The following is a 72089-nucleotide window of genomic DNA, read 5'->3' on the forward strand; positions in this document are numbered from 1 at the left end:
AATAGCTGCGATCTAATATAGCCTAATTTAGGCCTTATAATTATAGTCGGATATACTAACGAGCCTATTATTAATTAGTATCGCTTCGTATTGTATAGTTTAGCTATCCTATCGAATGCCTTAAGTCTTATAGTGTATAGCAGGTGCTTTAGAAGGCGGTCCTTAGCATTATTAAATGCGGTGAGGTTATATTTTATTGCTAGCTTATTGAAGTAAGCCCTCTATATAAGCCATAACTTTCTGGCCGTACGGTTGCGAATAACCTTAATTGCTAGGAACCACTATAGCTCGCCGAGATCTTTAATCTTAAATACTGCTATTAATACCGTATAGAACGATTCGAATGCCTCTATCTATAACTTATAATAAAGTACGACTAGGTTATTAATGTAGAAGAATACAATAAGGAAGCTATTGATAAAGATATAGGGGTCCTTGCAGACTTATTTGAAGCCTTATTACAATAAGAATCGTAATAACTCTTTAAACTATAATAGTAGAGACCTTTGAAGCCCGTATAGGGCACGCAATAACCTGATGAATATGAAACTATTATGGAATCTATTGGGTTATTTATAATAGATGGTCTCGTTAAGTAGTATATTAAGAAAGGCCGTAATAAAGTTATATTAGTGTATTTCTAGGTTAAAAAAGCATATTAATGCTATAAGAAGCCGAAATATATATGCCGCAAGTGCCGCTGCCTAGGTATCACGAAGATTATAGGGTTATTAATTACTATAAACGTATAATTGTGCCTTATAATCGGTAAGATACCCATTTTAGTTCTATTTGTAGGTAAACACCTACTTTAAGTCTAATAGCTTAATCCAAGGGTTAATAGATAAATTATTTTATTAAATAATATACTTAATCTCCCCGTTTGTAACCTTTGAATATTCTTCTTTTGCGGCAGTAATAAATTCCTCGCGCTTAAGGTGCTTCCTAAGCTTTTTCTATATCGCCGGCTCTTTAGGTATATTCGTAATATATAGTGCCTCTATTATAGCTAAAGGCTTTACGATAGAAGCTGCGAATATATTATAAGTATTTCCTTCGAGCTTTATAAAGAATATATTATTGAAGGGAGTAATCGGCTTAAGTTTATCGTTAGGCTTAGGCGAAAATAATAGGGACGGTAGTATCGCTTAAGCGATAGCTTTTTTAGGGTAGTCTATAACCTTAAGATTAATTTCTATTAGTTAAGGGGCATCATTAGTAGCTTTATTTTATGCCTCTAGTGCCTATTTAATAATAGGATCGTTAGTAAAGATATTTTTAATTGAATTCCTAGATAATACGAGTTTAAAGTCGTTAATAATAGGTATTTCTTTAATATTACCGATAAGGCTATTTAGGGCCTCTTTCTGTTATTTAGAAATTGGTAAGTGGTGTTTATTTTAATAAAAAACGGTCTTATCGAATGTAATATAGCTAGAATTGAATTAGCAGCTTTTTTTTAACGAAGGCACCTAAATTAGGTATTAAGTAGTCGAGATATAGCCTACTAAATACCCAATATAAGCTCTTTAATTAAGCTTCGGACCTTTCTGTAATATCCTATCGCGGGTTATTATAAAAGCCTTATATTTATAGGCGCGGAGGTGGTGAATTTGTAGATAAATGTCTACTAGTAAATACTTTTAGGCGGGCTTATTTTTATAGAGCTAAAGTTAAAGTATTTAAAGAGGTAATTTCTAGTTATTATAAGGTCTTTCCGACTTCTTAGGGCTTTAATTTAGCAAATATACTATTGCTTTGGCTGTAATAGGCTATAACTCCTTAGGAAAACCTGCTTATATATTGAGAAGGGCTATCTTTATCTTTAATACCCCCTTAGAATATTCAGTATAACTATTCTAATATTAATAATTAGGGCTCGAATTTTGAATTATAATGCCTTTCCGCTTAGCTTCTTCCCGATTATTATTAGTCTAAAGTGCCGTTTCGTTATTAGAGATGACTATTGCGATCGCTATATCGTATAGGCGTAAAACTCGATTCTTAAAGATTAGCTAATATTTAGGTAGGTTAGTCTTTCTAGGTATCGTAAAAATATATTTTATTCCTATAAATCAGCAGGTAAATAATGCTATATATTTATTACTATTGAAAGTAGTAGCTTATAGAAATAGATCGAAAGAGACTACTTTGAAGGGTTCCTAAGGCATCAAGAGCTTATAAGATAACTATAATATCTAATTTATGATTTTTATACTGTTATAAACCTTATAATTTAAAGCTTTTTTTTCCTTAGGTATCTATAATATATTCTTAAAGATATAATCTATTAAATTCCGACCTAGGTGCCTAAAATGCGTATGCTAGATAATATAAGGCGTTTTTATTGAAGTTTTAGGCTGGCGGCTATCTCTTCGAGCTAAATAGGCTTTATTAATAATTAAGGCTTTATTTTAAGCCTTTATAATGAATTCATCTATAGGCATATCGTTTCTACTATTTTGGTAGAGGATGTAGGGCCTTTTTTCTACCTAAAAACCTTAAAAGATTACTTCTTGTTAACTATTTTTCTATAGGTAAATTTTATCGATTTTATTATTCTAGAATAATCCTTTATTTTTTATTTTTTTTATAGCAAAAAGATTCGCTATAATCGTCGGATTATATAGAATATCGGTAAAAGTAATAGCCCTTCCATCTTATAATATAATTCGAATAGAGCTAATACTAAGGACTTTCGAAATACTATTATAAGTATTACGAATAATATACTCGTCGATATTATAGTCGATATTAGTGAACTACTTTATATCGTTAAAAATATATATTGAAGCGCTACTATTAAGTATAATATAAGACTTTAAAAGGCCTAAATTATCTAGGTAAGTTCCTATAAAAAGAATAGATATTGTAAATACTTTATCTTCCTTTTTTTTTTCTATTAATCTATTTTCTTCCTTATTATTATTATTATTGCTTTTGCCTTTGCCTTTGCCCTTATGTTTATTTTAAAAGGCTTTAAATGTATTTTATACCTCTTTAGATTCCTTTTTTATCTTTTTATATATAGCTTCCTAGCTTTTCTTGCTAATCCTATCTTTTAAGTGGTTTAGAGCTATTAATAGAGTTAATATTTAATAATTCTTATAATAAGGCCCCTTTACTATATAGGGCTTGCTATAGTATTTGCAGGTCTTTTTCTCTACTGAAGATAAAGCTGAAGTATCGCTAGAAGCGGCTTATAATAAAGGTTTAATATTATTAGTTATAAATACTATATGACTACTACTAACCTTCCCCTTTTCTTCTAGCTCCTATTTCTATTGAATATATTTAATAATCGTTAGAAAATCGAGATATTTATTCTATTCTTATGCTTTTACTATTCGATTGAGGATTTTTTCTTTAAAGGTAGGATACTTTTAATAAAGAGCTTCTGCTAGCCATTTAGTAGGTATATTCCTATTAATAAGGATTGAGTCTATTCGCACTAATCGCTTATATAATATAGAGATTTCGTTAAATTATTCCTCTATATTATATCTTGCGAGATTACGCTATATAGCCTACTTAAATTTTTCTTTAAGGTATTCCTAGATAATAAGCTGAACTAGTCGTATACGTTCTATTAGGCATTAAATTTTTCCTTAAATATTCCGATCGCCTACTATTAATATCTTATAGCTAGGGCTTAGCGTTAATTTAAACTATACTGTATATACTCGAAGATTCCGACTAAATATTATATAACGGTCGTTCTAAATATTATACTAAATATTAGCTTATTTTATCTATTCTGCAGTAGTAATACTACTAGGGCGTTATATCGGCTTAAAGTGGTGGTTTTCTTTAATATTCTTGACTTACTACGGCTGGATTATTCTTATTTTTACCGAAGGTAATAGTCCTGCCGATAATGCCCTAGCTGCTATTATAGCTCTGGTATTTACAGAAGGGGCACGATCTGCAGCTTCTATTAATGAATCTATTATTGCTATAGATATTAGTATTGATGCTAATACCTATATGGAATAGATAGGTTTATCTAATTCCTATACCGGTAGAAGGGGTATATTTAGTATTTCCGAGCCCTTAGGATTAACGAATATCTAAATATTATTATCTAAAATATGCTTTTAAATATAATCATACTAAATATCCTAGTTATATCGGGATATCAGCTTGACTGCTAGTTTGGAGCTATTATTAGTAATAGTACCTATTTTCGCTAATAACGATATTTAGGGCACGAATTGATCTAACGAAAATAGCGGTTAAGATGTCTATTGGTTAATTTTAAAGGAAATATCGCGATTTTCCATCTGAATAGCCTCCTTTTTTAATTAATGAGGCTATACGAGTATATTAGCAATAATGCTTTTGATAGATTTAAAGGGGAATCCCGAGCTTGCTTAAATAAGATCCGGAAAATAGTGGCTTTTATAGCAAAATAAAGATAATAGTTGATCTTAAGGCTAGGCCATAAGGTAAGGGATAATAATAAGGTTTTATTGTGATATTTACGCAATTGCTACTATATCAGAATGCATAGGGAAAATGCGATAATATTTGATTGAAGGAACTAAGTCCTCTCTAAGAGACTTGTGTTCCTAGCTATTTATAGTGGGATAGGGGGTACCCCTAAGGGCTTACTGATCTAGGGGGAACTCGGCACATCCGACCTCGGATATGACCGATATCCATATTACAGACAAGCCAATTTCCCTCCAACACTGTGGCCGCGGCATTTACACCAGGGCGCTGATAGCCCGAGTTCTAACGGCGGAGAGTGTCGGCACTTAAGGAGCTTGGCACTGAGCAGCCCGGAACATTCCGTCGGCTTCCTTGCGACATGTTAGGCGGCTGGTAACGACCATCGATAACGTGTGGCCCTGAAGGCATGCATTTTTGAGGCGTCTGAGACCTTCCTGACTCCTCACCCTGACAAACACAAAAACTGGCCATCTCTCGGTGGATATAGACGATGGAGAATTATTTATTATACTCCGTACTCCGTACAGTGGCATGTTATCCTCCTGTGTGGACTCTGGACTGACTTGATACATACGGAGTACGGAGTACAGCAGAGCGAATTAGGCAGGGGTGGGGAAAGTGGCTCGTGACTGGAGTCTTGAGTCTTGAGTCTTGAGTCTTGAGTCTTGAGTCTTGGACTCGGTTGTATACGGAGTACCCTGACGCGACTCGCCTTCCGTCACCCAATGAGGTGGCATGCTGTCAAAGGGTCATATATAATATTCCGCTCCGTCTTGTATCGTGCATGTATGCACAGGACAGCAGCGAGTGTATTGGACAGGGGGAGAAGAGTCGAACGAGGCAACGTGTGATTGAGTTCTCTGGTTTGCCCTTCAAGCAGGCAAAAAAAAAAAAAAAAAAAAAAAAAAAAAAACTCTCCTTGCTCCTGCTCCTGCTGCTCCTGCTCTATTACTCCGTACTCTCCATACTGACTGCTACGCAGTACGCATCCTGCATATGCCGCAAAGTCTCTGCCTGTCCTTGCACTAGACATCAATTGATGTTGGCGCGTAATCCTTTGGCGCGTTGGTTACTACACGATGTCGTGCCCGTGCCCGTTTCCGCTATCCGCCTGCTGTTGCCGTAGCGTCGTAGTGGTCCTGACCAACGATAAGCCGGTGCCTGGCCTTTTCCAAGCACGTCGCGCTGGTACCTGCAATCACCAGACTTCGTCCTTACCTTAGGTAGGTACCTACCAGCTCATAGGTACCATTTGATACCACCCAGACCTTGCTGCTGCTAGCGGAGCTCCGCAGTCCACCTCCACTTGTTGAAGCGTTGCGCATGCCATGCGACGCTGCTAGGGTTGCAAAACTTTGTCATGCTGATTTCTGTCCCATTCTGTCATCAGCTTCGCTTCGCATTTTGCACCACAGCCTACTTCTTCTCTCCCTCTATTCGCCACCATCCCCTGGCCTCTATCTGGCTTTGCTCTTTTTGCCGCGCATCGACGTCCCTTCTTCTCCATACCAAAGCCGCAAAGCTCAACAGTTGCACCCTTCACATCACGAACCGGAGTTTTCGCCGTACTTTTAGTCCCCCGACATCCACTGTCGAGAATCCATCACCCAGTGCGTTGGCACTACTGAGTCGCTCGTCGCTCTTGTCATCCTCGTGTGCGCCATCCATACCTTGGACGTTGCGGCGCATTCTTTCCACCGACGACTTCGAAAGCTTGCACTCGCCACTGACTTTGTCGTCAGAAGAAGAATTTATATACATACGTATACGGCCCAATTTTTTGACAGGCACTGATACGGGTTGAATCAACAATGGAGGAAGCCCAAGTTGTACCTGTCCCAGCTGCGGATTCCATTTCACGGCCAAGCCAGACTTCGGCTCTAGTATCTGCAAGTTTACAACAGCTCCCTGGCCTTTCTATGCTAGCTGCGAGCAACGCGGCTCAAGAGTCACCGCAGTTGAGGTTAGCTTTCCTTTCCATCATGTCGCCAGCAAACTGGTTCTATCCCGATTACCCACCGAGAAGTTATATCGTGACAGTTTTGAAAGACGGCTCCCCTGTCAGCCGCAAATATCGCCCAAAGACCTCGTCGGGCTCTTCTCATCCGACTGGCCATGCTGGCAAGATTCCGTACCCAAGCTAATTCCACCTTCAGAGCTACCGCCGCACCTCAAAACCCAACATACACAGGGGCGACGCCTGCCGCGACGAATGGTAACGGTAACCTGGTAAGTTCATTTAGCCCTTGTTTTCATTTTCATAGCTCGGTTGCGCCGGTTCGAAGCAAGTTGTGTGTGCCTGCTCTCCCGGCTTGTGGTTTGGTGGGCCTAATAGGTTGGTCATTGCATCAGGCATGTGCATTGTGTGTGTCACCGCCTGCAGCCATGACGGGCAATCGTTGTCTCTCGATGATGACTGATGACTGCACGGGAGAGAAGCCGTGTCACGTGCCACATGCTGCGCAATCTCGGGCTCGGAAAAAAATCCTTATCTTCGTTTTTATCTCTTATCAGCTCCAACCAGACCAGACGCCCTCAAGGAAGCCAGCAGATTTTTCTTCTTCATACCCGTTCCAGTTGTTGTTCACTCGTCGTCCTTATCGATCACGATAGTAGCTTTTTCTTTATCGCGCCCGGCGTCCCCCCCAATCGGCCAAGCCTTTTTATCGCACCATGATGGCCACTAACACTTCTCCAACGCAGCCCACGTGCCAAAACTGCACCACTTCGACCACGCCTTTATGGCGTCGCGATGAGTTTGGCTCAGTTCTTTGCAACGCTTGCGGCCTCTTTCTCAAGCTACACGGCCGACCAAGACCAATTTCCCTCAAGACAGACGTCATCAAGAGCCGCAACCGTGTCAAGACGATCCGGCCGGATCTCGCAGCTAAAAAGAAGGTGAGTTTTCGCTCGCGCATGATCGACAACAAGATGCCCCGACGTGCTGACCAATTCCGCGCTCCCACCTGTATTTTTTTCTTTTCCTTCCAGCAGCAGCAGCAGCAGCAGCAGCAGCAGCAGGCGGCGCAAAGCTTTGGGTTAAGTGCCGCTGATATCAGTGGTGTCGATCTCGACGCGCAGAATGCCGCCGCCCAAGCGATTCGACGGACCTCACAAAAAGCCATCAACGGCAACGAGGGGTCGGATTCGCCCATCTCTCGCACGGGTACTCCGTCCATGTACAACCAGGGGCTCACCTCGTTTATGGTTGACGACCCCTACCAAACCGGCGGGTTCAACGGCACATCGGACAACGGCGATCGCGATATGCCTCAGACGCACGAGCAACTGATTGCACACAACTCCAGTCTAAAGACTCGTGTCAGCGAACTGGAGGTCATCAACGAACTGTTCCGCGGCCGACTCAGCCAACTCGAACAACAAGAAGCTGCTGCCCGTAGAGGTCAGGAGGTTGCCGGCGTGGAGCAAACCCAGCTTCGAGAGCAGCTTGAAGCCACGCAACAGAGCGAGACGCAACTGCGCGCACAGCTAGAGGACAGTCACCGCCGCGAGAACATCTTGAAACGTCGGTTGGATGAGCTGGAGCTCGAACTAAAGGCAGCGAAGGATGCATCAGGTGATGGAGCAGCTCGACCGACCAAGAAGCTCCGACTTGACCAACATGCCGAAGCTGTCGCAAGTCCGGCACCGTTGCAAGAGGACCAATTTCAGGCACTACAGGACCAACAGGACCAGCAGGACGAGCAGGACCATTTCGGTGCGCTGGAGTCCCCTGGTGTATCCATCAAAGCAGAAGCCACCAACATTGAAGAGCCAGTAGTGGAAGACCAAATTACGGAGCAGTCTGTTTCGGAAGAAGTTTTAGCGGAGTCGACTGAAACTTCGGTTTCTTAGTTTGGGAGGGCTTTTAAACAGGAACATGGCGAGGAAAACTTGATCCCCCGCCAATACGCACACGGCGCCGGCCAGCTTTGCCTCGCGAGACGCTGGGGATATTCTCTTCGTCTCAGAAACGTTGAGGAATGCGTCCTCGACCGAGCGGCTTCTAACTGATGCGCTTTGCGCCGCAACCGAATCAACATGATACGCCGCGTTTGCGAACACAGGATCTCACTTGATAATTGATAGTCAGTGGATGGAGATCCACAATCCCAGCTGCTACTGTATTATTACTGACCGCAACCTCTCTTAGACGAGTTATATCTTGGACTCTTCCCTAGGTGTTGATTGATTTGGATTCCCAAGTCTGACACAGAGCAGGAAAACGGGAGTCGGGATAAACCCAGCACGCTAAAGTATTCTTCCCCCCTTTGAAACAAGACCCTGTTTCTTCAGTCGCGGGCGCATTTTTGCTATTCTTTTTAATCTTTCTTTCTCTTTTTATACCAATGCAGATGACTAGTATGGCGAAAAGGTTCAGGAACATGTTGGAGTTCGTGGTGCATTTGGGATCTTGGGATTAGCGTGTTGACAGACCTCCAAGAGGTGTCTAGCCAGTGAATGAATCGGCTGGACTTGGCTTGGGTATTGTCTGGTAATATCTATAGTATGTAACGCCCTGTAACGCCCTATGACTGGTAGTCTCTGTCGCGGCTTTGACGAACGAAGAACCAACATACCACATGCAGACGTCAGACACCATTACTTGCCAGGGATGCAGGCGGTCAAGCACGGAGCGCAGACATCTTTGATGCTTTACCAGCAAGCTCCAGTAGGTCCATACAAAACATTTGAGGCCACCAGACCAGACGAATCCCGCGCGGGGGCAGTTAGCAGCACCAGCTCGGCGCGCTACACTGTTCCAAGCGACGGGTTCTACATTCGTTGCCAAATCGTTGGATTGATGGCTTACCAAGGTCTGCTTTGTCTGCCTGTTGCGGATATGGGATTACTCTGCATTGTTTCAGGCGCGGTGAATCTCACCGAGAACCGGCTTGGCGCGCGATTAAACAGTACCAAGGAAGTATGTACCTACCTACCTACGTCGCAGTCGTCCAGGTTGCAGAGGGGGAGGGATGGGGTTACATGTTTTGGTCGCATCCGTGCCTTGACTTGACGCGCAACATCGGGGAAACACACCCTGGTGAGACGAGGCACGACTTTTAATCGAAGCACAAGATGCCAACTCGTCGACTTGCTGGCAGCCTACGTGGTTCGCTTCGAGGTTTCGGCGCAAACAGCCGGGTCCAAGACTGGTTTGCCCGTCGCTTTTGGATGAAACGAAAATATTAGACTTTGATATTATTTTTATTAAAAGATTTTCCAGCATCAAAGCACTGTTTGTTGTCAACGTCATGCAAGCCGCAGATGTTGAGGGCTGCTCCAATGCTCTGTTTGATGCCTTGTTTCAACAGCGCAGCTTTTGTGCCCTTTGTTACGCGCTGTTTGACTTGGCCGAGCTGTTTTCTAGCCAGCTCTACGAGTCTCACGTATCAGGCAAATGCCTGATACATAGATAGATACATCTCCCCTCTTTCTAGGTAGCTTAGATAACCATCATCATTCCCCCTTTCTAGCATTATTGTGCCGCTGCATTCCGCCAGCATACTAGGCACAAGCACGAGCGGCGGCTAGCCGACCGCGCCGATTCTGCATGGGAGCGACTTGGTGCTGATGTTGGTGCGAATAAGAGCGGCGAGCTCGACCTGGCCGCGGAACCGGAGATTCTAGCGCGTCCCACGGTACGATACACGTCGTGGCGCAAATCTCGACGGGGCGTTGCAAACACCCAATAAGGTCAGCATCGAAAGGCAGCTCAAAGCCGATAGCGTTGCGGAAGCCCTCCGCGGTGACATCCAGGGTCTTGGGGATTCTTCCCCCCCCCCGCCCCCTAATGACCGGCTCGTAATGCCCACGCACGGGGACGAAGCTGGATTGGAAATCCGGAAATACAGCGTAACATATGGCCCTACCGATGCGCCGCTGTCTAGTTCATCGGCACTGCAGAGTAACCGATGGAAAATAAAAGTCAGGCACCCCCCCACCCTTCCCCAAGCACATCATTGGAAGCCCGTTCTAGACTTTCCCAGGTTCCAGATGCCGTCGCATATCCATTGACCCATCCTATGTACCAGGAACTCTTGGGGAATCGTTTCGAACATTGTTTTGTAGGGATTCGACAGACCCGTTGCGTATAGAAAGTCGTTGAAGCTGATGTGCAAAGGGGGGGTTTTCTCCGTCTGTTGCTGCTCCGGCATAGGCTTGATTCCCTCCTCGTCGAAACACTGGGCAACCTTGAGCCACAGCCGCGTCTGCTTAAGCAAGTGAACGGCAATCACGCCGTCCGAGTACAGGGCATGCGCCCTAGCATCAGGGTGCGTGCCGGCCCGCGCCCAGGCAGTTCCATCCCCTCTGGAGTCGCCATCGTCGTAGTCAAACTTTTCCTCGCCGCGCATGTTCACAAAGTTGGCCATCTCCTGCCCCTTGTGCATGAGGATCCCCACGGCTGCGTCCTCCCCTGTAACGATGTTGAACCTCTCCTGCAGCGAGACGAGGAGCTGCATCATGTCCCACGTAATGGTGTACATGGAGCCATGGGCAAACGTGTTGTATCCCGTGTCCGAGAAAAACAACTGCCCGATAACGGTCCGGTTCACGGACGCGGCGAGTTGGCCCGTCTCATTGGTCATCCTGGGAACGAGATAGCGATGCCAGAACGCAGGAGCGTTGATCCACAGATCGGTATCCAACTTGGTGATGAATTCGTACCTGTGGCCGCTTTGCAGGAGAAGCTTGTAGAACTCGAGCGTCTTGATTGTGTTGGCGGTTATGTCGTCTTCGGGAATGTGGTCCAGAACAATGACATCGCCAAAGGTCTGGTTTTCGAACTGTATGATCCCGCCCCAGCTGGGACCGGGGTTCGCCACGACAAATCGCGCATCCACGGGGACGTGTCGAAACAGCCGTATCCACGATGCTCGCATAAGCATGCGTCGCTCGACGTCCTGCGCCGCACAAATGATGGCCGCAAGCCACGGTTGCCTCGTCTTCCTGGCGGCTGCTGGGCGATGGGGTTGCAGCGGTGAGTCTGGAAACGGGACCAGCGCATAAGGCGACTGGTGTTCTGTAGTGGCGTCCTTGTGATGTACGGTTGACTCGACGGTCCAGGTGCGTGGAGGGCGGCCAGGTAGTATAGACGGTAGGATGGTGAAGCTCAGGCATATGCAGGCAAAGACAACAGCTAGACGCAGGTGCCTTCGAGGAATGCTGGCCATGCATGACGGACGCGACCAGGAGCGCACAGGCATAGGCCATGCCGACCGCTCAGCAACCATCACCGCTGACTCTGTCGAAAACTCTGCCCGGGTCGTAATTTTCATTTCTGTTGTCGCCAATGCTGCCAGCTGCCAGCTGCCAGCTGCCCCGAGATGTTGGGTGAAGAAAAGGAAGTGGGAAAAGGAGAGGGGGGGAGAGATTGGGTGAAGCAGTTTGGGCAGAATAAGTCTGGGACTTTCTGGCCAACCATGTGGTTGAGGATTCCTGCGGCCAACTGGGGAAAGGGGGGGGGGGGGGGGGGGCGGAGGGGGCGTATGGGATGATGATGAATCTATGATGGCCATGTCATGGCTGCGAAGGAGCTCCTGCCGGAGGGTGTCAGCTATTCGTGGAACAACAAACAAGTCTTTGGAGGAATGGGGTTTAAATTGGCGCGCGGTTTCGATTTGATTGCCGGTCTATGTTTTAAAATGCTGTCTGCAGGCACTAGGTAGGCTATGCGACAATTTTATATTTTCGGGCTGCCTGCCGACCCTGGTCTTGCCTCAAGCAGTGCATGAGTGATTCAGTCGATCTTGATCCGTTGGGAAATGCCGTCAATCATGCAGTGCCGGGGGAGTGAGGTTGTCGCCAACGGACGGCAGAGGTCGACGTTGCCACGGTGTCAGGAGTCAGGTCTAAGTAATAACTCCTTCAAGACTTGCTTCAAACTTACTTTGCTTTGGCCTGCAGCACACACACACACGCACGCACGCACGCACACGGTGGAAGTGCCGTCCGCGATTCGATAAAGAATTCAACTGGCCACAATGCACATGTGTACGGCCGTAAATCGCTTACCCCGTGACGGCGTCTGTCAAGCCCTGCATTTGCCATCATCATCCAGGAAATATATATTCTTCTTCCGAGCTCCATCTTCTTTTGTAATCACCGAGGTATCCCAGTTCATGTGCGCAGCAATCCGGTCCTTGCCGGCCGCCCTCAACTGGTCCAGCTTGTCTTGATATGTCTTGGCCCGAAACATGAGAAGCTGCCCGTTGACGACGGCAGTCTGGTCGAGCAAGCGCACGTTTAAAACGGCCTTGTCCGCCGCGGGAAGCTTGTCTTTGGTGATGCCTTCAGGAAGCGGCCCTACGACCTTGGCTCGCCCATCATTCAGCATCACGTCAATGCCCCGCTGATCATCCTGGAAAAATCTTGCGCGATATATTCCCTGTATCCACCACGGGGCCTCAAACACACCCAGCATTTCAGTCCACAGAGCCACAGTATTCTTGTTGCTCTTCATCCAGAACAAGCCGTTGCAAATGGGCGGCATTAGGGCGCCTCGGCGTCTCTCGTCGTGGAACGCGTCGTGTTCCGTGTAGAACTCGCGCGCATCTGTGCTGTAAACAATGTCGACCATCTTCTTGTCGGCTTCTGACGGCACAAGAAGCAGCGGTGACTGCCAAAAGACGGTGTCGGCGTCCACTATGAGCATATCATAGCCGCTGCTAAGCACGTCGAGAAAGAACTTGGGACGCTCACGCATCATGCGATGATATTGTTCAGTGTTGCCATGTCGGTTCGAGTTGCCGCTGGTGGAGTAGAGAGACGGGTCGCGATACGAGGCGAGGCCCTTTCGATCCAAGGCCAACTTGGCACCTTTGTCCAATGCCCAGAAGACGATGCTAGATGGGTCAAAGCGCGTAGTCGTTAAAGAGCAAATCATGTTTTCCACGAGATGCATCATGCCGGTATTCACCGGGACGATGACTACCGTGTTATTGATGGCATGCGATGCAAAGACGTCGATTTCGTTCTGGGGAAGCCCATATTTCCGGTCAGGTGCTTTCGAAGAACGCGCCACCCCGATCCTGTGGAAGAAGTACACGACAGCGAGCAGCATTGCGAGTGCCAGGAGCCTCACTCGTAGCTTCTGCGAGAGAAGAAACGGCCACAGCCGATCGCCAGCCCTTGCTTGCGCCATGCATGTGCTGGACTAGTCGAGCTGCAACAAAGTTTCTTGGCTAGCCACCCTGAAGAAGAAGAACGGTCATACCCGGGATGACTTTGCTCGTCAAGGAGGCCTGTAGACCTGGGGATAGGGGATATGTCTCCAGCATCTTGCTCTGATGGCTGGGTGGAAAGAAACAATTGAATGCAGTCTGCACGGCTCTGGTTGGCTGGAGTCAAGTCTGGTCCTACTGCGTTGGTGCATATGGCCAGTAAGGTCAACGGGTGCCAGCCACCATGCCGCAAAGCCCCAGTGCCGTCAGGTCAGCGAGCAGGACCAGATCACCGCACGAGCAGCGGGATTGGGCTGGGTGTGTAGTTGCGGGGCCCCTGACCAGTGCAGAGGAGCCTTCAACGTTGTTGTTGATGACGGCACGATGAAAGCACCAGACGCCAGCACATTGACATGTCCATACGTCTCGTTCCCGATCAGTGGCAGCCACCGAAAACAAATCGAGCTAGTGGCCAGAGGGTATGCATGCGCATGTGAGCAGACATGATTGAAGTTGAGCTCCCTCATAATACCAACCAAGATTCCAGACTTGCTTTCTGCCAGGCAACATCGCGCCCAAGGGGCCGTGACTTTCAGGGTGCAGTCTATCAAAACGGAACGAATCGCACCTGGCAAAAATGCCTAAAGTCTGAACACCCCCAAGCCACCGACAGCTTAGCTCCAGAAAACCATGCCACTCTAAAGGGGGAACCCGCAAAAGCATGATGATTAAGAGTACGTAAACAGAGCGGGAAGGGTTTTCAAACATGCCGGGAATAAAGTGGGTCTTGTACCTTCACACGTATTTTTCTCTAAGTAGTGACACTCTGCATTGGCTGCTCCAAGATCGCGCACAGGTGACCATAGCACACATAAAAATGCCCTACAATTACCCGCTACTTTAGTACCCCGCGCGCGCCCTATGTAAAATAAGGTATCCCTTGATCGATTGCTAATACTAATTAGTGCATTGTGATATCAATCGCTTCTGAGGCTATCGCGTGGGCAAAAGTCGTAATAATGTGTATGGTCACTACTCATAGGGAAGTATGTGTAAAGATACATATAAGACCCACTTTATTCCCGGCATGTTTGAAAACCCTTCCCGCTCTGTTTACGTACTCGATGATTAAAACACAAGACAAGAAGGGCGCAACCCATCCAAAGGGACAACCTCAGGTTCGGTTCGGTTTGGCTCGGTATCGTTCCCCTTCCTTTCTCGCTTGATTTGGGCATCGTTGCACTGCGGGCCAGTCTTTGGTATCAGGCAGCCAGGCAGCCGGTGCAGCCGGTGCAGCTATTCAGAGAATCCTCGCAGACCAGTCACAAGTCACAAGTCACCACCATGCGGCGGGTCCACCAACGCTATCTGCCGAGTTCGCCTTGTGGCGTCGAATAGAAACCTGTGCCACATGCAGTTTGTGTTTTCGCCCGGAAAGGGCACGTGGAGCCACGGATCGGTCCATCGGGACAACTGGGCTTCCCGGCTCTATGGTCAGCAACAGGGCAAAGGAAAAATCTGGTAGGCTTCGTTCGAGGATCAAAATGGAAGATTAAAACTAATGCTTCTGAAAACAGCGAGTAATCGTTGGACGGACTGTTCCTGCACCTACCATTACTTGGTGATATGGGCATCAATGCTTTTGAAAACACCCTCCAAGAGAATACTTTCAGGGCAAGGTTTCTTGGTTTAGCTCCAAACATGTGGGGTGAACCCCGGAGGGAGGTGATGAAAGAATCTCCGCAGCCCCTTTGGGGTAAGAGGGACGACAAGATAGTCCGTCCGACTGGACTGTATATACGAGCCGAGTCGTCCCATTTTGGCAACCCCTGTCCCATCCCAACCCAGCAAATATATCAACACCATCTCATCGTCGATAAGATTGAGCGACTCGCTCATGAAACCAACGCATATCACTCTGATTGGTCATACATGTAGACTCGACCCTCGCTTGACCATCATGTCGACGCCTAACGCGAAAGACTCCATGAAATCGACTTGGCGCTTCGCCGACAAGAACACATGGGGTCTAGGCCACTGGGTGCTTCACCTCATGAACGCTCATCCCATCGATCCTGACAAGCCGATTCCCATACACGCCAAGACGGACAAGATTCCCTATTTAACACAAAAGTCGCAGCACGCATGGGTACTTACACATGCTTGTGCGCCCCTCCTCATCCATCAGGCCATCTTGAACATCACAGGGTGGCAGAATCTCCACTATGGACTCGTTTTCCTCCTTTACTTCTACGCCTTCCAGTTCATTCTCGGTCACGAATCGCGCACCATCCGGAGAATGGGCCAGAAATGGGGTTTCCTAGATGGCGATGCCCATCAGCGGGACGGCATTCCTGACGTGGGCGCGACAAAAATCATGCTCTCTCTTGTGAAAGGCACAGCCGGCCGAGTCGCCATGACGGTGTACTTCTCGTACGACCACTTCGTCCAGCCCCTTGACGTGCTGAGCGACTGGAAATGGTGGGCGTGGCTCGCGCTCGAAATTGGGCTCTACACCGTCATCCTAGACTTTTGGTTCTACTGGTACCATCGACTGATGCACGATGTGGGCTTTTTGTGGAAGTACCACCGCACGCATCACTTGACCAAGCATCCAAACCAGCTCCTAACGGCATACGCAGACGAGGAGCAGGAGTTTTTCGATCTTGTTGGCATTCCCTTCATTACCTACATATCCCTGAGAGCTATGGGTCTCCCGCTGGGGTTCTACGAATGGTGGATTTGCCATCAATACATTGCGTATATTGAAGTGGCGGGGCACAGTGGGCTCCGACTGCATGCTGCAGGCTTGTCGACTTTGTACCCAATCTTGAGGTACTTTGATGCAGAGATTGTGATTGAGGATCATGACTTGCATCATCGAAAGGGGTGGCGCAAAAGTCACAACTACGGCAAGCAGACGAGGCTTTGGGATCGTGTGTTTGGCACGTGTCTTGAGCGGATTGAGTCGGCGCCGGAAAATGTTGATTACGAGAATCAAGTTCATGTGCCACTGTTGTAGGGTGATGGGACAAGTCGATGGCAGACGCTGTTCGGAGCCTGGGAATAGTTTTCGCATTGGGACTTGTAAATGAACAACCAGATTGAACAGAATTTTTTTTTAGTTCACTATACTGTTAGCAAATGTACAGTTTCAAGTCTCTTTATTTTAATGTGAACGGCAAACCTAATGTAATGCTGGGGAAGTAGAGCTCCAAACTTCCCACCGGTTCTCCGATACCAACACTCTGGCCGGACCTCGATATTAATATGTTAACGGAGGCCGAGCTAGGATTCGGCCGGATGAAAGGTAAAGCGGCAGAGACAGGTGTTTGCTTCAACGGTTAACTTAAAGAGCGATTGAGAGAGGATTCGGCCGGATTCACTGTGACAGCGGTGCTGCGATCGTCAATTTTGACAGAGACCGACATAGAATTCGGCGTGATTGATAGTGTTGAGACAGCAACAGGTGCCTGTGATAGTCAATATTGACAGCTGTTGAGATGGAATTCGGCCGGATTGACCGGTATAGCCGCAGCTAGTTAGAGCCTCCTACAATCGTTAACAGTAATAGCAGCTAAGGAAGAATTCGGCCGGATTAAGCAGTACTGCAGCAGCGGTAAGAGCCTGTCGTAATTTTTTAATAACAAACCGTGGCCGACGGAGGATTTGTCCGGTTTGAAAGAATATCGCCGATGAAATCGACTGGATAGCGGCGGAAGGTGCTGCACAGGCCTAGTCAAAGGCACAGTATTATCTTGCTGCTAGCTGGTTTGGTTCTTGATGAAGTCGGTTTGGTAAGTAGCACGAAGGAATGAGCAATTGCTACCACTTACTATAGTACGGCTGGGTGTATTGTCATCAGGTCATAGGTGGCCATAGATAGTTATATATAACAGCTGTAGATGCTGCTTGTAAAGAAAAGAGTCTGCTGTAAACAATGTGAAGGTTGATTTCTACTCTCTCTACAAAAATTCCGTCCTTGTGTCCTACTTGTAGGGCTATAACAGGGCCATAGGCCCTCCGTCACGACCTAGCCACAACTATATACATTGCTCATTTTCTATCGTACTAAATCTATATCATTGGCAACGTGGGCTAAGACCCCTTATTCCCCAAGCAGTCCTTAAAACAAATTCGCAACAATGATTACATCTAGACTGGCGGTTTCTGGACATCTTAGGACTGGTGCACCGTTCCCCGATTGAGCTTTCGTAGGTTTTGCTTTTGCTTAGGATTGCGCAGGGGCCGCAACGCCTTCTTTTCTTCACTGGCGAAATACGTTATGGCGTGAGCGCTGGGACGGAATCCATCGGTGAATACCACCTGCTCCTTGTTAACGAGACTGAAAACATCAACATAGACTATATTATTTTGAAAGCGCATGCGAGTAGTCTGGCCGGGAAATATCGAGCGCATAAGGTCTTTGTAGCGGATAAGATCGTCAGGGTGAATAACATCGCTGGGCTTAAAAGCAGCTGTGGCAAGGGAGACCAGGAGGGTGGCTAGGGCGATAATAGTGCGCAGGAGATGCATTATTAATATTAGGCCTTTGCGAGCAACTGAAGAGTTTTATACGAGCATCTGACGATGTTTGTCCTGCCCGGGGGGTGGATCTGAGCCGGAATTTATAGCAGTTCTAGCTGCGGTGTTGACAGGAATTGCCGATACCTCGTCACCTTCTTAGCCCAGATATTTCCGTCTATTCAAAGGTGACCAGATGTTCGATGAAAAAGTATATTGAACTTAACACTCCGAAAGGCAAGCGCCACATCAGCCACTTCAATAATTAGCTGAGGGCAGAACTTTCGAATTAAAAGCATATAATAAACTTGCAACGTGGCATGTGTATTGCAAGCAGGAAAATACGAAGCTACCTAGTTTTAAAGAAACTATACATTTAGTAAAGGCCTAGAATTTGCGCCTTAGAAAGACAGAATTAGCGATTAATGTCCACTCTAATTCTTAGCTATCTTTGGCGTTGGCAAGGAGCTGATTTTTAGCAACCGTATCTACTGCTTACTCACGCATAGTATAGGATCCCCGGCCATTGGCAGCTGAAGTCGGCCGCACCGCGTCTAGCTCGGCCTATCCGGCGGACTTTCCGGCACGCAGCAGGGGACTCCGTTGAACAGATAGCTCGATTCACTGATTTCAATGCTCACCGAACAGGCTGGGCTATTTCCGGATCTGATAGGAATGGGTCCCTAGTGCCCTACCCATTTAGGTCAGAGGCGTGGCTTCTTGCTGCTATCGCATTTGCATCGCGCTAAGCGGGGCTCACTAGCGAAGGATGCATAAAAGTCCTTGATTACTATCTAATAAAGGGCGAATTGTCCCCTCTAAATATACCGCTCCGTTTTATAAAGTAGATAGAGCAAATACTCGGAAATGAAGAAAATTTAGCTAGGTTATCTACGAATAGGTCTGACGTGGCCTGTTCTTTAACAAAAGAAATCATGAGCAGCGATAACAAGCGACGTTTGCCGGGGCGCGGCGTTGCCAATGACACATACTAATATGGTGCGACAATTTGGTCTGGTGATGTGCATCCTGTTGCACTAATATGTGACGCCACATAAAGTGCGGCGTCACTAGGCTTCATATACCAAATACAAAAGTGAAGTATCTACTAGTAAACTCCGTATTTAGTAAACGGCAGAACAACTTTCCATTCAGTGTTCGACTTGGCTCTGGCCCCGAGGCCCGAATGCCCCAAGGGTCCTCCGCCGTTTACGGCCACCGCCTGTCAAGAGATGGCTAACATAACAAGGAGCGAATCTGCAAATTCTAGCCCAAAGCTGTAAGTTGACCTTCGGGCGGAGTATTACGCAGTCATCTTCTAGACGTCATGTTACAGCCATGTAAATGCACATGGCTTGCTTGATTTGTGCTTTTGGGTCCGCCTGCTTGGCTGATCTGGCTTAAAGTGTTGCAGCTCTCTCTGTACGATATTTATCGGGGAAACGTGCGGAGTATCACGCCTATCTTGGGATATGTTACCGCTTTTTACTGTCCATAAGGCTTTCCTCACGCTATGATCAACGTAACTGTGCAGAAACCGCATGCGATGGCGCAATTCCGCGACCCATGTTACACTTAGGCTCCAAGCGCTATGCAGTTTTAATCACACCGGCGGTGCAATATTGGTCCAAATGGAGACTCCAGAAGAGCATAATTATTGATTGGCAAAGGGGATCAAGCCAGTCCAGGAGTTCCCTCCTCACCAGGTTCTCACGGCCCCTTATTAACAGCCAGCTGCCAGTCGGCGATTGTCGCGGATAGAGGGGGTTAATTGAAAGAGCGAGCCGGAGCACTACCATTATGGTTTAGTTTTTCCGCCTACTCGACGATGCATGCAGATCTGCCTGACCATGGTGAGGAGGGCCAGCCCGAGAAAAAGAGGCCAGGACGGAAGGAGACTGGTGAAGCAACGGCTCAGCACGCACGTTAATGCCAAGGCTATATGATGAGAGGGAAAATTGCCTAATCTTGCTCGAAATTCCCTGAAAAACATGCTATGCATTATATTACATCTAGGTACCTCATGGTATTGAATAACGGTACCCTATCTTTCTGTCATTGCTGGTGCTGAACAGTCGCTTTTGAGCCGCGCCACGGATGGATACGACTTCGTTTTGGCCACTGCCCAGGCAAGCCTCAACCCAGGCTAAAAGATATTCCTCGATAGGAATTTCCAGCCAACTACTCATGTTTTCCTGATTATGAATGATCAGGGGACGGGCATTGGTCAGGCTCTGATACTGGAGGAACTTATGCGCCGGACTGGCGATGTAAATCCTCTCACAGCCCATCATGGAACTTCTCCAACGAAAAGAATCCGGAAACCTATTTAGGCAGGGTTTGCGGGCGACTTTTTATTCCAGATTGGCCTAACTGGTCCACAAAAGACTATCCCCGATTTCTTCATTCTCGAAAACGACGCGGACAACGCCGAGTCCCGACTTTTTTGCTCAGAATTTGCCATTATCGCGAACACACCACCCGGAGGTTGGATTTCCGGAGCTTGGGACGTGTAAAAGCAAAGCGACGAGGTAGATGGAAAAGCCAAGCATGGGTCTTTGAAACAACGGTCAATCTCCAGAGGGCCGATTTGCTCAAGAACCTCGACACGCCCTACAGCAACAACCACCCAGAGGAAAAGCAGGAGATACTGCGCGCGCTCGCCATCTGTCAGCCACGGAATTTAGCCTGCAGCAGCTCTTGTTCGACCTGGACAGCAGCATCGTGCAGCGGGTACCAGAGATCAAGGGCGTCGAGCCCGGGAGACCGGACTACGAAGCCCTAAGTAAGTATTTCAAGGATTACTAAATTGGCGAGGCCAAGAAGAACAGCTGGCCGCCGCTGGGCATCACTACTGTCGCGCAGGAGAGTGGCCCTTTCACATTCGTCCTGACGGATTATGAGATATAAGTCGCGGCAAGTAAGGAGGATTCCATCGCCAGCACCCTCGACAATGTCTGCGTCGTCAACAACCACAGAAAATACGTTTTCGACTATTACTGGGTTGTCAAGAGCCAGGTTGGCCAGATTCACGGCGTGTTGAGCATGAAGAAGGCGACCCTATTCAAAGTCTTTGAAAACCAGCTGCTCGAATAAATCCCGAGTGGTGTTGTGAACTCCTCGGAGTGTTCTCCAAAATGCTACCACTATATTTTCTAAGGATGTCGAGCGCACGAAGCGGGCGCTGCACGATACCGTCAAGCTGTATATCAAGCACCAAGTCGGCCAGATCGACCATGCAAGGATCGCTTACGCAACCCCCTAGACGACGTTTGATGAAAGATTAGAGAATGGGGTGGAATCGCAGACTGGTCCTCGCTGAGCGATGCGGCCAACTCGCCGCCAGATGGTAGCAGCCAAGATGCTCTCACCGGACACAATTCCTCGTCGCTTTTGTTTACCAACTATTTTCGAGGTTAGAACAAAAATATGCATGTCAAGACAGCCTTGCCGAGTGTGGGTATGCTGCGGTGGATGAGCTGTTCCAGATGCTCTTGGACGCGATTTCTGAGCAAGGTAAGAGCTTATCGACGGTTTACAAATACCTTTAGGACTTGGCTGCCGCCTTCAAGAAGCTCAACGTGGGATAAATAATTAAAGAAATTGCAGCTATCCTTGGTTCGGCTCTTATGTCGTCGGTCGAAGAGGTTGTAGACGCCTTGTTCCGCGTTCTAGGTCATCTCGCCAGCTCGGCGCTTGATCTGCTCGATGTGAAGCTGCGCATTCCCATCATCTCCGACATTCGGGGCGCGATTGGAGTTCCCGAAATCTCCTCACTGGATCTTTTCTGCTGGATCGGTGCGGTCGGATACACGCTTGTTTTCAAGATGATGACAAAAACGGCACGCTATTTCCTGATAAAAGCGACGCCCGAGCCATCATTTCCGCCGACTCGTAGCCTAATTTGGAGGCCATTTTCACACGGCGGCCAGCCGCTGAAATAGATGCCAGCCAGGATGGGGACAAGGACCTTTTTTTCCTTGAAATCTCTGCAAAGGTCATACATGGCGCTGGCCACGGCGTGTCAGACTTCCTCTTGTTCGTGGCGACCTTTGCCAGCAGCGCCGAAGCGCTCTACCTGACGGTTGCCAATCCGTGGGGAACTCCTTTCACCGTCCTAGGCATCTTCGTCGCCGGCTCGTAAGGGGGAGCCGCGTATCTTACCCCTCGATACCCTGTTGAGATTGCTGCTGTCAACGCCGCGTCCTCCTCCACACAGCAGCCGGGATCGTGAGCGGACTGCGCAGTCGGCTCTAGCAGGCTGATATTAATAAGACTTGGAATTGGGTTATTCTGGTTGCGTATCGAGATTTTTGCTCCACTTTGCTGCAGCATTTATCGCGAAACACTCAAGCAAGCCTTAATTCTCTAAGACGGGGTAGCGGGTACAAGACCAATGCGTCCGCTATAAACACAAGTCGAATGAGCACCGGATGGTTACACATCCAGGTCAAGTTCTGCCAAATGCTAGTTTACGCAAACATTCCTTGTTGCGTACAGAACCCAGCTTATCCAACTCTTGACTCCCCTTCAAGAGAGAATTCAAGTTATCGCGGCCCATGCTAGAGGGGTATGCCACTGCCTATCCCAAGGAGCAAATCTAGCATTTATGCGCCTTTATGTCTTCAGAATTTCCGGTATGATTACCCTATTTCAGGGTACGTGACTATGCTCACTGGCGTCGTGGTATCCAGCTCATCCTGCTCTGCCGTGTTGGAAGGAGTTGCAGGCCGCCATGCTATTATAATGCGTTACCCCAAGTCGATTCCTCGGTAAAGTATGCTTGGGAACTTCTCACGTGTTCCAGTGTGTGATTTAACCATGTTTAATGATTCGTGTCATGAAAAGAGCGGACGGCGCCAATACCTTAGAGCAGCAGATGCACCGCGGTTGCAGGATGCTGCTGTTCGGGTTGAAATATAGTGGCGACGGGTGAAGACTTCAGCCGTAAACGTGCAGCAGTCAGGACCGAATTTAAGTTAAGCAGGGACTCTTTTAATCTATCGGTTTACCATGCTCTGAAATCTAAAACCACAGCATCTATTTCCCGAGGTACACTCCTCCATACATGGATCGGAACCGCGGAGAAGAGCTTGGCGGGATGCAGAGATATCTAGCAGCCATGGCCGTAGGTGGCAGAGAAGTGTAGCGGTAATGGACACTGCTCGGATCGCAAGTGCTTGCTACGGCTTCTGAAAGAGCAGCTAATTGATACGGGTTTCAAGTCACCGCCTACTGCTAACGACGCGCAATCTGCGGCAGATATTATACACCATCTGAATCCGTTTGGTATTGGCACTCTATAGCTGCCATTCCTCGTTATGAAGCCCGTAGACTAATGAGCCCGTAGATAATGCTTCCAAACAAGCGATCCATCTCGCATGACTACGTGGTTGAAAAAACTATCTGCTCATTAGCACATACCCCTTTCATTCAGGAAGAAACGAAAGAGCGTATTAGACTGGAGCAAAACTCACAAACCAGCAAGAGCCAAATACACAATGGAGTCGCTATTGCTGCTAGCGTACCGAATGACGTCTGCATTATTGATGCAGTTCAGCCAGCCATATGAGTCCATGCCCTTCACATCCAGCTTAAGCCAAGGGTTAGCGTGTAGGATCTATCGCTTATCAGTACTCCATGCTCGACGTGCTCTCTTACTTGTTGAAATCTTCATACCTCATGCAACAGTATCGTGGCCGCAAACTTGCCAATGTCACTAATATTTATCCCCACCTGCGGTTCGTACCACAGCGGGGTGACAAGCGAATTTCTGAGATTGTACCTCAAGCCGAACAGCTCGACGATATCGTACATCCGGCCCAGCCTAGGAGCAAACCCGGGAAGGCTGTAGCCCATCAATATATCTTGTCGTTCGCAGGGTAGCTCAGGGGCAAAGTAGCCTGTCACAGAATCAAACCATGGGAAACTGTCCCTGGCTCTCACCCACCGGTGGGTTGTGCAAAAAATGCCAATGGCCGTTAACTCCAAAGGCAGCTTGTCGACCAAGTCGCCGTATAGCTCTTAAACACAGTTAATCCAGGCAACAGGCGTAAAACAGATTTTTTCGAAAGGGAAGAAAGAAAGGAGGCTCTACCTATCATTTCATCTCTTTTCAAACCGAGATAGTTCAGGTATCTCAGCATAACGATGTGGCCCCCTTTTTACCCTTTTGCCCCTATGCCCGGTAGGGCATGCGGGCAGCCTGACCCGACTATGCTGATGCATATGACTACAGCACGCACACAAAAGAGGCTATATTATGTAATTCCTTTTTTGCTTCCTTTCTTCCTTCTTTTAGATAGTCATAAGTAAAGCAATAGAATCCGTTGCTTCGTGACCACCCGGTACATCATACCACGCGCGCGACCCTACATACAACTGGGTACCCCTTGATGTGACACCAACACTTTGATTGAGTCTGGTATTTTATTGTCACTAATTGACATTCCCTCTATATGTCCCTATCCCTACTCAGCTAACTTTAATAACTAAATGCTGCCGGTCAATCGTCTGCTCTCCTTAACTAGACTGAAGGACTAACCCTTAGGGTGTGTTCTCCGCATTTAGTTCCATCCGATTTCTTGCCCTGGTAGGTTGTAGCACCAGATATGTTGTTATACTGGCAGATGCTGCAACTCTAGCTATCGACGGGCTTTGCTGTAGTGGCAACGGTCATTTTAAGAGTAGTCTTGTCTACGAGGACGATGAAAAAAGGGTAGTTATAAGTTTAGAGAAGGATAAGAAATGGGTTTTATTTGATTATATCAGCAAGTTAACTTGTATGGTTTATCCTCTTGCAAAAAAGAGGTGCTTTTGTATTAATACCAGGTTTGTAATTCTAGTAGGCATCTATATACGGACCTAGACAGGCGAGGCGACTGCAGGTCTAGCGGGCAGCTGATCACATTGCCAATTGTGATGTATAGCTCGCTTGAACAGAACCGGTGAGCAACTCTTGTTCGCAAACACTGCACGGCCAATCAAGGGAAGTTGTATATACGCAAGTCACAGGCGACTTCGGCGGCATCTGCATTAAATATAACGATATCCCCTGCAATATCACCTAAGCTGAGTTAGGCCTGCTAAAATATATCCTGGTATTATGTAACAACGCTACAACCTAAGTACTAGACTGGGCGGTACTAGAAACCTGCTATCGAAGGTATGTGGTTTACCTCTCATGGAGCATGATGCAGGACACAGGTGGGTAGAAAGTAGGGAACGGGTCTGGTCAAACCCTATCTTCAAAAAAGATGGCACACAATCAGGAAGCCGGGCACTACATCCTTGGCCTTCAGCTGCACGCTCGACAGTAAAGGTCGCAAGGTGGAAAAGACTTTCATTGGCTTTGACCTTATCAAGGCTGGTTTCACCAAGTGCAGCAAACCGACGTGCATTGAACCAGGCAGCAGCGCCTCATTTCAACTCCGCCATTTTCATGAACAGGATTTTATTTGTCTATAACAGGTGAGGATTATCTTGTCAGTGTTAGCAGTGATTGCGCATGGGTACTTACACCGATTTACCACGCTGAGACGGCAACCAGCGTCAGTAAGAAAAAACTGCAAAAGGAACGACGCCCTCCCGAAGACTAGGTATTTCTTCTTCGTAATAGTCTGATTACCATTAAAATGGCTGCCGCTATTGCCAGCTACTCTCACGACCATTTCCACAGTCTCCCGTCAGTCAAGGAAGCGCACGAGCGTTTTGTCAACATTAAAGGCCAGGGCCATGTTGAATGGTTCAAGAAATTCTTCGTTGCATCGAATATGGACAGAAGGTTCGGGCTGGCCATGATCCACCGCCACTTTGATTTGGAACACCATGAGAAGCTGGTTGAGTATAAGGGTACTTCGATCCCCTGGTCTGGCGGATTTTCTGGAATGAAGGAACCACAGCCAGCCATGTGGTCCTTCGACGATAAAGGGGTTTTGAGACCTATTGAGTTCTACTACTCCGAGGCACATGACGGCAATTTCGCAGAAAAGGACTTGGAGCTCATCGCCAAGTTCAAGACTGAACTTGCCCTACGCGGCTTGGATAATGTGTTCGGCTTGGTCCGATATCCCGGAGACAAGTTCGATGGTTCCTGCGAGTTCTCACAGGGTAGAGCCAATATCAATCTGCAGCCCAAAGACGTAAGTTATATCCTCTCATCTCATGTATGCGGCCAGCTCGCTCACGGTTCATAGTATCCTGCTGTCCTGAAAGCCTTCTCTACTATATGGTTCTTCTCCGAGCCTCTTTGGAAGCGAGGTTGTACTTGCAAGTGCAACGAAGTTTCCAGCGACCATCCTCATACTGGGCACAGGACAACACAGCGTACATAGTTCACCACAACATTGCCCTTTACATGTAGAATGCGAATAACAGGATAGTCATGTCAAAATTATGCTTGTGCAAATTGAAAGATAGCTCATTAAATTTCAACAGACCGCTTGTTTGGCTCATGAACGCCCGTGTTTGGTCATTTAATATGCCATAGTTATTTTAATGACAGGAGGCTGAATATAGCTATTACTTTTGGCCAGGAATAATCTCACATTGTTTTCTTATGCGTTGAATGACAGACGACGCATGACTACGATAGCTTTCCTGCAATTTTGAATACTTGATATCTGCCGTGATTTTGACAGTGTAGTCAGTGTGCATACGTGGGATCTGTCCACTGGTTTCAGCGAGCACATCTGCCTGATTCCAATATGAGATAGCCAAAGCAAGGCTCCTGCAAAGCACATCGGCAGTAATTCAAGATCCTTGAGCATCAGCGACCCTTTGCTCTTCGTCGAGCCCAAGAAACACACAGTCAACCTTCCACCCGACGCGCGCCATAGAAATGTGCATTCCTTTGCTGGAGATAGACTCCAAATAGAGCGTGCGAAAGTCCACCTCCTTAGCGGTTTGCCAACGCAGCATGGATAAGGCCGCCGGTGAAGTATGCGAAGAAAGAGACCGTGTGTAAGCCTGTCTGTCTTCGAGGATCGTTGGGCTCGGAGCAAAATTAGCCGAATGGGTGGCCCATAGAAAGCGAGAAAGACCAGCAGCTATGGCAATTGGAACCAACGCTGCAAAACCCCAGTCGATGACACTGTCGCATTTAGTTAGAAGTGGAAAGGACAGGTATTAACGATATTTCATATATACCATCTGATATTGTAATTCTTGTCGACGATAATATTTCCTGGCTTGATATCGCCGTGATCCATGGCGAAGACGGTGCTATTTCGATCTGTACCGAGTACTTGGTCAAGCAGAGCTTGCTGGTCGAGGCAGTCCTTCTCGGTGAGCCCAGGAATAGTTCCCTCTCGAACACGCCTAAGCCTGTTGCGCATACGTTGTTCAAAGTAAGTCATCGCAGTGGTAGAACCTGGTGTTTATGGTGAGACCTATTACTCGTCATATGAGTAGACCTCATACCATTTCGGAGCGTGCACTGTATTAAGGACAGCTGTATTGAAGCCATTTGGCCAAGTAGAAAATCTCGAAGTGGCTGCGGTGGCGAATTTTCGTCCCAACTCAAGGGAAGTCCTTCCGCCCAGGCCAACAAGATGAAAGGGTGCTTGACGGGATTGTCAAAAGTCACGCTAGCCCCAAGGAATCTCGGAGCCCAGGGGAAGCCTTTTGCTTCGAGTTCTTTAAGAACACGCACTTCGATTTGGACTGTGGCTAGCGTGTTGTCATGACTGATGTCATCGTTGGGGTGCAGCACACGAACGGCCACGCTTGCCTCGTCTTTAAAGCTGAGTTTGAAAACGCGACACTCACCTCCGTGGAATTCTCCGTCTAAGAATGGGCAGTTTCCGAACATTCCGAGCTGGGATACGGCAGCGAAGATATTTTGTGGCTCGAAGTTGAACTTTCTCTGTGAGGCCATCCTAAGACGAGGCGGTAGGCCCTAGGTGTCAAAATGCACAGGAAAAACGCGATTTATTAAATGATGATAAAGCGAGCCCGGCTGACCGAGAGCCCAGCTGACAGACTCGTAATGCCAGCTATTTATAGTGGGAATAGGAGTAGCCCTCAGGGTCTATATGTCAGAATGCACAGGGAAAATGCGATAAATCATTAATTAAAGGAACTAAGTCTCCTCGAAGAGACTTATATTCCCAGCTATTTATAGTGGGATAAGGGGTACCCTTAAGGGCCTACTAATCCAAGGGGAACTCTATGCATCCGACCTCGGACATAACAGATATCCACATTATAGACAAGCTAATTTCCCTCCAATACACCCCCTTAGGATATGCTTTCTTAAGGATATCCTGCCATATAGCTAAACTTAATGTAAAGCAAGATAATAAATAGAAATATCAATCCACTCAAAAACGTTATGCGCAAAATAACGGTGCCGTTGTTGAATAGGCTACCTATATAGGAGTAAATTGGCCTAATAGCACACACATAGAGTAGGAAAATAGTAATAAACTATAGATTCTATTTTTCTATAGGAAATAAGTGCAGCTATTGAAGAAACCCTTTTAATCTGATTTTTTAGGGCGTCTTTTAGTCCTTCTAAAGCTCTACCTTACTACTAATATTAATATCGTGAGACTGCGGTCTAGCGTTATAGAATCTCTTTAAAACAATAAGCCTAAGCTGCCAGCGGAAGATTTTAAATTTCTAGCCTATTAGAGGCTTTATGAAACCGTTAGCAATTATATTACCTATTAGAACCTATATAATATTGATTATTCTTTTCTGAGCATCCTAGTATAGCTAATAATAATAAATATCTATATAATAAAGCCATATTACAAGCTTAAAGAATTCCTCCTTTAATAGGCGAATAGTCTAGATATTATCGCATTAAATTATAGAGATATCGGTACCTAATTAGAGCCTAACTTCTTTGTATAATCTCCTAAAGGCGATGACCTCTTTTATTATATAAGATATTGTAAGAAACTTTACCTCTATTAATAAAATCGTAATAGTATCTTATTAACCCGACTTATATATAATTGGGCCGCTAAAGAGCTTAATTATATAGCCCTGACTGCTTTATTGCGTTGTAATATCGTCGGTATAGGAAGCATTAGAAAATGCCTCTATTTCTATTATATTGGCCTGGAATTCTATTGCGGTATTCTTCTATATATAGCTATAATCGAGGGCCTTCCTAGCGGCTTATAAATAGTTAGGACCCGGATTTTAAAGGAATCTTAATAGTTGCGATCTAATATAGCCTAGTTTAGGCCTAGTAATTATAATTGGATATACTAATAAGCCTACTGTAAAGGACTAGCCCTAGGGCTACTGCAAATAGGCGTTGAATGAATATATTAAATAGACTAAGGAGGAAAGAGAGAAGACCCAAATAGGGGCCTTTAAGTAGTCTATTTATACCCATATATAGTATAGGCCAAGTTCTTAGCGAGGCCTTATGACCCTATGCCGATATTCCCTAGGCTAATCATAGGCGCAGCCCGAGTCCTAGCCATATTGTAGTACGGGCGTAGCCTAAGCCCGTAATATACCCCCCTCTTTTGTCTTAGGGTCGGAAAAATCGCCCTCTATCGTCAATCAATCCTCCGCTAGGAACTAATTATATTACTAAATATTATACTGCAATATCTTCAAATCCGTATATAAGCCAATTGCTAGGTATAGGAAGGATTCGTCTATAAGTATAGCGGACGTAGCTATATAATTAATAAGAGTCGTATAATTGTTAATTGGGAATAAAATAGTAAAAACATATAGAAGTTTATTATCGTATCGCTAGCTAGAGGTTAACCGATATAGCTAAAAACGTTATAAAAAATTTTTCGCTAGCTATCGATTAGGAATCCCTTTATAGTCTTTATTATTCCTTATTAAGGGCTCCTTTTCCTTTTCTTTTTTTCCTATTAAGGCTAATAATAAGCATTAAAGGTCCCTATTATCGTAAGTTTTATCTTATATTAAGCCTATATCGCTTGCTAATTAGTTAAAGTGTAAAGGACTGGCCCTAGGGCTACTGCGAATAGGCGTCGAATGAATATATTAAATAGACTAAGGAGGAAAGGAAGAGGACCCGAATAGGGGCCTCTAAGTAGTCTATTTATGCCTATACGTAGTATGGGCCGAGTCCTTAGCGAGCCCTTATGACCCCGTGCCGATACTCCTTAGGCTAATCGCGGGCGCAGCCCGAGTCCTAGCTATATTGTAGCGCGGGCGTAGCCCGAGCCCGTAATATACCCCCTTTTTCTGCCTTGGAGTTAGAAAAATCGCCTTCTATTATCAATTAGTACTCTACTAGGGACTAATCACATCGCCGATTATTATGCCGCGATATCCTCAAATCTATATATAGGCCAATTGCCAGGTATAGGAAGGATTCGTCTGTAAGTATAGTAGATGTGGCTATATAATTGATAGGAGTCGTATAGTCGTCAATTAGGAATAGTATGGTGGAAGCGCATGGAAGTTCGTTATCGCGCTGCTAGCTAGAGGTTAACCGATATAGCTAGGAACGTTATAAAAAATTTTTCGCTAGCTACCGGCTAGAAATCTCCCTGTAGTCTTTATTGTTTTTCGCCGGGGGCTCTTTTCCTTTTTCCCTTCTTCCTATTAAGGCTATTACTAAGCATCAAAAGTCCCTATTATCGTAAGTTTTTATCCTGCGTTGAGCCTATATTATATACTAATCGGTTAAAGCATTATTTCCGCCTCTTCCGTATTAGTATTCCTTACTGAGTTCTGTCTCTATTGCAACCGGCTGCTAATTCCTTTTATAGTAAAATCCGATCTAGCCTATATATAAAGCCTATTGGTAAGTCTTAAGTCCCTATCTATATCGCGAGTATCTCGTGCTAACCCTATATAGAACCCGAATATATCCTTATCTGCTACTAATAGTGCCCCTACTAGGGGGGAATCGGATCCTATTTATCCCTAGAAGCCACGCCATACTACTAGTAACTATCTTCTAGAGGGGGACTCCTTAGATAAGGAGTATTAATATACAAAAGATAAAGAGTTCCTATACGATAGATATACCAAACGTATATAAGCGACCGGAGAGCTACCTATTTATAAGCATTATAGAAGAGTAAAGGGGTGCAAAAGCTACGCCAATTCCTACGCATCCTGCGTATAGCTTAATTAATATCTCGCAGGGAACCTTATACTACGATGCATCCTACGCAATTAAATTAAGATAGTAAAGGAGGGGAGGGCTATCGTAGAGCCTGCCCATCTAAAAATAGATACGCAGAAAGTGCGTGCTATTATCCTAATCCCTGAGTTTCAGGCTTTAAATAATTAATAGCATTATGCTTTCACTGCCGAGTAGGTGGCCCCCCGCGCCCCATATTTGGCATTTAGGCCACGAGATGCCTCTAGTATAGTTTCTACTATATCTGCGGCATTAACGCCCTCCCGGCGCTAGGCTAGGTCTATTGTGGATCTCGCCCCTATGCTAAATATTATAAGGGAAATATAAGTAGAAGCCTAGGAATATTATACTAGGATAGAGTAGTATTGGGTTAGAGCTTAATATCCCCGGCTACCCCTGCCCTTATCTTGTCCCGCCCTCCCTATATATTATATAAAAGGGGAACTATCGTACGATTAAGGCGGCTAATACTATATAGAGGCTCCGCCGCCGCCAGTATAAGGTTATCTATCGCAACCCCTATAATAGTAGGTAGAACCTGCTCTATAGCCCCCTATGCCCTTGCCGTCTTCATCGCAGCTATCGCTGCAAATACTATATCGCCTAGCCCCGTCTTATTAAAGGGTCTTATTATCTCCTAATGCGCCCCCGCTATATTTGCCTTACGGTGGCCTATAGACTCTATCATGTCGTAGATATATAGGGAACTATCCCTATCTAATATATAGTCTATATATATGCCCTGCCCCGCGAGGACCCCTACTGCTACCAGCCTATATGCTATTATAGGGATAAGAAGAGGCTTAGGGAGATAGAGAGTGGCCTTAAGAGGGGGCGTATTAGGGGTAAGCTTATATCGGCCCCGGTTTAGTTTATTATATTTTTTTTTTTTTTTTTTTTTAAAGTATTTTTATTATTTTATATTTTACTTATAGTGGTAGGCGTTTAGCATCGTTTATTAGTCTAATAGACCCCGTTTTAAGACCTAGCTAGGCCTATTATGAGTCCTAATATCCCCCTATTTGGCCTTAAATATTTCTTATGCGGTAGTATCCTTAAAGTTTTCTAGGGGTTCTTATATCGGTAAATCGTACCCTTTCTACTTTATAAATATATTGCATTTCCATCTTTAGCCCTATATATTCTTTACTGCAAGTATCTTTTTAACCTTATACTCCTTATATGGGTTTATAGAGTCTTAGGGGAGGATAAATAGAGGCCCGAATTATATATCGGTTATTACCTAATTAGGTAATAAATTAAAAGCAGCTCATTCGACTAGGTTAATATAGAAAACTAGATAGATGCCTTATAGGATATTAAGTTAGATATTAAGCGGTAATAAGATGGCAATAATAGTATATTTAGTAGAGACCTAATCGAGCTTCTTATATAGGCAGTTCGTTTTAATATTCTAGAGGTTTAACTATACCTAGTTACTAATTTAGAAGCGCTCAGCCGGGCGTTATAAATAGTTAGTAGTATTTTACTATTATTATTATGCGAAGGCGATAGCGGCCTAGGCTAATTCCTATCCCTCTTTAAAGTTACTAAGAAAGAGGGCCATATGCCCCTTTAGGGTAGTTAAGCTTAAGGTTACCTCTAAAGGCAGGGCGATAATCGGAATATTAAACCTATTAAGCAGCTAGTTTAGGCTAAACCTAGTAATAGATAATATCCGGTTATTTAACGCGAGTTAATATACCGCGAGATAGTATAGCTAATCGTACTAATTAAAGGAAACTATAATACGGAGGACTGCCTATACCTCTTAGTTTATTCGCTTTATGCTACTATTAGTTTAGGGGTGGTATACTATTAATAGAAGTTGCTTGGTCTTAACTGATTTATATAGTATAGACTAAAATTAGCCTATTTAATCCGAACCTCGATCGCTAATAATCTCCTTAGGGAAGCTATAAAAGCGCTACTAGTATTATTAGAAGCGTTCTATATAGTCTTCTGCTTTTATTAAGTGTATAGCCTTAAGCTAGATATACTTCGATAAGCAATCTATAATGACTATAAGGAATCGCGGGTTAGAGGTATTATAAGTAGGAAGGTTAGTTATAAAGTCGACCGATATCTACGACTAAAAGCGGTCTACAATTAGTAGCAGTTATAATAACCCCTGGCGTAATTGGCGGCTCTTATGCACCCTATAGTATCGGCAATTCCGAATATATCTTACTACCTTAGACGATATATTATCGAAATGATAATCCTATCGCAATAGTTGGAAGGTAGTATTTTTCCCTAGGTGGCCTGCAATAGGCGAGTTATAGTAGTATTAGATTACTATAGTGGTTAAAGGCTTAAACGATGGAAGCTATACCTATGCCCGGTAAAAGAGTATATTGTGTGCATTTAGGGTATAATCGGCAATTTATTCTTATATCGCTACTTTTGCTGGAAATCGTTATTCCCTATTTGCGACTGCCGTCTATCGGGCCTAATATATACTATCTTCGGATATCGCTTAGTCCTAAATAGCTTAAAGGTAGGAGTCAGCGAAGATATATAAGCCGTAAGGTAGGGTAGTTTATAGGGCCAAGGTTGGTATTATCTCGCTTTCTATTTTATTTATATTAAGTGCTAAAATAGATAGCGGTTTTAGGATCTGGCTGATTTATAGCTCCGCCCTATCTACCTTTTATTCCCATCGAGAAAGCATATTAGGGTATTAGGCTTATAACCCTAGCTTATACTAAAGATAGAAGTTAAAGAGTACTAAAGTTTCGGCCTATTAGGCTTATCGCTCGGATATTTCTTATAATCGGGCGAAGTACTTTAGGTTCTTATAGTCGATAAGGATAGTAAAAGGGGAGGCTATTAAGCGGAGTTCTATTAACCACGCCTTAAAGCAAGAGATAATAGTAAGGAGTTCCTTATTGTATATAATATAGTTCCATTTTGCGTCCGATAAGCGAGCGGAATAGTATATAATAGGGTGGAGTATACTATCCTCCCCGATTTACGATAAATAGCTACTAAAGGCCGTGCTAGAACTATCTGCCTTAAGGACTATCTCTTTATCAGGGTCCTATTAGGCGAAAACTAGAAACGATATAAAATACTACTTAAGCGCTTAGAATGCCGCCTCTTTTTCGTCTAATTATTAGAATAGGACCCCTTTCTTTATTAATCTAACTAAAGGGTCGATAAAGCGGGAGAAATTTAGGATAAAATTATAGTAGAAATTGGCAAAACCGAGGAAACTATAAATACCTTTTAATTTTATAGGTGCTTCCTAATTCTAGATGGCCTTAATCTTTTCGGGGTTTAGACGGATTTCCTTTCCGGCCGTTATAATATATCCTAGGTATTAGACCTCTTTTATTGCGAAATCGCATTTATTAAGATCTAAATTTAAGCCGGCCTTTTATAGTTATCAAAGGACTTCCTTAATGCGCCCTATATGGTCCGCTTTTATTCCCCCGGTATAGATTAAGATATTATTAAGATAAGCGGTTGTAAAGTCTCTTAGTGTATTCCCTAAGGCCTTATTAATATATCTTTAGAAAATCGCAAAGGCCTTAGTCAGGCTAAATAGCGTAATAAGCTATTTAAATAGTCCGAATCGTATATAGAATGCAGTTAAGTGTTTATCGCCCTCTGCAATATATATCTTATGGAACACTATGCGTATATTAACTTTAGTAAACTATTTCGCTTAGGATAAGGATTATAAGGTCTCCTTAATTAAGGGGAGGGGGTATCGGTCTTAGACTATAACCTTATTGAGGGCCTAATAATCGATGCAAAAATGCTACCTGCTATTCCCTTTTCTAGCTAGTAGGACTAGTGCTACTGCCGATAAGGAGCTCGCGCGGATCTATCCTTTATCTATTAGGTTAATTACTTATCTTTAAACCTTAAGTAATTAGTCTCGTGGTATATTATATAATAGGCCCTAAGGTAAGTCTAGCTGGCTCCCGTCTGCAGTCTTTTTAAGCTAGATATAGTGGTCTAATATACCCTAGTATAAAGGGAGATTAGAAGCCTTCTTCTTATTAAAGAGGTCGGCGAATTCCTATAATTCTATCGGGAGCACCTACAACTTTTGCAATTATAGGGCAGAGTCTTAATAAGGTGGCAGTATAATACGGAGGATATATATTATCTCCTATAAGCTTATTATAATAAAGGAAGTCAATCGGTCTTTAGAGCGTTTCGCCCGCTTTAGTATACTATAGAAGACCGAGCTAAAGATATTTACTATAGTTGGACCCTATTGCCTTCTCGTCGATTCCTTAACGATAAAGCTACCTGCCGATCTAATCTTTAATTAGTATCGCTTCGCCTATAGTATAACATTATAGTGCTCTATCTAAGGCATCCTAAGGATAATATCGTAGGTAAGGCCTAAGATAATATAAAATATAACTATAGATAGCTATCTATCGATATCGATCGCTATACAGACGATATAGGTAATAGAGGAATATATTACCTTACGTTCTCCTAAATGGCTCTAAATATCTACTGCCATTCCGATTTCCCTATATTATAGCAGGCGGATAGGTTAGAGGCCTAACCATTATACTATCTTTTTGCTTATAGCGCTATAGTAGTTATATCCCGAGTCGATTAAGGTATTAATAAAGGTATAGGATTTATATAAGATCGGTACTAAAAAGGGGTATCTATCTATTCGTTCTGCGATCTCTTCTAATTCTTTTTATAATTAGGCCGGGGTCTATATATATATCTTAAGCCCTTTAATAAGACTAGGTTTAAAGGCTATTCTTTTTCTTAATCTTTATCGCTATTTTCGACCTTTACGACTTATAAGTTAAGCGAGGCCACCTTAGCTGCATTAGGTCGGATTACTGGCAATAAGTAGCATATAAATATCTAATAATTAGGAGAGCTATACTAAAGATAAAGACCTTTCTTCCTACGATCTTTATACCATTCTTTAGAGACCTATATCGCCTTAGGCATACGCTAATTACCCTTCAAGTCTAGCTTATTAACACCCGATATTTATATATCGCCCTTAGAATCCTAGGTATATATCGGTCGGGAATAGGTCGAACCTATATAGTAATTAATAGTTAAGTTAGTCTTAATATTAATAGCAATTTGTCGGTAATAGTCTACCGCCGAATAATAGTTATAACGGGAGACCCTAAGGCTAATAATCTTATTAGCTATATAAGCGTTAAGCGCCGATCGGAGGTATTTAAGCTTAACTTCCTTAGGCTAACCGAGACCACTAGTAAGCGTAAGTTTTTTCTTGAATCGTATAAAGAAGGCAGTAAAAGGTTCCTTAGGGCTTTAGCGTAAGGAGTGCTTAAGCTTAGTAATAGTATAATCCTATCGGTATAGGTCCTTAAAGAGATATTAAAGGTATTCAAAAAATTTTATTATATTATAATCGTAAGCCATACCGTTCTCGAAAAAGGCTGCGATTTATAATTAGACTATAGATAAAAGGTTCTAAAAGATAAATATCTATTAGGTCTTCTCGTCCCTAATAAATTCCTTATCGACTTCGAGCTTATATTGCATAAAGGTCCGCTAGGCTATAAATATAGCCTTTTTGCTATTAAAGGGGTCCCTTATCGGGATCGGCTTGCATTTTAGCTAGGTATCCTAAGCTGTAGGGAGGGGGGCGTTTTATTATACGACCGGGGCCGGTTAGGTAGCATTTTAGGAGCTATTTAACTGGTTCGTAAGGAGGGTCTATAGCGAGGCGGTAATGGCAGCGAGGTATTGCGCGTTAGTCTGCATCTGCGCCTCTATCTATTATAACCCTAATGCAAGCTGCTCTACTCGGGTATATATATTATATCGGGAGCGTCGTAGTCTCGGGTTATCTGTACCTATTTCTCCAGGTGTACTTATCTCGATATCTTATATAGCCTGCATCATCGGCTCTATAATATAAGGTTATAATAGCAAGGCTAAGAGAATCTATTTAAATATAAAGGACTGGCCCTAGGGCTACTGCGAATAGGCGTCGAATGAATATATTAAATAGACTAAGGAGGAAAGGAAGAAGACCCGAATAGGGGCCTCTGAGTAGTCTATTTATGCCTATATGTAGTACGGGCCGAGTCTTTAGCGAGCCCTTATGACCCCGTGCCGATACTCCTTAGGCTAGTCGCGGGCGCAGCCCGAGTCCTAGCCATATTATAGCGCGGGCGTAGCCCGAGCCCGTGACATAAAGTATTATTTCCGCCCTAATTGCATTAGTATTTTTGCCGAAATCTATTTCTATTATAGCTAGCTACTAACTCCTTTTATAGCGAGACCTAATCTAACCTATTGTAAAGCCTATTAGTAGGTCTTAAATCCCTATCTATATTGTAAGCGTTTCGTGCTAACACTATTTAAAACCTAAATATATCTTTATCCGCTACTAGTAATACCCTTATTAGGGGAGGAATAGGTCTTACTCATCCCTAGAAGCTATATTACGCTACAGGTAATTATCTTCTAGATGGGGACTCTTTAGATAAAGAGTATTAGTATACGAAAGATAAAGAGTTCCTATGCGATAGATGCACTAAACGTATATAAGCAACTAGAGAGCTATTTATTTATAAGTTATTGCAAAATGGTGATTCAGAATACTGTTGGAAATGTATTAGATACCGACAGTGGCGTACAAGGCGTTGCAAAATAAAACAAAGAGCTGGTTAAAGATTAAAAGCGCACGAGAGGTTGACCAAAGCAAAGATATTAGGGAAATCTGATTCTAATTGTTAGTAACTATTCTAGCTAGAAAGAGGGAATTTTGGACATATTTCTACTATTTTAAAAGAGCGGTTAAAAATAATAAAAAACCGCAAAAATAGCGAAAAACCCGACAAAAAGTTATCCTGCCCAACCGTGCCCAGTCTGTGCCCAATATCCTACCCAACCAAGCCCAGTGGCTTGTAGCGGTGTGCCGGATGCCCTATAACAGCCTGCCGTACGGGCCGGAAGCCCTATATCGGTCTGCCGTACGGGCCGGAAACCCTATATCGGTATGCCGTAAAGGCTCGATATAGCGGGAGACTGTATATAGAAGGCCGAAAGTGCTGATTTGCCTATTTGGTAATCCTGTAGAAATGCGCCGCCTGTTGTGGGCCCTATGGCCCACTATGACCGGCCGCTGTGGCCGGATGTGGGTCGCTATACCGGTGCCGTGACCGGCGCTGTGGCCCACTGTAATCGGCGTTGTGGGGCGCTATGCCCCACCATAGCGCCTGGTATAGCTACCGCGATATCTTAACGTAGAGACGTCATACGGTAGCGAGACCAGTACCAAAATACAGCTAAAAAGGCGCTGATTTTAACACCCCCTCTGATTAGCAATATAGCTAATCCTAGCGTTAGAATAAAAGAAAGAAGTCTTATAAAAATCAAGAAAAAGATTAAGCTATAGGGATTGCAACCCTAATAGCTGCCGAAATATAGGGAATTTCAGGCTTAGAAGTGGTTTAGTAAGTCTATTCGCAGGCATATCTATCGTAGGTAAATAAGATATTTTTACCAGGCCACCGTAGGCCTTCTTACGTATATACCGGAATTTAAGTAAGGTATGCTTAGTGCGGGCATACTGATTTAGGTTATTTGCATTAGAAATAGACCCTTAGTTATCGCAGTATAGTAGTATCGGGCGTTAAATATTGACCTGGATTTCTTTAAATAAATTAAATATCTACTCTACTTTACGAATCGCCTTAAGTATTATATCAGACTCGGCTTTAAGCGTTAATAAAACTATAGTCGAAGACCGTTTTTGTTGATATAAACTCGGGGTACCCAGTTATACGTAGGGTCGCGCGCGTGGTATCATGTACCGGGAGGTCACTAAGTAAAGGATTTGATTGCTTTATTAATGACTGACTATTTAAAAGGAAAGAAAGAAAGCAAAAGAGGGTAATTACACGATATGGCCTTTTTGTGCGTATGCCGTTGTCACGTGCATCGGCGCAGTTGGGCCGGGCTGCCCGCGTGCCCTACCGGGCTTAGGGGTAAAGGGGCAAAAGTGGCCACATCGTGCCCAACGGGTGTGCACGGCACATTCGTCGCAGTATGCCCAATTGGGCACCTTGCGACAGTAATTCCGACACTAGCAGCTTCTCTTTTTATAAAAGCAAATATTGGAATCGCTAGGATATAAGGCGCACACATAGAAAGAAAAGTGCGGCGCGGTCTCGGCAGGTTATGCCGGCGATAACACTATCACGCCGCGCGGCCGGCTCGTACAGGCTCATACCGTACGGCTGGTATAATGTTAAATATTGCAGCTAAAACAAAGGGGCAAAAAGGGGCAGTAGCAAACGCAGTAAAATAATACAATATTGAATATAGGAAAATCCACACACTTGCCACTCATGACATTACTAATACCTCCCAAACGCAGTCAGATATTGACCGGCCTCTTTACCCACCCTTCCATACGTATAACAGCCCTATTTTAGTCGACGAAGGTCTTAAGGGCTTTATTAGGCATTCCCTTAGTTATTACGTTGGCGAGATTATCATTCCTATTAATCCAATAGATCTTATATATCTCCCGGTGCTTATATGACTATCGTAAGGCCATAATATCTATCATAAGCCTTTTCTCCTTAGTGGTGCCTAGCTTAATAAGGCATTCGTATAATGAAAACGAATCTGTATATATAACCGTGGGGATCTTCGGCAATCCCAGCCTATTAGTAATTATATTGAGGGTCGTGCCTATCGCATATGCGATATCGACCCCTTATACCATACTATATAGCTCCGAAGCGAGTGCGCTACGCATTACACGCTTACTTTTTATAGAGCTATAAGTAACGATATTACCGGTCAGTAGGAAGGTATTAGCGTTATCTATAGGATTATCCTCTTTATTCCCTAGTATAATAATATAGCCAATCTAGGAGCTTAAATCTTTATTGTTGGCAAAGGATCCGTCAATAAATATAAAGAGTTTGGCTATAGCAAAGGTCAGATTGATGTACCGCAGGCCGCGATCTTGGTTATCGCGCTGCTATTAAAGGCGCTTATTCAACTTCGCAATATCCTTAGGGCCAGGTTGCTGGTATTATACTGTAATAGATAGGTTAAAAGACGCCTCGGGCTGGCAGACTATAGCCATATAAGCACCGCAAGCGCGTTACTCGATATAATTACGCTAGGCTATAGGCGCATTCTTATTGATGGTCGTAATCTTCTTACTTTAACCTTTCTGGTATAATATTATTATATCGTTAGTCTTATTAATTATAAGGATGCATCCGTTGAATATTAAGGGTATAGTTGGCGATAGCCTCGTCTTAGGCTTAGCGTTAAAGCCTGCCTTAGTAAGCTCTAATTCCTCCCATTAGAAGAAGGCATTATCACTTAGGCCGAGGGTATCATCAGTCTATATACCTATAATACCGAAGTATATGCTAGTATTATTAGTATCGCTAGTACGGTCAGTAATATTAGTACGGTTAATATCGCCAGTAGATATTAGCAAATAGGGGTTATAGGTCGATATAATCATGCCCAACTTCTCGCGATAGTGCTGGAAGTATATTGCCTATTAATAGGTGCCTACCTTAGCTATTCTATATAGTGGCTTTACCACTTCTATAATCGTATTATCGGGGTATTAATACGCTATCTACTTAAGTAGCTTAGCGATAATCGATCTATTAAGGGTAGTAGATGACTATATATAAGCCTATATAATATTACGTATCTAGAGGAATAAGCTATAAGTGTAAAGGACTGGCCCTAGGGCTACTGCGAATAGGCGTCGAATGAATATATTAAATAGACTAAGGAGGAAAGAGAGAGGGCCCGAATAGGGGCCTCTAAGTAGCCTATTTATGCCCGTATATAGTACGGGCCGAGTCCTTAGCGAGCCCTCGTGACCCTGTGCTAATACTCCTAAGGCTAGTCGCGGGCGCAGCCCGAGTCCTAGCCATATTGTGGCGCGGGCGTAGCCCGAGCCTATAATATACCCCCCTTTTCCGCCTTAGAGTCGGAAAAATCGCTTTCTATTATCAATTAATCCTCTACTAAAGACTAATTATATCGCCGATTACTATATCGCGATATCCTTAAATCCGTATATAGGCTAATTGCCGGGTATAGGAAGGATTCGTCTGTAACTATAGCGGATATAGCTATACAATTGATAGGAATCGTATAGTTATTAATTGGGAATAGTATAGTGGAAGTGTGTAGAAGTTCGTCGTCGCGCCGCCAGCTAGAGGTTGATTGATGCAGCTAGGAATATTATGAAAAAATTTTCACTAGCTGCCGGTTAGAAATCTCCCTATAGTCTTTATTTTTCCTTATTAGGGCTCTTTTCCTTCTTCTCTTCTTCTTATTAAGGCTATTAATAAATATTAAAGGTCCCTATTGTCGTAAGTTTTATCCTATATTAAGCCTATATTGCCTGCTAATCGGTTGAAGTATTATTTTTATCCTGCTTGCGTTAGTATTCCTTAGCGAATTCTATCTCTATTGCAATTAGCTGTTAACTCCTTTCGTAGCGAGACCTGGTCTAGCCTATCGTAAAGCCTATTAGTAAGTCTTAAGTCCTTACCTCTATTGCGAGCGTCTTATACTGACCCTATTTAGAGCCCGAATATATCTTTATCTACTGCTGGAAGTGCCCCTATTAGGGAGGGATCGAGCCCTATTTATCCCTAGAAGCTATACCGTATTACTAGCGATTATCTTCTAAAGGGGGACTCTTTAAATAAAGAGTATTAGTATATAAAAGACGAAGAGTTTCTATATGATAAATATACTAAGTATATATAATCGACCGGAGAGTTACCTATATATAAGCATGACAGGAGAGCTAAGGGGTGCAAAAGCTGCGCTAATTCTTACGCATCCTATATATAGCTTGATTAGTATCTCGCGGGGAACCCTATACTACAATATATCTTATATAGCTAGATTAAAGCAGTAAAGGAGGGGAGGGCTATTATAAAGCCTGTTTGTCCTAAGATAGATATGCAGAAAGTATATACTGCTATCCTTACCCCTAAATTTTGGGCTTTAAATAATTAATAGCATTGCGCTTTTACTGCTGAATAGGTGGCCCCTAATGCCCTATATTTAGCATTCGGGCCAAGAGATACTGCCGGTATGGTTTCTACTGTATCTATAGTGTTAACGCCTTTGCGGCGCTAGGCTAGGTCTAATATAGATCTCGCTCCCGTTCTAAATATTATAAGGGAGATATAAGTGGAAGCCTGAGAATATTATACTAGGATAGAGTAGTACTAGATTAAAGCTTAATGTTCTTAATTACCCCTGCCCCTATTTCGGCCCGCCCTCCCTGCGTATTATATAAGGGGGGAACTATTATACGACTAGGGCGGCTGGTATTATATAGAGGCTCTACCGCTACTAGCATAAGGTTATTTAGTATAACCCCTGTAGTAGTAGGCAGACCCCGCTCTATAGCCCCTTATACCCTCGCTATCTTTATTGCAGCTGCTGCTATAGATACTATATCGTCCGGCCCTATCTTATTAAAGGGTCTTATTATCTCCTAATGCGCCTCCGCTATATTCGCCTTATAGTATCCTGCAGACTCTATTATATCGTAGATATATAGGGAACTATCCCCGTCTAATATATAGCCCGTATATATGCCCTGCCCTATAAGGACCCTTACCGCTACCGGCCTATATGCCGCTATAGGAATAAGAGGAGGCTTAAGGAGAAAAAGAGTAGCCCTAAGAAGGGGTATATTAGGGTTAAGCTTATATCGGCCCCGGTTTGGTTTATTATATTATGTTTTTTTTTTTTTTTTATTATATTTTTGTTATTTTATTTTATTTTTTATAGTGGTAGGCGTTTAGTATTATTTACCGGTCTAATAGACTCTATTTCGAGACCTAGCTAGGCCTATCGTAAGTCTTAATATCCCCCTATTTGGCCTTAAATATTTCCTATACGGTAGTATCTTTAAAGTTTTCTAAAGGTTTTTATATTAGTAAATTATACCTTTTCTACTTTATAAGTATATTATATTTCTATCTTCGACTTTATATATTCTCTGCTATAAGTATCTTTTTAACTTTATATTCTTTATATAAATTTGTAGAGTCTTAGGGGAGGACGAATAGGGGCCTAAGTTATATATCAGTTATTACCTAATTAAATAGTAGATTAGAAGCGGCTTATTCGATTAAATTAATATAGAAAACTAGATAGATACCTTATAGGATATTAAGCTAGATATTAAGTAGTAATAAGATAGTAACGATAGTATATTTAGCAGAAACCTAATCGAGTTTTTTATATAGGCAGTTCGTTTTAATATTCTAGAGGTTTAATTATACCTAATCGCCGACCTAAAAGTATTTAGCTAGGCATCGTAAATGGTTAGTAGTATTTTGCTATTATTACTATACGAAGGCAATAGCAGCTTAAGCTAATTCCTATATATATATATATATATTATACTAGCTAAGCTATCTAGGGGGGGGATAAGCCCCCATCTAGCCTAGTGCTAGTACCTCTATGCCTAATCTATATAGGAAACCCGAGTGCCGGGAGGAAAACCTATATACTATCTGTGGTCGATAGTATCCCTTTAGAATCGAAGGGGGTTTACTATATATTGCGAGGAGGTATCCTATCGCGCGAGACTAGGTCTGGCGGTAGGGCTGGGAAAGTGTGGATGGTAGGCACGCCTCGATAGGCGCGGTGATTTGCATTAGTGGTTATTAGTTATTAGTCATTAGGCATTAGTCAGGCTCTAGGGTGGGTATGAATCGGAACCGACGTGATTAATATTATTAGGTATAGGAGGTAGCGGTAATATTAGTATCGGGTGGGTAATAGTATCGCGGTAAGTCACGCGTTTTATTATTATTAACTTCATCTAATGTAGGTTAGGGCAGCTAGCGGACGGTCGAGTGATTTAGTATAGGCATACAGCAATATAAAGTCTCCTTTACCTGCCCTACCTTTTTGATTCTTTTCCTCTTCCCTTTTTATTCCTTATTAAAAATTACTAAAAATTTTCTTTTACTCCTCCACCTCGATTGCGCTATAGTAGTTTTTATATATCCTTTATTCTTCGATATGCCTACCGTTCTAGAGTTAGGTTTTAGCCTAGCTTGAAAATAGCTGTATCGTCCTTATATATACTGCAGTACCGATATGGCCACTTATTATTATAACTAATAAGGTAAAAGGTTCTCTTTATTCGTTATTTATCTTTTTCTAATAATAGGTAGGGCTCGGGGGTGCTTATTTCGCTTATGCTTTAAAGTAAAAGCCTTATTATATCCTAATGCGTAATGCTACGAACTGCGAACCGGTAGAAAATATGCTTATATTATAGAAGGCCTATACTTATAAGTAGGAAGTAAGTATATTAGTTTGCTAGTATCCCTTAACTTTATAGTTGACCTTAGTAGGTAGATAAAGATGATTACTATAAGGCTTAGCAGGCTGTATATTGGTCTATTGCGCTAGTCACTTTGGTACCTTAAAAAGGTTAAAACGATTCTACTATTATAATGCGAATAATAGTGCCTATAGTCTTAATTTTGCTGCTAGCCGACTTCTTTAGGCTTATTAAGAGAGGGGTTTTAGCTTTAGAGTGTGCTTATAGCGGCAAGCCTTAGCCTCTCTCGTTAGTCGAGGGACCTTAGCCTCCTACTACTACTGCCGGCGATAAAAGCCCTACTAGTTTTATTATTATATTAGATATTAATAATAAGCCTGCTCCCGGGCCTATTACTATAGGGGAACCGCCTTATAGCAAGGGGGTCTCGCTAATATAGTCTGAGACTCTTATAATACTATCTTTTAGTAAATTGCAGTATATAGTTACATTTTTGAAGTTTATGAAGTCCTAAGTGGAGTCTTAGCCAGTAGTATCTGCCTCTAGAGCGCTATCTATACTGCTATTAAAGCCTCCCCTGCCTGCTGCTTAATTAGTATAGCCTAAGCAAGCTAAATTAGTAGTTCTATTGCTATTTTCTCCTCGTCTTTATACCAATATCCCTGCCCCCTCCCCCTTTAAAAGGAAGAGGGAGGGGTTAAAAATAATAGAGTCGCCTATAAAGGGAATATTAAGTCTAACTACTAGGATTAAACGAAAGATACATTTAAAATCTATAATATCTTTTTCCCTAGAGGGGAAAGGGAAAAGAAAGGGGAAAGCAAAGGTAGCCCCTAATAATAGCTATAGTAATAAAGAGGGTGGTATAGAGTAAGTAGGGGTCTAAAGGATTAGGAGTATTAAGAAGATTAAAGGTTTAAATCTATTGACTATATAGGTAGCTTATATAAAAAGGATATTCTTCCCCTATTTATATAGTTAATCATATCTTTATCTATAATTATCTATATATATATATATAGTCTAGGGTTAGGGTGTAATTATATCGGGTTACTATTAGAGCCGAAATCTATATAGGCGGTAAGTACGATAATTAGGGTAAACTATTCGAGCCGGTAGGTATTAAAGACCTATTTAATAATCTGCTTAACTAAATCTTTATTTTTAAATGCTTAGGTAATATTATACTTATCTAATATAGGGCGGTTTTAGATATAGAGGGGAGGGTTTCTAAGATAGTTATTATACTTTAGGATTATATATTCGATATTTTCTATATTAAGACCGCATTAGTAGTATAAATAGTAGATAGATAGGACCTTTATCTTATATAAAAACTTATTAAAGCCTATTTTTTCTATTTTAAGTTAGGTAAAGAGGGAGGATTTATATTTATAGAGGTTTTTATAGAGATCTAGTATCTTCTTTACAGAGGTGAAGTTAGGGGTATATTCAGCAGTAGGGCGGTTTTTTAGTAGGTGTCGTACTTAGGCGAATTATTGCTTTAATTACTATCTCTTTATCTATTTAAAAGCTAAGGAGTAAGTAAGGGATAGTTTATTATCTTAGAGTAGAATCGAATCTTTAAGGGCTATATAATTTAGTATTCTATTCTCAATCGGTTGCTTTTATCTATAGGTAAGTCTTTATTATAGCCGAATCTGGATAATAGTATATATATTAGAAATAAGGTCGGCTATACTACTTTCTTAGGTTCTAATAAGGAATCGTTATTGGGCTAGGTTAAGGTAGAGGTCGAATAAGGGGACTACTACTTTAGTTTCTATAATTATATTAGGTATTACTCAGTAGGCTCTTATAATTATATAAAGGCACTTCGACTATTTAGCGGCTAGGCTATATATAATACCTCTTATTACTTCTCCCGGCTTAGTAGGAGTATACCAGATTCCGGCGCTAAAGGCGATTATAGTTCTAATGACCTATATATATAGTAGTTAGGCTTTAGAGAACTAATATCCCTATATAAAGGCCGCTAAAGCGATAAAGGCAAGCTTCTACCTTTCTAGCTTTTTTACTATTCGGGCCTTATAGTCAGTCTAGCTAAATTTATAGTTAATCTCTACTCTAAAGAATCGGGCGTATTATATGGGCTAAATAGTCGTATTACTAAGTTATATTATTATAGTATCCAGTCGGTACTATTTAGTAAAGTATATTAGCTTGCTTTTTATTAGGTTGAATTTTAGTCTGGCCTCTACCGACTATTTTTTACAGATCTTTTATACTTTTAAGAGGGTTACAACTATATCTTACGTTATTTTGCCGTATGCGATTATATTGGTATTATCTGCAAATCCTAGGGTTAGCAAATTATCTACTATTTTAAGTCTATAGTATAAAGATATAATATAGAAGAGGAAAAGGATTAAAGAGATTGGGGAGCCTTAGGGCACTCCTACTATAATTAAGAATCTTTAGGTGGGTTAGCCTTCGAAGAAGATTTTAGCTAAATATAATATAATAAAGCCTTAGACCTAGGCTACTATCTATCGGGGGGCGCCACTTTAGAGGAGGAGGTGCATAAGCCTAGTATAGTTAATAGTATCGAATGCCGTAGAGATATCTAATTATAGTAGCGATACTATTCCTTTATGCTGCTAAGTGGCCTTAATTACTTCTATTAGGGTATATAGTGCTATATCTATTGATCTATTTGCTCTATTGCCTATTTATATATTTAGTAGTAATTTCCGTTTTTTTACGATTATTATTAGTCTCTTTACTATTATAGTTTTAAGGATTTTACTGAAGAGGTTTAAGAGGGATATTAGGCGCTAGGCTCCTACTCTTCAGTATTCTTTAGGTATTTTGCCGGGTTTTCTTAATACTATAATTTTAGCTTTTTAGAATTATATTAGGTAGTAACCAATTCTATATATAGCGTTAAGGAGTATTATTATGGCTCTAAGAACCGGTTCTCTATAGGCTTTAAGGAATCCTACCGGTATACTATTAGGGCCTAATGCTTTCTAGCTGGCTATATATTAGAGGGTATTATAGATATCTGCTTTAAAGAATTCGTCTTTAGGGGCGAATATCGCATTAGTAAGGTAGGGGAATCGCAGGTCTAGGATATTATTAAAGGTGGCTATTAACATCGGGAAGAATCTTTTTACTAATATTTCTACTTTAGAGGAATATATTTTTACTTCTTATATTTAGGCTCTTTTGCCTTAGAGAAGTATAGGGATTTCTCTTGATTTTAGGGGGAGTCTACTATATATTTAGGCCTATTTCTCTAGGGACTATAGGTCTGCGTTTTTTATTATAGCCTTATTAACGGCTTCTCTTTATATCTAGCGCTTTTCCTATTAGATAACTTTAGTTTGGTTTATCTCTACTCTTTATACTATTAACTAGTTAAGGCTAATATAGTCTTTTCTCTAATTTCTTATAGCCTTATAGGCCGCTATTATAGCCGATTATACTTCCTAGGTCTACTATAGGGCCTTTCCTAGCGGTTTAGTTCCTCTCTTAGGCGTAGCGATATTAGCGATAGCCTATAATTAGGTTATAAGCTATTAGGCGAAAATATTAATCTTTATAGGGGATTAGGGTAGGTATGAGGCGTATAGGATAGCTATCCTGATTTCGGCTTTAGCTTAAGCGAGGATTTTATTAAGTTTCTTCTATTAGTATATTAGCGGTAGTTTGCGAAATTCGTCTAGTCTTATTTCTATTTAGATTACCTAAGGGATATAGTCGGATCTAGTGATATCTGCTGCCCCTATAAACTCTATATTGAGGTCTTTTATACTTTATGTGTAGTCGATAGTGTTATTGCGTTTGCCTAGGGCTTATTTAGTTATCTCTCCCTATAGTATTATAAGGGTTAGCTTCTATTTTAATATAAGTTTAAGGAAGGTATTATAGCCTAAGGAGGTTCTATAAGAGTGGTCCTATATAAGGTGGTAGATATTAAAGTTACTAGTGAAGATACTATAAAGGCAAGGGGTGGTTTAGGCGAATTCCTAGAGGGGGGTAGACTAATTTAAGGAAAGGATTAGGGAGTAAATAGAGTAGATATTAGTATTTTAGAGTGTAATATGGCATTAGTTTAGGCCTAAGTCTGTTGCCTAGGAGCTAAAAGTATATCTTTTATAGATATAAATCGCTGCGCATCTACTATAGGCGGCTACTTAGTATCTACTAAGGCTGGAATATAGGGGGAGTCTATCTAGGGCTATAAATTCTTAGAAGGCGATAATATCTAGTTTAGATTTATAGTTAAAGGCAAGGTATACTAGTAGTAATTTCTTTTATATATTCTAATATAGTACCTCTATTATTAGTATTAAGGCTGGGGGGTCGGGGCTTTTAGTATATTAGTGGCGGTAGGCTTGGATAAATTAGGTTAGAAAAATGCGGCGATATTACTACTACTATTAATTCTTTTAGGGGCGATAAAGCTTTCTTTATATAGTCTATTAATTCGTTTTCTTAGGGAGTCCTCCTTTAGGGAGTTACTAGTAAGGCGTTTACGGCCCTTATCCTCCGGGATAAGGGGGGGAGGTATTAATAAGGTACTAGTGTTTGCGAACTGTATTGGTCTGGTGCTATAAGCCTATCTTACGATATCTTATTGCCTATTCGCTATAGGGTAGAATTAAGACCAGGCCGGATAGAATCCTTAGCAGTTAAGGCAGTACTCTTTTTTATTACTAATAATACTAAGGCAGTCTTTATCTCTATTAGGGTATCTCTTTGCGTTATATTATCTACATTAAGGGGTCTCTATATAGTAATTCGCGATATATCCGAATTTAAAGTATTAGTAGCACTATCTTAGGTAGATAGTTTTATCGTATAGTTTAGCCTTAAAGATTTCTATTTAGTAGATAACTCTAGTCTTATAGAGTCGGTTTACTGCTTTTACGTTAGTTACTCTAATAATTAAAGGGGCTCTTATTGCTTTTTTGTAGGGTTTCCTTATAGTAATTCTACTAATGCCAGGGCTATTAGCTTAGGTTAGGTTTAGTTTAATATCTTTAATAGGGATATTCTTAGAGAATCGGGTAGGGAATCCTTTAATAATAATATTAAAGGTGCGGATATTTAGTATAGCTTTTATACTAAATATAAGGGGGATCTAGGTAGTTTCTATAGTAAAACGGGATATAGCTTCTGCGAAGGTGACGATTTTATCTCCGCTATAGAGTCGGCAAGCGGCAATAGTATTAATACCTCTAGTAGTAGTATTTACCGCTTTTACAATCTCGATAGGGGTTTTCTATCGTAAGTTCTTAGTAATACTATCTCTTTTAATTATTATTTTACGGTAGATTCTCAGCGGTATAGGTAAGGTGGTCGGTCTAGGTAGTGTAATCGTTAGTATGCCTTTAGTAGCGATACTAGCCTAGGTTGTTTTAAAGGAGGTCTTTAAGGCAAAAGCTTTATTTATAGTGCTTTCTACTACTTTTTCTAGATTATTAATTATAATAAGGTTTGAGTTCGGGTTTAAGGCGGGATTAGTTCGGTTAATATATTTAATGCTATCGACCAGGCTAGTAATAGTATTCTATATATTTCCTAGCGTAGCTATTGGGATATAGTCTGCGATCTTTTAGTAATACTATTTAAGCAATTCGGTTTTTTCTTAGGTTCCTATATTAGTTTATGCGATATTGCTGCTGATTCGTCTATAATTATCGTTGGCGATAGTGATACGGTGGTTATAGTGGCTTGACTTGAGTTTACCCCTGTTTCCTCTGTTTAAGTCTATAATTTCCGCCACTTTAACTACGCCTTCCTCCTAGTGCCGATGCGCTATTGGCAGATAGGGTAAAACGAGGTGAGGGATTAATCTAGTAACTTTTTGACTGTTTTAGGGGTGTATTCGCGCTGGTACCGAGGTGCGGGCGAAATCGCGAAAAATTTTTTTTTTTTTTTTTTTTTTTTTTTTTTTTGGCTAATTCCTATCCCTCTTTAAGGTTACTAAAAAAGAGAGCTATATACCCCATTAGGGTAATTAAGCTTAGGGTTATCTCTAGGGGCAGGGCAATAATTGGAATATTAAACCTATTAAGCAGCCGGTTTAGGCTAAACCTAGTAATAGATAATATCTAGTTATTTAATGCAAGTTAATATACTGTAAGATGGTTTGGCTAATCGTACTAATTAAAGGAAACTATAATATAGAGGACCGCCTATACCTCTTAGTTTATTCGCTTTATACCGCTATCGGTTTAGGGATAGTATACTATAGAAAGAAGTTGCTCGGTCCCGGCTAATTTATAAAGTATAGATTAAAATTAGCCTATTTAATCTAAACCTTAATCGCTAATAATCTCCTTAGAAAAACTATAAAAGCGCCACTAGTACTATTAGAACTACTTTATATAGTCTTCTGCTTTTATTAAGTATATAGCTTCTAGCTGGATATATTTTAATAGGCGGTCTATTATTAACATAAGGAATTACGGGTCAGATGCGTTATAGGCAAGAAGGTTAGTTATAAAGTCGACCGATATCTATAATTAGAAGCGGTCTGCGATTAATAGCAGTTGTAGTAAGCCCTAGCGCAATTATCGGCTCTTATATACCCCGCAGTATCGGTAATTCCAAATATATCTTATTACCTCAGATGATATATTATCGAAGTAATAATCTCGTTATAATAGTTAAAAGGTAGTATTTTTCCCTAGGTGGCCTGCAATAGGTGAGTTATAGCAATATTAGATTACTATAGTAGTTAGGGGCTTAAACGATAGGAGCTATATTTATACCCGGTAAAAAAGCATACTATACATATTTAGGGTATAGTTAGTAATTTATTTTTATATTGCTGCCTCTACTAGAAATCGTTATTCCCTATTTGCGACTACCGTCTATTAGGCTTAATATATATTATCTTTAGATATTACTTAGTCTTAGATAGTTTAAAGGTAAGAGTCGGCGAAGATATATAAACTATAGGGTAGGGTGGTCTTTAGGGCTAAAGTCGGTATCTTCTCGCTTTCTATCTTATCTATATTGAGTACTAAAATAGATAGCGGTTTTAGGATCTAGCCGATTTATAGCTTTATCCTATCTGCCTTTTATTCCTACCGAAAAAGCGCATTAAGGCATTAGGCTTATAACCTAGGCCTATACCGAAGATAGAAATTAAAGAGTGCTAGAATCTCGGCCTATTAGGCTTATCGCTTAGATATTTCTTATGGCTAGGTAAAGTACTTTAGGTTCTTATAGTCGGTAAAGATAGTAAAGGGGGAGGCTACTAAGTAGAGTTCTACTAATTACGCCTTAAGGCAAGAGATAACGGCAAGGAGTTCTTTATTATATATAGTATAATTTTATTCTGCATCCGATAAGTAAGCGGAATAGTATATAATAGGGTAGAGTATACTATCCTCTCCGATCTATAATAGATAGCTATTAAGTGCTATACTAAAGCTATCTGCCTTAAGGACCGTCTCTTTATTGGGGTCCTATTAGGCGAGAACTAGAGATAATATAAAATATTACTTAAGCACTTCGAATACCGCTTTTTCTTTATTTAACTATTAGAATAGGACCCCTTTTTTTATTAACCTAACTAAAGGGTTAATAAGGCGGGAGAAATCTAAAATAAAGTCGTAATAGAAGTTAGTAAAACCAAGGAAACTATAAACGCCTTTTAATTTCGTAGGTGCTTCCTAGTTCTAGATAGCTTTAATCTTTTCGGGGTCTAAATGGATTTCCTTTCTAGCCATTATAATATATCCTAGGTACCGGACCTCTTTTATTGTGAAGTCGTACTTATTAAGATCTAAATTTAAGCTAGCCTTTTGCAATCGTCGAAGGACTTCCTTAACGCGCCCTATATAGTCCGCTTTTAATCCCCCGATATAAATCAAAATATTATTGAGGTAGGCAATTATAAAGTCTCTTAGTATATTCCCTAAGGCCCTATTAATATATCTTTAAAAGGTCGCAGGGGCCTTAATTAGACTAAATAGCGTAATAAGCCATTTAAATAATCTAAATCGTATATAGAATACAATTAAGTATTTATCGCCCTCTACAATATATATCTTATAGAATGCTATGTGTATATTAACTTTAGTAAACTATTTCGCCTAGGAGAGGGATCGTAAGGTCTCCTTAATTAAAGGGAGGGGATATCGGTCTTAGATTATAACCTTATTAAAGGCCCGGTAGTTAATGCAAAACTGCTACCTGCTATTCCCCTTCCTAGCTAGTAGGATTAGTACTACTACCGATAAAAAGCTCGCTTGGATCTATCCTTTATCTATTAGGTTAATTATTTATCTTCGAACCTTAAGTAATTAGTCTCGTGGTATATTATATAATAAGCCCTAAAGTAAGTCTGGTTAGCTCCTATCTGTAGTCTTTTTGAGTCGGATATAGTAGTCTAATATACCCTAGTGTAAAGGGAGACTGGAAGCCTTCTCCTTATCGAAGAGGTCGGCGAATTCTTATAATTCTATCGGGAGCACCTACGGCTTTTATAATCATAAGGCAGAGTCTTAATAAGGTGGCAGTATAACGCGGAGGATGCATATTATCTCCTATAAGCTTATCGCTATAAAAGAAGTCGACCGATCCCTAGAGTATTTCGCTTGCTTTAGTATACCGTAAAAGACTAAGCTAAGGATATTTACCGCAGTCGGACCCTATTGTCTTCTCGTCGATTCTTTAACGATAAAGCCACCTACCGATCCGATCTTTAATTAGCAATGCTTCGCCTATAGTATAATATTATAGTGCTCTATCTAAGGCATCCTAAGGATAACGTCGCGTATAAGACCCGGGATAATATAAAGTATAACTATAGACGGCTATCTATCGATATCGATCGCTATACGGACAATATAGGTAATAGAGGAATGCATTACCTTATGTTCTCTTAAATGGCTTCGAATATCTACTGCTATTCCGATTTCCCTACGTTATGGCAGGCAGATAGGTTGGAGGCCTAACCGTTATACTGTTTTTTCGCTAATAGCGCTATAGCAGTCACATCCCGAGTCGATTAAGGTATTAATAAAGGTATGGGCTCTCCACTCGGTTCTCCGGGTGTACTCATCTCGATATCTTATATAGCCTGCATTATTGGCTCTATAATGTGAGGTTATAATAGCAAGGCTGAGAGAGTCTATTTAAATGTAAAGGACTAGCCCTAGGGCTACTGCGAATAGGCGTCAAATGAATATATTAAATAGACTAAGGAGGAAAGAGAGAGGGCCCGAATAGAGGCCTCTAAGTAGCCTATTTATGCCCGTACGTAGTACGGGCCGAGTCCTTAGCGAGCCCTCGTGACCCCGTGCCGATACTCCTGAGGCTAGTCGCGGGCGCAGCCCGAGTCCTAGCCACATTGTGGCGCGGGCGTAGCCCGAGCCCGTAACAGTAAGATCGTTATAGTGATAGAGCTATTGATATTAATAGCCGTTGACTCGCCCGTTGAATTATAGGGGATTAAGTTAATATCAATCGCTTCTCGTTATTACTATAACCTTATATCATAAGCCTAGACTTCTCGTACGGTATATCCGTGCCTTTGCCCTTAATCTCTCGTACTATACGTAAGTTAAACAGGCATTAGGCTCCATATTTACCGATATTAAAGGTAATAAATCGGAATATATCGCGGGCCTATAACGCTTCTACCTCTATATAGTTAGACTATTTAAAAGGAGCTCTAGGGGTTATAATCTTCCCTTCTTAGCGTAATTAGCTAGTAAGCTACAGGTCGGCTTACTCTTTCGCGGTTAGGAAAGAGATATTAATAACGGTATTAGAAGCAATAGTAGTAATAAGAGCTTCTTCTTAGTCCTTATTAATTATAACATCGGATACTACCCTTGCTGGTGATAGTAATAGTAGCCTGGCTTAATCAGACCTAGTAGCTGGCGATAGATATATCGCGGCTGCAGGTATCATCGCGGCTAGAGGTGCGGCTGCAGCCGGTATCCTAACTTCTATCCTGCCGGGGTGGGCCGGGCCTTCGGCATAGATAATATCTTTAGGATCGTCCGCACCAGGATTAGCATTACAATCGGGGTCGTGGTTATATAGCTTAACGACCGTTAACCGGAACTTAACCAGGCCATATGGCATCTATACAATACAGGTCTTACTATTGAGGCTGATTAGCCGGTATAGCCTATACTATCCACCCTTTTCTCTCTATACCTATATATCTAACTATAAGGGTAGTCGGTAGATAGGCTGTATATCTAGGCCGTTCCATTAGGCAAGGGCATCGTTAACTTAGCATTTAGCGAGGCATTTCCTAGCTTTATTAGTAGCCTTTCGTAATATTAAGGCATATTATAATACTAATAAACTAGGGGGTGAGTTATCTGTAAGTCGGGGATACGCTCCAAAGACTAATAACATAGGTACTAGACCATTAGGTCTAGTAGAGTCGTTAACAGCCTTTATAGCGAGTTATAATTTCTATTCCTTTATTATTAGGTCGCCTACTTCGTTATTGACGATAGTATAGGCTCGGCATAAGGGGGCGTAATATCTCTCGACTTTACTAATACTATTATAGGCTTCTATAGGAATTTCATCCACATTAATAGATAAAAGCCGGGCATTATGATAGAATTCGGCAGAGGCGAAATTGGGTCCGGTATTATAAACTATCTAGTCCGGCGGGCTAAAGTAGGTATCGATCTAGCATTCCTTAAAGGCATTATAAATATCTTAGGCCTTCTATCTCTATAGGTCAAAGAAACCTAACTGCCTAGAAGCTTATTGCGGTATCTACGATATATAATACCGGCCGATTATCAATATAAAGGATATCTACAATTATCTTATAATTAAATTAGCGGTTATCTTTTAGTATAAATTTGAATCAGCTAAATACCTTTACATTCATCTAGTATTAATAGCACATATAGGTAATGCTCTCGATGATATTATAGTTAATATCATTATAACCAGCCTATTAGAGCAATTTAGAGAGCCTATTGATAGAGGGGTGCCTAAATCGACGATATAGCTAACGGATTTCCTATAACGATAGATAAAAGGCTGTAGTATCTATAGCATTAAGAGTCCACTATAGATATCCCTATTTCCTAATAATTAGAACCTTAATATCCCCTTAGATTAACAGGTTATTAATATTATCAAGCTTCACACCTATTCTATCTATATCTATAATAGAATATAGGAAGGGGATGCTACTATTAAAGACGTAGAAGGGGATATTGCCGAATATCATTAGAACATTTAATATGCCAGAAGATATGGCAAAGCTAATGCCGAAGTTTACCGTATACTTTTTATCAGTCGCCTTAATAGTTAGGGTCTTCATCAATCTCATTAGGGCCCTTATTTAACCTAGGCCTACTATTAATAGGCCAGAGGCGCCGGTATCCGGTAGGATTCCGCGGAAGGTATAGTCACTATAGCGTTCTTCTTCTAAAAAGGCAGAACTTCCGGGCTTAGGTAATGATAATAATAAGGGCATTCAAAAGGGGTTAATCTATAAGAAGGCGTATCAGCATAATTTATCTTATAGGGCTTATAATATCTCGATAGATAACATTAGTAACGGTTCTGCTTGCCTAAGGGCTAGGAAATACTATATAGCTATAATTTGCGGTATAGCAGTATCCTCTGTATCCTATTATACATCCCCTACTATTATTACCTCAATATTACCGATAATATCATTAAAGTCAGCCTCTTCTTCTTCTTTAAGGCCTTAGGGGCTAGGCTCTTCATATTCATATAAGAAAATACGGAATTTCTTATCATTAGGGGCAATACAGTAGGATCGGTTCTTCATCTATTAGTTCTTTAATTCTTATTGCTCTTTAGCAGAGTGGTTAGATAACTAATACCTTATTTTATTATAAACGAAGCATCTTTTTTAATAGGGCCTAGCTAGAAGGGCACGATTCTATTATTCAAAGCGGTATTAAGGGGGTCCGTATCGTTAGGGGCGTTAATACCGGTTGTAGGATTAACCATATCTACACTCTGTAAATAACGCTATATTATCAGCGATATCAATATCTTTAATATCCTAATATTACTAACGCTATTATTGAAGAAAATAATACTATTAAGTCATATAGGTAGTCTTATAGATAGAAAGGGATCGCCATAGGTTAGCAGCAAGGCCTTCGAATATAGGGGCATAACGATATAGGGCCTGGCTACACTTAAGGGTATCCCTTACAGCATTAAGGACTTATCAATAAAGCTCTATATTAGCTATAAAGGGGGGACAAAGACCATAATATAGGCATTAAAGTTCTTCCAATAGGATATTAAGTCATTCTAGCTTTAACTTATTGGGATGTTTCGCGATAGTTAATTGGAGCGTTGTTTTATTCTAATGGTACAAATAGAATTACTCTATACTCTCATTTTCGAAATAGCTCTTAACTTTATAGACTATATCGTCAAAAGTAAAGGTATCGCGAATACATTCAATATTGTTAAAGTAATAGGTCTCAATATCGCCGATAAATATGATTTAGAAGGCTCTGGCAAATGCATTATCGGGTAATCCTAATAGGCGGCACTTGCTTTTAAAGGATATAACCTTTAGCATAAGGAAATCATCTATTTTGCCGCTATATCTATCCTCTATACGATAGCTATATAAGAGGTTAGATATCTTTTTCGATATATCATTAAACCCGGTTTGAGAATAATCTTTTTAGCTAAACCTTTATCGGATATGATCTTCTTAGTAGTATTATTCCAAAGGGTATTCTAGAACGGCTTATCGGTAGCCTTACGGTAGGCTAGCAGGATCTCTAGGTCAACCCAGGTATACCAGTCCTCCCATTAAAACCATCCGTTCATCGGCCTAAGTAGGCCGATATTAGCGGGAAGGGCCGGGTGCCGCGCCTATTTTTAGCATTATCGGATAAGGCGTTAGGGCCTATAGGCCGCAATACCGCAATTCGTAATATCTAGTATTAGGGGCGGCATTAGCTTAAAAGGTATTATTATCGGGGTCCTCTGTGGAAAGAAGCATATTATCGGGGCCTATAACCCGACCTCTATTAGGCATGCTATAACCTTAAGGGGCATTAAGATAGCCGCCTCGGCTAGCCCGGCTAGAAGTATAACCCCTAAGGTATAATATTTAGTCGGTCGGGCTATAGTCTTCGTCGGCCGTTATATATTATTAATAGCGGGAGCTTTCCCCTATTTCGAATAGCGACCTACTATAAATAGGCGTCTTCCCTTTTAGTTATTAGGACCGGCCCCTTTCTTCTTCGATAGAGGCAGGGGCAAAGGGCTTTTTCAATATAGAGGGGAGGATAATAGGCTATTATAACTATAATCGTGCCACCCTTAGTATTGCAAAGTCCCTTAATATTAAGGCTTATAAGGATCTTCTTAAGGGCCTTACTATAGTAGGTGCTTATAATAAATTTTATAAGCCTATGCGTGAGCCTATAACTTCTTAGTCGAAATTACCGATAGGTACTAATGCTTCCCTATAAGGGTTAAGTTATAACCGGAACATCTTATGCCCTAATTAATAGTCGATCTCTTCTTAAGGCCATTCAGGATTCTATTATTGTTAAAGGCATTCCATTAGGGTTGGTATTATTAGAGAGCCTGATATTCCGATATATACGCTATAATCTCGTAAGTATATACGGAATTCGCATAGGAATAGTAGATTAACGCAATTAAATAGCTGTTTATCCCATTTACTATAGTCTTCGTAAAATAGTTCCTATAGGTTATCGTTAATTATACGGTCTTTCTCATAGGTATAGATCAAAAAGGCCAGGCGGTTATATAATGCCACAGTGGTGGCATTAGGGGTAATAGGCTCTATTGCGGTGGCCCAGTTATCATCAAGTAAGGGGGCAAATCGTTATAGCCTTTCAGGCAGTGCCGGTTGTAATATTAATAATCGTAATCGTACTATAGTATTAAGAGGAGGGTTCGAAAAGGGGGGGGGGGATATATTGCAAAGAGTATAAGATTTACTCTTGCAGGGAGTATAAGATTCAATCTTACAAGGAGTATAAAGTTCGTGCCTTATAAAGTTATTGTAAGGAATATAAAAAGGCTTTTATCTATAAGGATATCCGTAAGGATATCAATAAGGGTAGGATAAAAGAAAGAAAAGAAGGGGTTAATTAGCAAGATAACCGTTCAATAGAATGGGTTATTTGCCTCCTATAGTTAGCAGCAGACCGTTTAATAGAATAGGTTAGCCACCTCCTAGATACTAAGGGTATCATTAAAGATCGTAATAGTTAGTATATTTTCTTCCTTCGTAATAAACAGAGGTAGAAAAGGTCTATATCGTTCTTCCAATTAATTGGCAGTATAACCGTTCAATAGAATAGGTTATCTGCCTTCCTAATTAGCACGATTTGCAATAGAAATCGTCTCTTCGAGAGTAATCTTACTAATCTATAATGCACCGTCTTTGCGGGATATTATCCTATGAGTAGTAGTTATCACTACTGATCAGTATTGATATAAACTCGGGGTACCCAGTTATATATAGGGTTGCGCGCGTGGTATTATATACCGGGAGGTCACTAAGTAAAGGATTTGATTGCTTTACTAATAACTAACTATCTAAAAGAAAAGAAAGGAAGCAAAAGAGGGTAATTATACGATGTGGCCTTTTTGTGCGTGTGCTATTGTCACGTGCATCGGCGCAGTCGGGCCGGGCTGCCCGCGTGCCCTACTGGGCTTAGGGGTAAAGGGGCAAAAGTGGCCACATCGTGCCCAACGGGTGTGCGCGGCACATTCGTCGCAGTGTGCCTAATTGGGCACCTTGCGACAGCGATTCCGACAGTTTTAACCTCTAGCTAATTGGTCTACCATTTAAGGTAGTAAAATAAATATTAGTAGACTTAGAAGTAAGCCGGCACCCAGCAAAATCGCTATTAGAAAATGCAGCTAATACTACAGTAGCTTTAGCGGCTCGGTAATAAATAGCTGTATTTGCCGTACTAGCTAAGTAGCGAAAAGTGCCTTTAGTAGCATTAAGCTGTATAGTAGAAGCCTATTGCATATATCGTAATAGGTATTGCGTTGAAAAGGTAAGGTCAGGTCTTAATATTATTATTAACCATATCGATGTCCCTACTAGCTGCTAGAATAAGTATTAATTACTAGCATCTAGCGGCATATCGTTAGCCTCAGCAAGTATACCGGGCTATAGTAAGATTAAATGCGGTTATGCGTCCTTAAGGTTGAATTTCTTAAGGACTTCTGCAATAAATTGCGATTGGTATAGCTATAATAGGCCCTTTTCTCTATCCCTAATAATTTATATACCTAGAAAGAAGGAGGCAGGTCTTCGGTCTTCTATAGCATAAACCTTATAGAACTTAGTCTTAAGCTGGTCAATATAGCTAAGATTCGGACCGATAATTAAGCAGTTATCTATATAGGTTACAATAAAGGTATGCGTTCCTTTATTATAGAAGACGGCGGCATTAGAAAGTAATAGCTTAAAACCCTCTTATACTAGAAGGTCTTTTAACCGTAACTGCCACTCGCGAGGGCCTTATTTTAGCCTATATAAGGCTTTCTTTAATAGAATAACCTATAATGCAGAGGGGTTATATCTAACCTTAGTAAGTAAGGCTAGAAGTCGTAGACGCTATTAGTCAGACCATAAGACTAAATTAGGTAAAAGTAGGCTTTCTGCAAATTTTAGAAAACTAGCTAGAATCTCCATATAAATTATCTCTAGTAGTTCACTATTTAGAAAGGCACTAATAAAGTCGATTTGCTCTATTTCCCAGTTATTTATAGCAGTAAGAGCAAGGATAATCCTCCATATTAGTAGGATCGAAATAGAGGCATAGGTTTCCGTAAAGTCTTGCCTAGATATCTATATAAAGCCTTTAACAACTACTTGTGCCTTATATTTAACCGGGTTATTATTCGCATCTTTCTTCATACGAAAAACAGGCCGGTTATGTAATATCTTCCTATTAGTAGGAATATTAGCCTTTAGTATAAATTGGAAGATATTTAAGTCGATTAGTTGCTTAAATTCCGAAAATAAGGCTTTAACCTAGCTATCCTTGTGTCCTAGCATTTGCAGCCTTTTTGTATGGGAAAAGGCTGTATTTTCCTTAGCCGGTAAAAGAGGACCGTCTTGCCTGAGCTAAAAAGCTAAGTTAGGCTAAAACGATTTAGAATCGAAAGACGGCGAATTACTAGGAAATATTGCAGAGTGCTATAGTAGGCCCATTGGGTGTAGTGGGCCTACTGATTGTGGTGGATCTATATGCTGTATTAGACCCATTAGTTATAGTGGGCCTGTGGGCTATGTTGGATCCATAGCCTATAGTAGGCTTATGCCTTCGACTAGGCATATACTATCGGTCTTAGACGAAATAGGCATATTTAAGCGAGGCGACTTCTAAATAGGCTTTTCTAAAGCAATTTAGTCGTTATTTACCCCCTCTAAATTAGAAGGCGGTTAGAAATTAAAATATTGCAATTCTCAAGGTTACTATAAAAGCAGAGCCTTACTAGCTAGCTAAATGGCACAAGACTATCTGCGACCTGTGAACTAATCTTAGTATAAAACTAGATTTTTCACTAAGTCCTAAGACTATACAAGTGCTATAAAGCAGAGCAAGTGTAAAGGCAAGGCAAATATAAGATAACCAGAAAACGCAGGGAAGGTAAGTTAAGAGGCATATAGTGCATTAACAGACTCGATTGTGTTGCCCTTCAACTATCTAAAAAGAAGGGAGAAAGCTATCCTATATATACACGAAGGAGGGGTGGGCCCAGGCATTCAGGGTAGCCAGTAAGATAGCTCCCCGTAATGCTCACTATGCCACATATATGATACGTCAGCAGCCCCACTATATCCGGCCTTTCCAACCACCCTAACCACCGCACTAGTAATTAGCCACCACGCTAGTGACTAACCACCACGCTAGTGGACTAGCCACTACGCTAGTAGGCCGCCACCACACTAGTAGGCCCACCACGCTAATTTAGCAATGCCACACCTTTTTAACAAGGCCTACCTTACTTGATATACAGTAAATAATCCACTGAAAATCCTAAGGTAAAAGGCAAGGGCCTAAGGTTGGTAAGACTACCGTAAGTCTAAGAGGCGGTATAAGGGCTAGAAGGTCAGTAAGCCAGTAGGGCATTAGGCCAGCAGCCTAGTAGGCTACTATAGGATTTTAACACCCCCTCTGATTAGCTACTATAGTAGCAAGCTAATCGTGTAAAGGATAGGGAAAGAAAATGCAGTAAAAAGTGCTAAGGAAAAACATAGGAAAAACCTTAGTAAGTTAGTATAAGTTAGCAGGCCCTAAGACCTAGTAACTCACGGAACCTAGTAAATTTAGGGCCCGGCAGTGGCTTGGTAAGACCGTCAGCAGGCATACTATTAGTAGGTAAATAGGTAATTTTAACCAAGCCCAGCTGGTCTTGCTCCCTAATATACCGGAATTTTAATAGCATATGCTTAGTGCGAGCATGCTGATTAGGGTCGTTAGAATTTGAAATAGAGCCCTGGTTATTGCAGTATAGCGGTATAGGGCGTAAAATATCAATTTCTAGCTCCTTACAAAGGTTAGAAAGCTACTGTACCTTACGGATAGTCTCAAGTAATGCATCAGATTCAGCTTCTAAAGTAGATAGCACTACTAAAGAGGCTCGCTTAAAACGCCAGCTAATAGGACCACTATTAATAGTAGTTAGGAAGCCTCCAGTAGATTTAGAGGTTTCTTTACAGCCAGCAAAATCGCTATCAGAATAAGCGGTTATAATAGGCTGTTGGTTGCTTTTAGTAGTACTAAAGCAAATAGCTAGGTTCTCAGTGCCTTTAAGGTAGCTAAAGCTGCCTTTTGCAGCATTTAGATGCACATTAGTTGCCTTAGACATAAACCGAGAGAGGTATTGGGTAGGAAATGCTAGGTCGGGCCTAGTCATTATCATAAGCCATATTATAGTGCTAGTAAGGCTCTGATAAAGGCTCTGATTAGTAGGGCTAAAGTCTTTTCTACTAGATTCATTTAGATTCCCTGGTTGAAGTAGAATAAGCTGAGGTTTAGTATCCTGTAAGCCGTATTTAGCTAAGACCTCTGCTATAAATTGGGCTTGGTGCAGCCACAATAGACCTTCCTTCCTATTTCGTATAATCTGTATACCTAGGAAGAAGGAAGCCGGACTGCGGTCTTCTATAGCATAGACCTTATGAAATTTCCTTTTTAGCTGGTTGATATAAGTTATATTTAGACCAACTAATAGGCAATCGTCAATATAAGTAACAATAAAGGTACTGGTTTGCTTATTATAAAAGACGGCAGCATCAGAAGCTAAAGGTAAGAAGCCTTCACTAGAAATAAGGTCTTTTAGCCGGTATTGCCATTCGCGGGGTGCTTATTTTAGCCCGTATAGGGCCTTCTTTAGTAAAATAGCTTGCTTAATAGAGGGATTAAAGCCGGCTTCTTTAAGTAAAGTTAATAGCCGTTGTCGTTGAATATCAGACCAAAGCTTGCTATCAGTTAGTAATAAGCTCTCTATAAATTCAAGGAATCTATTAGGAATATCCATATAAATGGTCTCAAAAAGCTCGCTATTTAGAAAGGCGCCTATAAAGTCTTCTGACTTAGGAAGGTAATCCACAGTGGCATTAGTATTAGTAATATCATCCGGGGTAGCATTAGTAATGCTAGTAAAATTAGTAGGGTCCGGCATGCTTTCTAGGTCATCCGGTATAGCATTAGTGTTAGTAATGCTAGTAAGGTTAGTAGAGTTAGTAGGGTCAGGAATGCTTTCTAGGTTATCCAGTAAAATAGCAGGTTCTTTACTGCTAAATACCCCCTCTGAACCTGTATTTTGCCCTTTGTGAAAGTCTCCTTCTAGGCCACTAGAAATAGGGCCTATACCTTCATTTTGGTAGATAAAGGTAATAAAGGTTGTTTTAGTAACAACCTTCTTCTTTAGAAGATAGACCAGGTAGGTATTAGCACAGGTCTTTTTAAGTAGCTGAATACCTATATGCCCTAGCCATATATGCCAAATGCCGGCTAATTGTAATAGCTTCTGATATTCTGTATCAGCAGCTATAGGGGCAGGAGTAGGGCTAGTAGCCACTACAGGATTTTCGCTAGGTATAATAGCGGGTTCTTTACTAGTCGTATTAGCAGGAGAGTTGGTAGTAGGGCTAGTAGCCTCTACAGGTTCCTTACTAGTCGCAGTAGTAGGAACGGGGGTAATAGTGGTATCCTCAGGATCACTATAATCAGCAGGGTTAGTAGGGCTAGGGACCTCTACTGTTATACTATTAGTAATAGTATAATGGCTGCAAGGTTGATGTAGCAGTGGGATGTCTATTCCTTTCTGTGGAAGGAAAAAGCCGTATTTTTCAAAGTTAAAAATGCCGATACATTTACGGCTTGCTGACCAAAGCTGATTTCTAATTAGTACCCCTTTAGCGGCATAGTGCTTTATACCGCTAATAATATTAATATCCAAAGTAGGAGTAGTAGGGTTAGTAACCTCTATAGGGTCTTTACTAGTCGTAATAGCGGAAGGTTGGGTAGTAAGGCTAGTAGCCTCTACAGGGTCCTTGCTGTTCATATTAGTAGGACCGGAGATAGTAGGGCTAGTAGCCTCTACCAGTTCCTTGCTAATTATAATAGTAGGAACGTTACTATTTCGCCTACTAACTAAGCCTCGTATAAGGATAGTTAGGGTATTCATCTAGGACTTTATATAGTCCATATCTAGCTGTAGTTGTACAGTAAGATTAGCTTTAGAGTCGGAATCCAAAGTGGCCTTATAAGTAGAAGGCCTAGACTGTGCCATTATAGTGGTTAAAAGTCGTTAAAAATGGTGCCAATAGCTGTAGGAACAGATGAATAACCAGCTAAATAGCTGGCAAAATAGTCGAGTAACTAGCTGGACAGCTAGTAAATATAGTGGCTAGTAGCCTACTATAAAAGGTAACCGCAGAGTATAGCGGCAGGTCTCAGTATAAAAGCACAGATGCTGTAAGCGTTGTGTAAGTCTGTATTATAGCGTTGGTATTTAAGGTGCTTATATGGTGCCGTAATATAAAGGTGCCGTAAGTGCCGTAGGTGCCGTGAGTGCTATAGGTGCCGTAATATAAAAGGTGCCGTAAGTGCCGTACCAAAAGTGCTATAAGTGGGAGAGTATAACAGGTGCCGTACAGTGCAGTAGGTATTATGCACTAGGTGTAAAGATGTTATACAGTGGTATAGTGTGGTAGATATCACACTATAAAATCCGTAGGTGCCGTAGGTTACTCCGAAAATAACGTAAGATTACGCTAAAAGTGCCGTGAGGTTACACCGTAAGTTGCCGTTAGGTACGCCGTTGATTGCCGCAGGATAATGCCGTAGGTAACAAAGGGTAAGCCAAAGGTGATAAGGGTAAGCCGAGGATACCAAAAGATAGCTATATTAGTAGTACTAATAAGCAAGAGAGACCAAGGGGTGAACATAAAAGAGGTAGGGTAAAAACAAAGAAGTAAAAACCCGGGCTTATAACCTATTGCAATTCTTAAGGTTACTATAAAAGCAGAGCCTTACTAGCTAGCTAAATGGCATAAGACTGTCTGCGACCTGTGAACTAATTTTAGTATAAAACTAGATTTTTCACTAAGTCCTAAGACTATACAAGTGCTATAAAGCAGAGCAAGTGTAAAGGCAAGGCAAATATAAGATAACCAGAAAACGCAGGGAAGGTAAGTTAAGAGGCATATAGTGCATTAACAGACTCGATTGTGTTGCCCTTCAACTATCTAAAAAGAAGGGAGAAAGCTATCCTATATATACACGAAGGAGGGGTGGGCCCAGGCATTCAGGGTAGCCAGTAAGATAGCTCCCCGTAATGCTCACTATGCCACGTATATGATACGTCAGCAGCCCCACTATATCCGGCCTTTCCAACCACCCTAACCACCGCACTAGTAATTAGCCACCACGCTAGTGACTAACCACCACGCTAGTGGACTAGCCACTACGCTAGTAGGCCGCCACCACACTAGTAGGCCCACCACGCTAATTTAGCAATGCCACACCTTTTTAACAAGGCCTACCTTACTTGATATACAGTAAATAATCCACTGAAAATCCTAAGGTAAAAGGCAAGGGCCTAAGGTTGGTAAGACTACCGTAAGTCTAAGAGGCGGTATAAGGGCTAGAAGGTCAGTAAGCCAGTAGGGCATTAGGCCAGCAGCCTAGTAGGCTACTATAGGATTTTAACATAAAAGTATCCTCTAGGCTACTTAAAATAGGGCCTATTCCTTTATTTTAGTAGATAAAGGTAATAAAAGAGGTCTTAGTAACGACCCGGCGATATTATTATTATTATTATATTACTCTAGAGGCTATTTAAACCTAAATAACCTATCTAGTACTTCTATAAGATAAATCGGAAAGGAAAAACCTGGTGGCCGGGGGGAAAACCCTTCCTGCGTTCTTGATTGCTATTATGTGTCGCCCCGCGGCGGGGGCGACAGGTGTCTGGTGCGTAGGAGAGTAGGGTGCGCAACCGCTCAGGATTATATCTAGCGGTATTACTTGGAAAGAGTGCAAGTATAAGTTCCGGGAGTATCAGGCCTAGGTCGGATTTCTATCTATTGATATAAACTCGGGGTACCCAGTTGTACGTAGGGTCGCGCGCGTGGTAGCATGTACCGTGAGGTCACCGGTCAAAGGTATGGTTACTTCTTTAATTATGACTGACTAATTAAGAGGAAAGAAAGGAAGCAAAAGAGTAATTACACGATATGGCCTTTTTGTGCGTGCCGTAGTCACGTGTATTGGCGCAGTCGGGCCGGGCTGCCCGCGTGCCCTACCGGGCTCAGGGGTAAAGGGGCAAAAGGGGCCAAAGTGGCCACATCGTGCGCATCGGGTGTGCGCGGCACATCCGTCGCAATATGCCCAATTGGGCACCTTACGACAGCGATTCCGACATTAGCAGCTTCTCTTTTTATAGAAGCAAACATCGGAATCGCTAGGATATAAGGCGCACATATAGAAAGAAAAGTGCGGCGCGGTCTCGGCAGGTTGTGCCGCCGATAGCGCTATTGCGCCGAGCGGCCGGCTCGTACAGGCTTATACCGTACGGCCGGTATAATGTTGAATATCGCAGCTAAAACAAAGGGGCAAAAAAGGGCAGTAAAAGCAGCAAATGCACACAACATTAAACATAGGAAAATCCACACACTTGCCACCCATAACATCACTAATACCTCCTAAATACAGTCAGACATTGACCGGCCTCTTTACCCACCCTTCTACACATATAATAGCCCTATTTTAGTCGACGAAGGTCTTAAGGGCTTTATTAGGCGTTCCCTTAGTTATTACATCGGCGAGATTGTTATTCCCATTAATCTAACGGATCTTATATATCTCCCGGCGCTTGTATAACTATCGTAAGGCTATAATATCTATTATAAGCCTTTTCTCCTTAGTGGTGCCTAGCTTGATAAGGCATTCGTATAACGAAAACAAATCCATATATACAACTATAGGGATCTTCGGCAATCCCAGCCTACTAGTAATCATATTGAGGGTTATACCTATCGCATATGCGATATCGACCCCTTGCACTATACTATACAGCTCTGAAGCGAGTGCGCTGCGTATTATACGCTTACTTTTTGTAGAGCTATAAGTGATGATATTATCTATCAAGTTGAAGGCATTATCTATTGTATCTTCCTCGTTCCCCAGCACAATCACATAACCAATCTGGGAGCTTAAATCTTTATTATTGGCAAAGCATCCGTTAATAAATAAAAAGATCTTAGCTATATTAAGGGCCAAATTAATATACTATAAGCCACGATCCTGGTTATCGCGCTACTATTAGAGGCGCTTATTCAACCTCGCGATATCGTCAGAGTTAGGTTGCTGGTATTGTGCTGCGATAGATAGGTCAAAAGACGCCTCGGGCTGGCAGACCGTAGCTATATAAGCACTGCGAGCTCGTTGCTTAACGTAATTACGCTAGGCCGTAGGCGTATTCTTATCGATGGTCGTGATCTTCTTACTTTAACCTTTCTGGCATAACGTTATTATGCCGTCGGTAGTGGCCGTCAGTATACACCCGTTAAATATCAGGGGTACGGTTGGCGATAGCCTCGTCTTAGGCTTAGCGCTAAAGCCTGCCTTAGTAAGCTCTAATTCCTCCTATTAGAAGAAGGTATCATTACTTAATCTCAGGGTATCATCAGTCTATATACCCACGATACTGAAGCATATAATATCGCTAGTATCGCCAGTACGGTCAGTAACATCAGTGCGGTCAGTATCGCCAGTAGATATCAGCAAATAGGGGTTATAGGTCGATATGGTCATACCCAACTTCTCGCGATAGTGCTGGAAGTATATTACCTACTAGTGGGTGCCTGCCTTAGCTATTCCGTACAGTAGCTTTACCACTTCTATAATCGTATTATCGGGGTATAATACGCTATCTGCTTAGGTAGCTTGGCAATAATCGATCTATTAAGGGTGGTAGATGACTGCACATAAGCCTATATGATATCATATATCTAGAGAAATAAGCCGTAAGAGCGTTATAGTGATGGGGCCAATGATATAAGTAACCGTTAACTAGCCCATTAGATTGTAGGGGACTGAATTAATATCAATTGCTTCTCATCATTACTATAGCCTTATATCACGAGTCGTAATTTTTCATATAGCGTATCTATGCCTTTACCCTTAATCTCTTATACTATGCATAAGTTAAATAGGCGTTAGGCTCTATATTAACCGATATTAAAGGTGATAAATCTAAATATATTACGGGCCTATAGTGCTTCTATTTCTATATGGTCAGACTGCTCAAAAGGGTCTCCGGGAGTTATAATCTTTCCTTCCCGGTATAATTAGCTAGCAAGCTATAGGTCGGCTTACTCTTTCGCGATAAGGAAAAAGATATCGATAATAGTATTAGAAGCTATAGCGTTAACGAGAGCTTCTTCTTAGTCCTTATTGATTATAACGTCGGATACCACCCTTACTAGTAATAGTGATAGTAGCCTAGCTTAATCAGACCTAATAGCTGGCGACGGATATATCGCGGCTGCAGGTGTCGATGATATCTCGGCTGTAAGTATCATCGCGGCTAAAGGTATAGCTGCAGCCGGTATCCTGACTTCTAGCCTGCTGGGGCGGGCCGGGCCTTCGGTATAGACGATATCTTCAGCATTATCGGGGTCGTAGTTATATAGCTTGACGACCATCGACCGGAACTTAACGGGGCTATAAGGCATTTGCACAATATAGGTCTTACTATCGAGGCTGATTAGCCGGTACGGCCCGTACTCTCCACCCTTTTCTCTCTATACCTATATATCGGACTATAGGGGTAGTTCGTAGATAGGCCACGTATCTAGGCCATTTCATTAAGTAAAGGCATCGCAGACCTATCGTCTAGCGAGGTATTTTCTAGCTTTATTAGTAGCCTTTCGTAATATCGAGGCGTATTATAATACTAATAAGCTAGGGGGTGAGTCATCCATAAGTCGGGGATACGCTCCAAAGACTGATAACATAGGTACTAAGCCGTTAGGCCTAGCAGAATTATTAACGGCTTTAATAGCTAGCTATAGTTTCTATTCCCTTATTAATATATCGCCTACTTTATTACTAACGATAGTATAGGCTCGGCGTAAGGGAGCGTAATATCTCTCGACTTTACTAATACTATTATGGGCTTCTATAGGAATTTTATCCATATTGATAGATAAAAGCCGGGCATTATAATGGAATTCAGCAGAGGCGAAGTTAGGTCTAGCATTATAAACTATCCAGTCCGGCAGGCCAAAATAGGTATCGATCTAGCATTCCTTAAGGGCATTCTAAACGTCTCAGGCCTTCTATCTTTATGGGTTAAAGAACCTAACTACCTAGAAGCTTATTGCGGCATCCATAATATATAATACCGGCCGATTATCAATATAAAGGATATCTACAATTATCTTATAGTTAAATTAGCAGTCATCCTTTAGAGTAAACTTAAATCGGTTAGGTGCCTTTATATTCATCTAGCATTAATAGCATATATAGGTAATACTCTCAATGATATTGCAGTCGATATTATTATAACCAGCCCTTTGAAGCAATTTAATAAGCTTATTGATAGAGGGGTGCCTAAATCGACGATAGAGCTAACGGATTTCCTATAACGATAGATGAAAGGCTACAGTATCTATGGCATTGAGAGTCCACTATAGATATCCCTATTTCCTGATAATTAGAACCTTAATATCCCCTTAGATTAATAGGTTATCAATATTATTAAGCTTTATACCCATTCTATCCATATCCATAATAGAATATAGGAAGGGGGTGCCGCTATTAAGGACGTAGAAAGGGATATTGCCGAATATCATCGGAATATTCAATATACCGGAAGATATGGCAGAGCTAGCGCCGAAGTTTATTGTATGCTTTTTATCAATCGCCTCAATAGTCAGTATCTTTATCAATCTTATCAAGGCCTTTGCTTAATTTAGGCCTGCTATTAATAGGCCGGAGGCGCCGGTATCCGGTAGGATTCTGCGGAAGGTATAGTTACTATAACGTTCTTATTTTAGAAAGACAGAGTTACAATCGGGTAAGGGCATTTAGAAGGGGTAGGTCTATAAAGAAGGCGTGCCGGCATAATTCATCTTACAGGGCTTACAATATCTCAATAGATAATAATAGTAACGGTTCTTACCTAGGGGCTAGGAAATACTGTATAGCTATAATTTGCGGTATAGCAGCATTCTCTATATCCCAGTTTGTATCCCCTACCATTATTACCTCGATATTACCGATAATATCATTAAGTTCAGTCTCTTCTTCTTCGAGGCCTTAAGGACTAGGCTCTTCGTATTCCTATAAGAAAATACGGAATTTCTTATTATTAGGGGTAGTGCGGTAGGATCGGTTCTTCATCTATCGGTCTTTTGATTCTTATTGCTCTTTAGCAGAATAGTTAGATAACTAATACCCTATTTTATTGCAAATAAAGTATCTTCTTTGACAGGGCCTAGCTAAAAAGGCATAATTCTATTATTCAAAGCGGCATTAAGGGGGTCCGTATCGTTAGGGGCATTAATACCGATTATGGGATTAACCATATCTACGATCTATAAATAACGCCATATTATCAGCGATATTAACATCTTCAACATCCTAATGTTATTAAGGCTGTTATTAAAGGAAATGATGCTGTTAAGTCATATAGGTAGTCTCGTAAATAGAAAGGGATCGCCGTAGGTTAGCGGCAAGGCCTGCAAATATAAGGGCATAACGATATAAGGCCTAGCTATACTTAGGGGTATCCCTTACAGCATTAAGCACTTACTGATAAAGCTCTATATTAGCTATAAAGGGGGAAAAAGACCACGATATAGGCATTAAAGTTCTTCCAATAGGATATTAAAGCATTCTAGCTTTAACTTATCGGGATGTTTTGCGATAGTTAATTAGAGCGTTATTTTGTTCTAACGGTACAAATAGAATTGCTCCATGCTCTTATTTTCGAAATAGCTCTTAACTTTACGGACTATATCGTCAAAAGTGAGGGTATCACAAATGCATTCGATATTATTAAAATAGTAGGTCTTAGCATCGCCGATAAGTATAATTTAAAAAGCTCTAGCGAATGCATAATTAGGTAATCCTAGCAGGCGGCACTTACTCTTAAAGGCTACCACCTTTAGTATAAGGAAGTCATCCATTTTGCTACTATATCTATCCTTAGTGCGGTAGCTACATAAGAGGTTAGATATCTTCTTCAACACATTATCATATCCGGTTCGGGTATAATCTTCTTAGTAGTATTCTAAAAGGTATTCCGGAACGCCTTATCGGTAGCCTTACAGTAGGCTAGCGGGATTTCTAGCTAGGTTATCCTATAACCCGAGTCGGTCCGGGTTTACCGGTACTCCTATTAAAACCGTCCGTTCATCAGCCTAAGTAGGCCGATATTAGCGGGAAAGGCCGGGTGCCGTGCCTATTTTTGGTATTATCGGATAAGGCATTTAGGCCCGATATCTAGTATCAGGGGCATCCTCTATTAATAGAAGCATATCATCAGGGCCTATAACCCAAGCTCTGTTGGGTATACTATAACCTCGAGGGGCATTAAGGTAGCCGCCTCGGCTAGCCCGGCTAGGGGTATAACCCCTAGGGTATAATATTTGATCGGTCGGGCTATAGTCTTCATCGGCTATTGCATATAATTAATAGCGGGAGCTTTCCCCTGTTTCGAATAGTGACTTATTATAAATAGGCGTCTTCCCTTTTAGTTATTAGGACCAGCCCCTTTCTTCTTCGGTAGGGGCAAGGGTAAGGGGCTTTTTCGAGGTAAAGGGGGGAATAATAGGTTATTATAACTATAATTATGCCACCTTTAGTATTGCGAAGTCCCTTAATATTGAGGCTTATAAGGATCTTCTTAAGGGTCTTACTACGGTAGGTGCCCGTAATGAATTTCATAAGCCTATATATAAGCCTATAACTTCTTAATCGAAATTGCCGATAGGTACTAATGCTTCCCTATAAGGGTTGAGTCGTAA

The 72089-nt window shown here is 42.0% G+C and overlaps 9 protein-coding genes across 9 annotated transcripts; 5 read left to right on the forward strand and 4 right to left on the reverse strand.

Moving 5' to 3' along the window:
- Positions 1-6266: 6266 nt before the first annotated feature.
- Positions 6267-8310, forward strand: UV8b_04502 (uncharacterized protein; the record flags this gene model as incomplete). The annotated part of the gene is made up of 4 exons (XM_043142000.1): positions 6267-6418; positions 6612-6684; positions 7159-7353; positions 7447-8310. The coding sequence occupies 4 exons, from the start codon at positions 6267-6269 to the stop codon at positions 8308-8310; spliced, it is 1284 nt and encodes a 427-aa protein (XP_042997934.1).
- A 2105-nt stretch (positions 8311-10415) lies between these two features.
- Positions 10416-11630, reverse strand: UV8b_04503 (uncharacterized protein; the record flags this gene model as incomplete). The annotated part of the gene is made up of 1 exon (XM_043142001.1): positions 10416-11630. The coding sequence occupies one exon, from the start codon at positions 11628-11630 to the stop codon at positions 10416-10418; it is 1215 nt and encodes a 404-aa protein (XP_042997935.1).
- Positions 11631-12487: 857 nt separating this feature from the next.
- On the reverse strand, positions 12488-13519 carry UV8b_04504 (uncharacterized protein; the record flags this gene model as incomplete). The annotated part of the gene is made up of 1 exon (XM_043142002.1): positions 12488-13519. The coding sequence occupies one exon, from the start codon at positions 13517-13519 to the stop codon at positions 12488-12490; it is 1032 nt and encodes a 343-aa protein (XP_042997936.1).
- A 2060-nt stretch (positions 13520-15579) lies between these two features.
- Positions 15580-16641, forward strand: UV8b_04505 (uncharacterized protein; the record flags this gene model as incomplete). The annotated part of the gene is made up of 1 exon (XM_043142003.1): positions 15580-16641. One exon carries the CDS (start codon positions 15580-15582, stop codon positions 16639-16641), a length of 1062 nt encoding a protein of 353 aa, XP_042997937.1.
- Positions 16642-17798: 1157 nt separating this feature from the next.
- UV8b_04506 (uncharacterized protein) lies at positions 17799-18155 on the reverse strand (the record flags this gene model as incomplete). The annotated part of the gene is made up of 1 exon (XM_043142004.1): positions 17799-18155. The coding sequence occupies one exon, from the start codon at positions 18153-18155 to the stop codon at positions 17799-17801; it is 357 nt and encodes a 118-aa protein (XP_042997938.1).
- Positions 18156-20344: 2189 nt separating this feature from the next.
- On the forward strand, positions 20345-21239 carry UV8b_04507 (uncharacterized protein; the record flags this gene model as incomplete). Its single annotated transcript, XM_043142005.1, has 4 exons — positions 20345-20413; positions 20531-20630; positions 20725-20928; positions 21055-21239. 4 exons carry the CDS (start codon positions 20345-20347, stop codon positions 21237-21239), a joined length of 558 nt encoding a protein of 185 aa, XP_042997939.1.
- Positions 21240-21772: 533 nt separating this feature from the next.
- Positions 21773-22287, forward strand: UV8b_04508 (uncharacterized protein; the record flags this gene model as incomplete). The annotated part of the gene is made up of 2 exons (XM_043142006.1): positions 21773-21941; positions 22076-22287. 2 exons carry the CDS (start codon positions 21773-21775, stop codon positions 22285-22287), a joined length of 381 nt encoding a protein of 126 aa, XP_042997940.1.
- A 3490-nt stretch (positions 22288-25777) lies between these two features.
- UV8b_04509 (uncharacterized protein) lies at positions 25778-26476 on the forward strand (the record flags this gene model as incomplete). Its single annotated transcript, XM_043142007.1, has 2 exons — positions 25778-26284; positions 26339-26476. The coding sequence occupies 2 exons, from the start codon at positions 25778-25780 to the stop codon at positions 26474-26476; spliced, it is 645 nt and encodes a 214-aa protein (XP_042997941.1).
- A 418-nt stretch (positions 26477-26894) lies between these two features.
- Positions 26895-28020, reverse strand: UV8b_04510 (uncharacterized protein; the record flags this gene model as incomplete). The annotated part of the gene is made up of 3 exons (XM_043142008.1): positions 26895-27234; positions 27291-27513; positions 27564-28020. 3 exons carry the CDS (start codon positions 28018-28020, stop codon positions 26895-26897), a joined length of 1020 nt encoding a protein of 339 aa, XP_042997942.1.
- Between the last annotated feature and the right edge of the window lie 44069 nt (positions 28021-72089).

This window comes from Ustilaginoidea virens, chromosome 3 (assembly GCF_000687475.1).
Source record: "Ustilaginoidea virens chromosome 3, complete sequence".
Taxonomy (NCBI): domain Eukaryota; kingdom Fungi; phylum Ascomycota; class Sordariomycetes; order Hypocreales; family Clavicipitaceae; genus Ustilaginoidea; species Ustilaginoidea virens.